This window comes from Sminthopsis crassicaudata, chromosome 4 (assembly GCF_048593235.1).
Source record: "Sminthopsis crassicaudata isolate SCR6 chromosome 4, ASM4859323v1, whole genome shotgun sequence".
Taxonomy (NCBI): Eukaryota; Metazoa; Chordata; class Mammalia; order Dasyuromorphia; family Dasyuridae; genus Sminthopsis; species Sminthopsis crassicaudata.
The window spans coordinates 209,291,576-209,363,664 of record NC_133620.1 but is presented as its reverse complement, the minus strand read 5'-3'; positions in this window follow the sequence as shown (position 1 = coordinate 209,363,664).

Genomic DNA, 72,089 nt, shown 5'->3' with positions numbered 1-72,089 from the left:
AAAAATTGCATTATATTACAGATAGTTCATTTTTTCTGTGAATAGGAACACAAAACTACACAAAATGTAGTTATGGCTCTGATTTTGTAAATATGGAACTCAGTTTATACTCTATACATTTTATTTTATTTAAAACAAATACAAACTTTTAAAATAATGGTAAAAGAAAGATAGAAAAAGAAAAAAAAAAACTTTGTCATGTACCCAGCAGAATTTCAGGGAGGATTCAAAATACGTAATAATAAATTTCAATTTCAAGAAAACATACATACTAATAGAAAATCTCATATTCATACTGTCCACATTGTCTTTGCTTCCCTGGAAGTTTTCTTTCAGTCTCTGATGTGCACTTTTTGCTCTATTCTTCCTCCTTTTTTTCCTCCCCCCACAAGCAGGCTGCAGTTAAACATGAATTTTTATGTATATACACACATATATACACATACATGCATGTATACATGCACACACATATATACGCATATAAATATATACATATACATATATTTACACGCATTTATATATACCTATGCATGTATACACATATGTCTAAAATAATATTTATATGGCCAACATGTAAGATAGATTTCTTTCTTTATTGAATTTTTTAATGTTTAACTTTGGCTAAGATCAATGATTATTACTGCTGCTTTTTTCTAATAAATTCTACTCCTGATCATTGTTATTATGTCTGTGTGTTTCTCTCATTTCTTATCCCTGCTAGCTCTTCTATCTGTTCACTTTCCTTGCTATTATTACTTTTCCTCTCTATCACCTTCCCTATTCCTCCTATAGCTTCTTCCTTACCCTTTCCCTCCCTTTTTGTCCCATTCCTAGTAATCTACATATCTTATTCCACTCCTGTTAATCTAAACAGCATTCTATATCCCACTTTATCCCTCCCTCATAATAATTTTCTCATTAATTTACATACTTTATCCCAGTCTTCATTGATTTACAATTGATTTACACACTCTCTTATACCCCACTTTATCCTATCTTTCCCCTCCCCTTTATTTCTTTATAGATTTGGGAGAGTACTATACCCTTTCATATATATATATATACATATATATATATATATATATATATATATATATATATATATATATATATATATATATATATATATATATATATATATATATATATATATATGTATACACACACACACACACACACACACACATATATATATATATATATATATATATATATATATATATATATATATATATATATATATATATTACCCAAATACTACTGTCAATCTTAACATATGATTTATATTTCCATGTATATGTATAAAACATAAACAATTTTACCTTATTGAATCACTTGAAATTAGTTTTTAATGTTGGCTCTTATATACAAATTTTTCTATTGAATTCAGATTATTTGAGAAAAATACTGAAAATCTGAATTTATTGAATATCCAATTTTTTTTCATTTGTATAATTAATTTTTCTAGACACACTATTTTTGGCTTCAATCCTAGTTCTTTTGATTGTTGATATTTAATATTCTAATTACTGTGGTCTTTTATTGTTTATTTCTGATAAATCCTATGCAATTCTTATGGTAGCTCCAGCATATTTGAATTGTTTTGTTGTGTTGTTGTTGCTTATGGAATTTTCTCTATGATCTGATTTTTTCTTGTAGAATTTCTTTCAGGTGATGATTAGTGGATTTTTTTTTATTTCTAATTTCCCCCCTACTTTTCCCTCTAACTTGATCACTTCTGTACAATTTTCTGTATTGTTTCTTGTATTATTGTGTCAAGGTCAAGGTTCTTTTTTTGGTCATAGCTTTCAAGTAGTCCATATATAATCCTATATAATCTAGGCAGGTATTCTGCATCCAGTTGTTTTGTGAGTGTTTGGGGGGATAAGCCAGACTTTTAGGGATTATTGTTAAATACATTTGAAATATTTTTCTAAAAGCTGATAGTTAAGGAAACTGCCACAATTTCATTTTATAAAAGAACATCTTATTTTTGTTTTTATTTATACTGTTAAAGTCATTATGTATACTCTTTGTCTGTTTATGATACTTCATCATTTCATAGAAATCTTCCAATTTTTTAATGTGTCATTTTTGTTTCCTTTTGTCATAGTAATATTTCATTATATGTATGTTAAATTGTTTAGTCATTAAGCATCTGATGTGCATATACTTTGTTTCTAGTGCTTTGCTATTCCCCAATACACATACGCACAGACACACACAGACACACACAGACACACACAGACACACACACACACACACACACACACATGCATACCCACAACATTCTGCTATGACGACTTTGGCATATGTAAAACTTTTCTTTCAGTCTTTGACCCACTTAAACTATACTTGCCATGGGAATCTCTGGGTTCTTCAAAAGTATTTGTCTATCTTCCTATTTTCTTATCTTTGCCAATTTTCTAGATATGAGATAGAATTGCAGAACTGGCTTAATTTATATTTTGTTTTAGCTCCATAAGTCCCTTTGTGTTTCTATTATTTCTGAACTATTTTAATAATTCACAGAAAGAGCATGAAGGGTTTTAAGATTATTATCTCCTGCATCAATCACATAAGACTTTAGTCCTTCAGTTTTAGGACAGCCCTCTTCTTTTTCCAACTAGCATGCTTTTGGGGAAGGATCCCTCTGAATCATTGGTACATAACTCTCAAACTCAGCAACTTTGTATCACTTCAGAATTCTTAAACTCAATTACCAGGTAATATCCAAGATTGGAAATATCTACAAGACCTTTCAAATATGTGAATTAAGGTATATGCTATGTTGGCTCACTAATTTAATTGCAAAATACTTGTTTGTATTCTTCCTATTCATCAGTAATTCTGGCATAAAGTATTAGATTACATTATTATACACATGTTGTTTAGCTATTTCCAAGTAAATAATTGACTTTAAGCAGTTTTATCTCTTTTCCTTCAAATACCAGTGTTTCCATACTGTCTTAAATCTCAGCATTGTAATACCCTTAAGTCTGGATGTGCAGTTTAAATGTTTTAAGTTTACAATTTGTTGAATATGCAAGTCTGTTAGACTACTCTTGTATTTTTCATATGCAGTGACTTTTATGGTTGAAAATACTTTTCTTTCCTCCCCCAAACACACACACACACACACACATACACATATACACATACACATACACATGCACACACTCACATACATATACATATACACATTATAAAACCAGTAAGTAATGTTTGTAAACTAAATAAAGTTATTCAATCATGGATCATGCTGTTTAGTATGAGAGTTCAAGGACTTTGGTTGCAGTGGAGATGATTAGGCAAGGGGATGATCCTGGTGATTGTAATTGATCACAACCATGAGAAGCTTCCATCATACTAGCAGAACTCTTGATCTGATTAGATTGTTAAAAAAAAAAAAAAAAGTTCAAATTAACTGAAAGAACATTTTAATTCCCTAAACCAGAAAATGAAAGAATTTAAGTGTACCTTCTCTTTTCTCTATATATATTAAAGTTTTACTTCAATGTATAACTGGAGTATGTAGATGACCTTGAAGTTAATAATGATAATTTTTTAAAAAATCATCTAGGAGAATTCTGGGAAGATGGTGGAGTGGATCAGAAAATTTCAAGCTCTCCAGATTTCTCCCACAAACAGAATAAATTTGTGCCTCAGGGTAAATATAGACTGGTGAAAAACAAAGAAGACTTGAAGTAGAATAGAGGTAGTCCTGGGACAACACAAGAAAACCTGAAGAAGGATCCCAGAACTAACTGGGTTCTGCTGGAACCTCAGCCTGAACCACAGGAACTTTCATGTCCCAGAAAGGGCGTCAAGAGTCTGTGGCTGGGAAGTCTAAGGGAAGCTTGGATGATTAGGAATGCCAGGGCCAGATGTGCTGTAAACTCAGAACTGGGAAAGAAGGAACTTGCACATCCAGTAAGTACAAAAGCAGTGGGACAGGACACTGACTATGCTCACTTGCAGGAGGGTGGAGCTTTTAGTTTGGGGTTCAGATCAGATGAAAGAACTGAAGGCACATCCTTTGCCCCCTAGGATTAGAGATGGTTACACTAATAAAAATGGACAGGCAATGAAAAAAGAACCCAACCATAGAAACTTACTATGGAAATAGGGAAGATAGGGATTCATATTCAGAGGAGGACAGTGAAGTTTAAAAAAACAAAAACAAAAACAAAAGCAAAAACTTCTTCTACCCCAAAAAGTAACATTAGAAGGCTATCTGCCCAGAAATAATTTACATAATTCAAAAAAGACTTTAAAAATTAGAAGAAAAAAAGATATTAAAAAAAGTTAACCCAGTAGAAAAGAAGATAAAGAATTTTAAAGAAACAAATAATTCTTTGAACATTTGAATTGAGCAAGAGGAAGCCAATGAAACTATAAGAAACCAAGAAATAACAAAACAAAATCTAAAGAATGAAACAAAAGAATAGAATGTGAAAAGAAAAAGCATTTAAAAATGGAGATCAAGTAGAGAAAATATAAAAATAATTGGACTATATGAAAGCTGTGACCAAAAAGAAGAACCTTCACAGAAAAACCCAAAAAAGGATAAAGGATAAAAAAATTCCCTGCAATGATACAACAAAAAGGGAAAGTATGAATAGGAATATATATATATATATATATATATATATATATATATATATATATATATATATATATATATATATCCACTAATATATAATCACCACCTCAAAGGTATCCTAGATGGGAAATATATAGGAATAGTATTGCTAAATCTTGAAACCACCAGATAAAAGAGAAAATTTTGCAAGAAACAAATAAACAAACAAAAAATTAAAATATGCTGTGGGTAATTAGAATTATATAGAATTTATTAACAGCTACAATAAAAGACTACAGGTCCTGGAATGATATATAATACCAATCAAAAGAACTAGACATGCAGCTAAAAATATCATATCCATCAAAATTGTTCATAATTTTGAATAGAAAAATGTGAAAATTCAATGAAATTGTAGATTTTCAGGACTTTATCTCAACCCAACCTGAACTTAATAAAAAAAGGTAAAAAAAATATGTAATTATGATATCCTAAAGAGGTGCAGAGGAAGAATCGACACAGAGGCATTAGAAGAAAGAGGAGGGCTGGTAATTCTAAAAAATGTACTCACACCCAGAAAGGGTTAAATAGCAAATAATACATACAGTGAAAGCTATAGCACCCTCCAAAATCTATAAAGAAATAATGAGTAAGGGAATAGAATAAACTGTGTTATAATAGGGTGCAAAATTTATGACAGTGAGATAAGGTGTGTAGATTAAAGGGAGAGGGAAAAAGAGGGAGGGTAAAAGTGGCATAGGATAAGATGGGGCACAGAAGGGTTTAGATTAGTTTGGGTGTGGTATATATATATATATATTAATAGGAAAGGGATAAAGAGGGAAGGGAAAATTACAGAAGAAGATAAGGGTAGGATCCATGGGAGGTTAAGTATAGTAAGTAAGTTGAGTAGAACTATAATAATAAGTATTAGGAAGAGAATTTATAAGGGGAAAAAAAGTAGGACTAGTAATCATTAATTTCAAAGTCAAACTTAAAAGTTTCAATCAAGCAAGAAATTGGCATATGCCAGTTATATTAATATTATTTTAGATATATGTCTACATATATGTAAATGCATACTGTAGATATGTATATATATGTAAGTGTATGCATGCATGTATACATATATGTATGTGTGGGTGTATATACAAATATATACATATACATATGTATGTGTATATAAATAAATATATCTGTAATTAATAGTAGGCTGCATGGGGAAGTAGGGGGTATGGAAGAGATAAAAATGTTAAAAGTGCACAGCAAGAGACAAAAGAATAATCTACAAGGCAGCAAAGAAAAGATGAATATAATCTCTTCTATTATTATATATGCCTTTCAAAGGGGAAATTTATTGTTAAATATTTTGAATCTTCTCTAATATTCTGTCAGGCACATGATATATATATATTTAATTTTCCTTCTCTTTCTTTTTCTATTTTTTCTTATTTTTTATTTAGTTTTAAATGCATTTTTAAAAATTTATATTATTTTGGAACTCAAAGGAAACTAGGAGAGAGTTTAGTTCAGATATGTCAAAATCAAATTAAGATTATTTTTGTTAATGTTAATATTTTGTTAAATACTTGCCAAATACATTTTAATCTGGTTCCAGCAACAATAGTGATCGACAACTCTGACCTAGTGTATCTCCATCATTTTACTGCAAATGGAAACGAGGATCAGGGAATTAAGGTATTATATCTTCCAAATATCACCACTGGAAGCCTCACACATTTAAGCATTCTTATTTTGATCTTCATTTAGTGCTAACAAAATGGACACCATGAATAATGGGTTTTATGTTGATGGTTTTATGTTAGCAAAGTTTCTGTGCCTACTAGGAAATATTTTTTCTTGTTCCTTTGAAATAAAATATGACCTTTTGCATTTTATTTCTCAATGTATATAAATAGGTTAACTGTTGTCACTCAAGTATATGCAAGAAATGTTTTGATATTAAAAAGTGGCTCCATGTCATGCTCAAGAGGGTCAAGCATGCTATGAACATCCTTTTACATCATATTCCCTTTTAGATTAGTGGAGTCTGGAAAACTTTCAATTCTTTTTTTTTAATTTTTTTAATTGTGAAAGTCTTTTGAACAGTCTGATAGGGTTATCCTTATTTATCTTTCTTTCAAGCTTATCATCTGTCTATCTATCTATTCATTCATGTATTCATTTATTTAACTATAAAAAGAGGGTAATAATACCTTCCTATGAAGGTTGTGAGGATAAAATAAAGTAACATATGTAAAACACTTTGCAAAAGTTAAAAGACTACATAAATGTTGTTATCTTCTAGAGATAGCATTTTCAGCTAATTAGTAGAAGTGATGACTAGAAAGGAACATAATATTTTTATAATCTTTATATTTTGGACTATACTTAAACCTGAAACCTTGCACACTTAGAGGATCTCTAGAAGTTCAAAGTCCTCCCATAACTAATTTGTTGTTCATGTCTCAAAAGATGGATTTATAATCTGGTTCCGTTCATAACTAAGGAACTCAATTTGCACTAAACAGGCAATATATGCTCAAAACCTCCCTGAGTTATCAAGGATCCATCACAATGAAAATGAAAGATCTTTGAAATCAGAACTGCACTATATAATCCAAGCCTTTTATTTTTCATCTAAGAATATTACTGTCTAGAAAGATCAAGTAAGTTCTCTCAGTATAGTCTACAGAATTTATTCTAGAAGCCAGGGTATTGTGACTCACAAACCATTGTGCTTTTCATTATTTTGTTTTAACTCTTAAGTCACTTTCTGAGAATTGTTCAGACATATTGAGAACATACCAACAATCCAATTCCAGTTGCACTTTTATCTGATTTAACAACTCCTGAACTAGCATCTAGACTAGAAGAAAAAAGTTATGGTTATCAGGTAAACATTTGGATGTTTCCCTAATTATTGCTCATATATAAGGCAGCATTCTCTGTCATGACATCCCATCATTCCTGAGCCTTTTAGATGTAATGTTTTATCCCAACATTCTGCTAAATTTTTAATGAGTGAAATTCTTTTTTTTTTGTCAGTTTCTTAGTGTGTAAGCAGAAATTTACTATCTGAACTATTTTTTCTATTATCTTCCAGATAAAAATGTCATTTCCTGGTCACTCTTCTGTGAATACAAACACTAATAAAATACTTAAAATATTGGAGTAGAAACCAATGGAATTCTCCTGTAACATTAAACTGTGATAACTTAATATTTTATATTAAGAGACACAGCCTTATTTCAACTAAAGGAGTTATTCCATTGATCCGAAGCCAGGTCAGACCATTAATGAACCAAAATTCAAGTGAAAAGATAAATTAATGTTCTTTATTCGATCCTTCAGAAGACTTTGATTTTTTAATATGTACTGGGATTTATATATGAGTTGATAACTTATTGGTTTTTGAAGCTTGAATAGGTTACTTATTGAGCATACTAGATATAATGTGCTTTTCATCAATATATTATGCCATAAATCTATAATATTTTATCATTTATTTCAAAATCAGCAAAGCAAGCAAAATACACTTGTAGTATTCTATATGGTTAGTGTCAAGCTTTCAAATTGGTCAAAGATTGAATATGTCACTCTATTTTAAAGCATGTAACATGTACATGAAGTGATGCTATATTTGTAACAAAAGCTAGCAGCTAACATTTCTACAGCCTTTTGCAAAAACCTTTAATATTATGATGTCATTTGATACCCCCAAACCATCCTGAGAGTTAAATTTTATTGCTATCTCCAATTTACAGATGAAGAATTAGAGGCAGGCAGGGGTTAAGCAATTTCCCCAGAATTATACTAATAAATATTTGAAATTATATTTGAATTCAGGTCTTCCTCACTGTATCCATCACTCTATCCATTATACCATCCAGTTGTCATTAGGGATGCATTTTTTTTTTTTTACAGCTTCTACAGTGTGATTGTAAACAAAAAATTATTCTGTTTTAATAAGAAATAGAAGAACATTTATTAAGTACTAATTATGCACCACACTATACTAAGCACTGAGGATACAAAGAAAGGCAACAAAAAAGCAAGTTACTAAAATTCGTCCTTACTCTCAAGAGATTCGAAGTCTAACAAAGAAGATAATGCACAAACAACTGTATTCAAATAAAATATATAAGGGATAAGTTGAAAGTAATCAATGGAGGTAGCTTGTTTGCCTTAAGAAGGAATTAGGAAAAAACTTCATTTAGAAATTGAAGTTTTATGTGAGACTTGGAAGCTTACAGGGGAGTCACATTATAGAGGTGGAGAAGGAGAGAATTTCAGGCATGGATGACAGCAAGTGAAAATGTAATCAGGAGATAGGGTATTTTATAAAAAAACAACAAAGATATCAGTTTTATTGGATCACAGAGCACAGCATGTTGAAGTTTATGGTGTTAGAAGCCCAGAAATACACATAGAAGCCAAAATGAAACAAAAGATTGTATATTTGATTCTGAAGGTAATAAGGATCCACTGGAGTTTATTGATTAGAACAATTAACAAGTTCATTGGTTTTACTTTGAATTTTCCATCAGTGACATTCCTATTCCACAATTCAGTCATGTTATGTCTTTAGCTAAAGCAGTCCTAACAAGAACCTGGGACAAGTTCTGGTTTTCAGTCCATGACTTTAGAGGACATTGGCCATTATTTTAAATCATTTTCCTCTCAGGTAACGTAAGGAGTTGATTGAGGTCATGTTGAAGAACCCATACAAATCTCTTCTCACTTTTAGAAAAAGCTGCTTGAAATACATGTCTTTCTGACAGTAGGTCAGGGCATCATCTTCCTGTTTGAAGGACAAAAGCATTACATGACCAAAAATAAATGCTTTTTATATGATTTACTGACTTGGCCCTGATCTCTCAGGAAACTGAATTTAAATGGTTATGTTAAATTGTGCCCAAAGTTACAGTATCTCAGTTAAATGTTTCAAAGTAAAAGTTATTTTTAAAGCCATTATACAAATTAAGAAATTCTCCTCTATAACTAAGTTCCTTGAATTGTTAAATTAAATGAAATCTCAGTATTCAGCAAGGTAATATCTTCTATAAAGAGAGAGGAAGGACAAAGATCATAGCAATACCTTCATGTGGAACAACAGCAAAATATATTGGAAAAGGTATTGGATTTAGAATCAGAAAATATGGTTTGCAATCATAACTGTGTTAGTTACAAACTGTGTGAACTTAAACAATTCTGTGCCTCAGTTTCTTCATCTTTTAAATGAGGAAATAGTGGTAGATGATTTCAAATTTTCTTCAAGCTTTACAACCTATGTATTTCTGGTCTGTGGGAAGAAAACCAGGTCAAATCATTTTGTTTTATCATATTAGTTCTTTATTTCACCTTAACTAACAGGAAATTTCACACCTGTGAAATGTCAAAAGCAACCTTGGGTTGTTTTATGTAATAATGATGCCTTGAAGCAATCCCTTTAAATAAATGTGTCAAGTTTCATTCATTTGATATCTAGATGATATGAGAAAACTTTACATTCTTATGGGGGTTGAGTAGGTGAGAGGTTGGGAAGAAAATCACTCTTTCCTAGTGTACAGATGGTGCCCAGAGATAAGGATAAGAATCTAGGGAGTTGAGTGAAGTAGTTGGCTGCAGATCAAAGGAGAAAAAAGGGATAAATAATAATGACAGTACTATCGCCAGGATAGTCTTATTTTAATAATAGATTACTAGACTGTGGGTAGCCAAGGTCAGTCTTGTTCCAATGATATTTTTCTAGGCTGGTCTGAAGAATACAAATTTTTTATACAGAACTAAAATTTGAAAAATTCAAAATACCATATGCTTTAGTACTTCAGTAAATGTGTGATATCATCATATAAATGCCCTCTCTGATAGTGAAGCTTGCCCTTCCTTACTACTCCTTGAGGGCAATTCATCATTGAAACTAGACTGCAACCTATTGATTATCATCAGGTTTCTCTCCATAGCCTTTCATGTCACTCAAAATTATGATTTCTCATAGAATCTGGTATGCCAAAATTTGTAGTTATAGAGCAATGACTGAAAATATTGCTATTGAAAAGATGGTAATTTCTTTAGAGGTATGTTTTGGATCATTGAAAATAATATGATTTTTCAAATGTATCTACTTTGCTTCTGATTTCATATACATTTTTCTTTTAATTCTCTATGTGAAGCATCTGATATATACATGTATATATATAAATATATAATGTATGTATACATATATGACACATACAATATATTAAATATATAAGAAATATAGAAGTATGTGTGTATATATGGATATCAAAATATATATTTGTATATTATCAGCATATAGTCTGATACATATCAGACATATACATATGTACTTAGCATTTATATCTGATATATAGATATTTATGTACATATGTGTTTGTATGCATATATGTATATACATTTACACACACAAAGAGAAATATCTCATTACATTTGTGTATACATCTCTATATACATGTGTGCACATATATACACATGTACATATGTGTGTGTCTATACATAGTCCTATAGACAATCATCAATTTGTTTTTTTCTGTGTATATTATTAGAAACCTCCTCCAAAGTATCTTGGAGAGATGTACAATCAATATAATGCCATTCACAAATGAGATTATTTAGACGACTCTAATATTAATAACTCCCTTTTTTCATTTGGACTCTATGTTAAGGAATCTTCCATGAGAATTCCAAACATGTTTGATAAGAGATGTTTCTATGTATTTTATGTTGTATTTATTAGTATAATTAGCAGCAGGCTGTTAACAAAATAATCTTGTTTGTAATTTTCAGTAATAACAACCACAAGCAGAACAACAATGAGGATGATGATGATAGGATTTATATGGCAATTTGAAATTTACAAATTGATCTACATATTTTATTGCATTTGATTCTTATAACAACCATGGAAGTTAGATAACTTTATCATGATCACTATATGGATAAAGAAATTAAGGCTGAGAGAATTCAAGTATGCATGAGAGATAAGATTTGAATTCATGTTTTCCTGACTCATCCAAAAGTTTATCTACTGTACTAGATGATCTTTACATATTCATATAAGGCACCTTTTATAGTAAAGTACCATTTTTGCTCTACTAAAAATATTTTTTAGCATTTACCAATACAGTGTATCCTATAAATATGTGAGTAATATCATTATGTAAAAAGGGATCTGCTGTAGAATATATGTATTAAAATTTATTTCATTTTTCTTTCTATATTTTTATCAAAAATGTGTTTAAATTTATTCTTATAAAGATATCATAAAAGAGCATATAGAATGATATACTATGATGTTTTCTCAATTTTCTTTTGGGTAAGAATACAAACTTCAAAATCTTTACCTAAACTTGTTTTAATATTCATCAATTTAAAATGGAAAAGGGAATAGGTTGAAATACAAATTAGAAAGCAGAATCCATATTATGTTGTTTTTTTTCCTCTTTGGAACTTTATAAATAAGAAGCTGGTAGATCATTTATTTAATTGGACAGAATACTTTTAAAATAGAAATTAAAGGGACATCATGATATGTCATATTGTGATATACACTAAAAAACAATAATACATTGCCTTGATATTAAAGAATATTGATCCATTAAGCATTCTAATGTTGTAATATATTTTCCTACTTTTCATTGAACAAACTTATTGTCTTTCTATCTATTACTTGGAGACTAGTTTAAGTAACAGATGATACAACATGGACATGTGTTATACTCCTAAAGTAGTCTCTAAACTATGGAAGTCAGCTGTGTTAAGCATCTATTCTCTTATTTTATTTAGAAAATTGTAGCTACAACTATACATCTCTCAGATTGACTAAGGTGACAGGAAATAATAAAAATGAATGTTGAACAGCTGGGACACTATTACATTGTTGGTGGAGTTGTGAATTGATCCAACCATTCTGTAGAGCAATTTGGAATTCTGCCCAAAGGACTATCAAACGGTACATATCCTTTGATCCAGCAGTGTCTCTTTTGGGCCTGTTATCTCAAAGAGGATTATTAAAAAGGGGGTAAAAACTTACATGTACAAAAATGTTTGCCCTTTTTATTGTGGCAAAGAATTAAAAACTGAATGGATACCCATCAGTTGGAGAATACTGAATAAGTTATGGTACATGAATGTTATGGGATATTATTGTTCTATAAGAAACAATCAACAGGGTGATTTCAGAAAAGTTTGGAGTGATTTATGTGAAGTGATGCAGAACCAAGAGAACATTATATACAGCAACAGCAAGAATATACAATGATCAATTATGATGGACGTGGCTCTTTTCAATAATGAGGTGATTCAGGCCAATTCCAGAGAGTCATCTGTGCCCAGAGAAAGGACTGTGGAGACCAAGTATGAATCACACCATAGTATTTCACATTGTTTGTTGTTGTTTACTGGCATTTTGTTTTTTTCTTCATTCTTCTTTTTGATCTGATTTTTCTTGTGCAACATGATAATTGTGGGAAATGTATGGAAGAATGCCTGTGTTTAATAAATATTGGACTGCTTACCATCTAGGAGAGAAAGTGGGAAGAAGGGAGGGAGAAAAAATTTGGAACATAGGGTTTTGCAAGGGTCAGTTTTGAAAACTATGCATATGTTTTGAAAATGAAAGACAATTATGGACACACATTGGAGCAAAGCAGCTGGTTTTGTCTGATCATCCTATACAAAATTTTATATTTCCATTGAGATTCATTCACACATCTTTGGAAGAATATGGTTGCAGTTGACTGTAGAAATGTGGGGGACAAATGCCAAATAAAATTATCATCTATTATACACTACTTTCTTTCCAAAATGTTCTTTATTAAGAAATTCTGCCTAGAAATTTCCATCTTAGAATTTGATTCTTGGATTGACATCATTGATTCAGAGAGGAATATCTCTTTGGCAAAAAAAACAAAAACAAAAACAAAAAACTATCAGGTTTCAGGTAGAAATAAGCATAGGGGTTGAAGGAAGAAATGAGCACTTAATAATTAACTCCTATGTTCTACCAGTGGTCCTCAAACTTTTTAAATAGGGGGCCAGTTCACTGTCCTTCAGACTGTCCTTGGAGGGCTGGACTATAGTAAAAATGAAAATTCAAACCCTATCTCCACTTCTCAGCCCACTTGCCATAACCTGGAGGGCCAGAGGGCCACATAAACATCCTCAGTGGGCCGCATCTGGCCCTTGGGCCAGTTCAATATTAAAAAAAAAAAAAAAAAAAAAAACACAACATTATCTCATTCAATCAAAATAAGTAGTATGTAGAAGAGCTGGAATTTGAACTTAGAATTTCTTATTACAAATATAACCATTTTTACTCAAGGATTATACTCCTAAATATTATGATATAAGCTAATCTGTCTCATAAATATTGGACACTAAATTTGATATATCAGTGTCAAATATAGCTTCTATAAGACTGCTAATTTTCATGTTTCCAGGAATTTGTTGTTTATCACTAGACACTTAATCATGTTGATGAATTATAAACATGATCTTTAGCATTCCTGTAAGATAATATGGGATGGAAGCATTTTTTTTATAAGAATATTTACAACAATAACATTCACTACATCTTGTGAAAATGGCTTGTGATATACCTTTGTAAAAAGATATAGAATTATGTATGTGTATATATGTGTGTACATAAAATATATGTAGATATACAGAAATGTAGATATATATATATATACATATATATATATATATTTGTAAATAAATAGAGGAAAGTAGGTAAATGCATAGATAGTGGAGATATAGATATGTAGATATAGGTATACATATGCATCATGTACACAAATGCACATCTACATATACATCATATATACACATAAGTACATACACATATATAATTGAAAATCATTTTTACCCAACAACAAATGATACTATATGCTTTATAGTTATCTTTATCATTACTGCTGATTTTATGGTTAGGAATCAAAAATTCTGTGAACAGAGATGTTTGTGTATATGCTTTTATTCTCTCTGAATATTTTAAAGAACATTTAATTATTACAGTTCTGATTCATTTTCACTTACCAAAATGCTATTTGGCAGGAGATATTTGATGTCCTATGAGTCTATTGAACATCTGCTTATGATTATTGCAAAGCTGCTTATGCTGAAACCAAAGAATTGCTTTATTTTTCATGTCACAAATGAAACCTGATTTATAGAAAGGGCAAAAATAAAGGTCAAACATCAGAAATATGTAGGTTAAGAAGCATCCATGCTTCTCCCAAACATATTTCTTCAATATGCAATGAGTCATGTACGTAAGGATGTGTGAGAAATGTTCTTTTAATACTCTTTAAAAGCCCCTAACATAGCCTTAATTTATTAAACAGTATTTGAAAGTTGACTTATTTTTAAATAATTCCAGAGTTTGGATCCCTCTTATAGGAAGATTCAAATCCCATTAGGGCATTCCTTGAGGGCAAGCATAAGTCTATGGTGCCAGCAAAATGGGAAAACATTCCTTCCCCCTCCAAGAGATGTCCCCCTTTTTTCTTCTACCTCTAAAGTACTCCACTTAGTGACCTCAGTGATTCTCATGAATTTAATTACCATTTATTCTAATGATTCTCAGATTTACCTATATTGCACCAAATTTTGTTGATCTCTGATCTCCCATCTAAAACTGCCTTTCAGACATCTAAAATTGAATATTCAATAAACATTTTAAATTAATATGACCAAAATTCAATACCTTTCTTTCAACAAAATTTTACTCTCAAACTTTCTTTATTATTGTAGAGAAAATCCCTATCTTCTAGCCTCTCAAACTTCCAATGTAGGAGCCAACCTGTATTCCTCATTATTTTTACAGCCCACATCCAGTCTGTTGACATGGTCTGTCACTTCATATTTAAATTATTGCAAGTCTGTTGGCAGATCTTCTTTGCCTCAAAGACACTCCCTACTCCAATCCATCCTTCATTCAGCCACTAAAATGGTTTTTCTAATGCACATGTCTGATCGTATCCCATATTGCAAAGCGAATAACTTCCATTGGCTTCCTATTACCTCCAGAATCAAATACAAAATCTGTTTGGCATATAAATCTCCTTATAATCTAGCCCTTTCCAATCTTATCAGCCTTCTTTACTTTCTCTGTAACAGGTACTATGTGATCCAGTAATACCACCCTTCTGTTTGTTATAAGGCATTCCATCTCTTGGCTCTTGACATTTTTTCCAGCTATCCTCCATTCATGTCTTCCATTCTTCCCCATTCTTAATCTTGATTTCTTTGACTTCTTTAAATCCAAACTAAAATCCTAGCTTCTATAGCGAGTTTTCTTTGACCCATCTTAGTTCTAGTGACTTCCCTCTGTTAATCATTTCCTATTTTTGCTATCTATAGCTTTTTCTGAATATATTTGTTTGTGTTTGAAGATCAAATTTTCTGTCTATTTTTTTAATAGAAATGACTGAAAGAATCTTACTTCATTGAAGATCTATCACCTCCCCTAAAAGATGATGCTCAGTCTTGCTGGATAGTTAATCTTTTTGGTTGAAAACCCAGGTCCTTTGCCTTCCAGAGTATGGTATTCCAAACCCTTTGATCCTTTATTGTATATGCTACCAGATCCTGGTTAATCCTGACTGTTGCTTCTTGATCCTTGAATTGCTTTTATCTGGAAGCTTGTGTTTTTTTTTTTTTTCCTTGAGATTGTAGTTTTGTAACAATATTGTTACAAAATTGTAACAATTTTCTTTATGGGATTGCTTCCCAAAGGTGACTGATGGAATTCCTTCAATGACTATTTCCCTCTTTGTTTCTAGAATATTAGGGCAGTTTCTTTGATAATCTCTTAAAGAATGCTATCCAGGTTCTTTTTTTTTTTTTTAATCATGGCTTTCAGGTAGAGCAATAATTTTTATATTATCCCTCCTGGATCTATTTTTCAGGTTAGCTGTTTTTCCAATGAGGGATTTGACATTGTCTTCCTTTTTTTTCAATCTTGTTTGGCTGTCTGTTTCATGCTGTCTTGATTTAGAGACATTCGCTTTCATTTGCTTTATTCTAATTTTTAATTTTTAATGTGTGATTTTTCTTTGGTTAGCTTTTCTGTCTCTTTTTTTCATTTTATTAATTCTACTTTTCAAGGTGTTGTTTTCCTCAGTGGATTTTTTTTTTTCATATAGCCAATTATATTTTTTAAGGAATTACCTTCCTTTTCCAAGCTGTTGACTCTTGCATCTCTCATTTCTTTCCTCATTTTTTTCTTCTTCCTCTTTTATTTGCCTTTTAAAGTATTGTATGAGCATTTTCAAGAAATCTCTCTGGCCTTGAATCCAATTCATATCACTCTTTTAGATTTCTTCTGTGAACATTTTATCTTCATCTGAGTTGATGTTTTGATATTTCCTGTCCCTATAATAGCTTTCTACGGCTAAGGTTCTTTTCTAGTTCTTTCCCATTTTCTTTCCTTTTCTTTCTATGTTTCCTCTTTTGTGACTTTTATGGTCCATCTCCTCTCCTGGGGTAAAAAGAGTCCTGTCCCAATCTTCCTATGCAGGTCATAATTTTGGGTTTGAATAGAGGGGCCCCTTGTGGTTGGTGATTTTATCCTAGCAGAGAGTAGCTTTACCTGCTCTTTCCAGGAAACAGACTAGTTTCCCAGAATTTGCCTTCAGAACTGCTACTGAAGATTACCTCACTGGTCTGCTCCTCTACTGAGCCAGGACTGAGAGTATTAGTTGCTGATATGTTGTGTTTAAGACCCTCTCACTGGCTTTTCCAGACTCTGTCTGAATTGGGCTGAATACCTCTTTCACCTCAATGAGATTGATCTTTCTTGAAGTTCTTCCACTCTATCGAACTAGAGAGTGATTTTATTTTGTCAGACTTGGTTTCATGTGTTTTTTAAGGGAAAACTGGGAGAGCTGGAGCAGTTTCCTGGCTTCACTCTGCCATCTTGGTTTCACCCTTCAAAGTCTCCTTGAATATATTTCTTTGAATGAATTTCCCCATGACCTTGTAAGCATATTGAAAAAAGGAATTGTCTCTTACTTCTTTGAGTTTAGTACAGCACTTAGAAGAGCCTAATATAGAGTACCTGCTTAATAGATGTTTATTAATCAATTGATTGCACCAATACAATCCAGGACATGGTCTACTATGATGATTGCCATTTTTCCTTGCCCAGTATCAAATTCAGATAATTTTTCCTGTGGTTTATTTTTATCTTTTTATTTTATACCAAGAGATTAAGTGGCCTTACTTAGAGCTTCAGAGAAAATATGAGTTATAAGCAAGAATTGATTTCTTGGCTTGTTTTTCCTAATACCAAGATAGTACTGTATATACTATATACCACACTACTTCTCTAATTCTAGAACCACATAAAAAAAAAATAATCCATTTAAAAAGTACTTACCTTTCTCATTCTTGGATGCTAAGAAAACATTTTAAAACTCTGATTACATTTAACCAAATATGTTAATCTAATTAATCTGTGATGCTTTTGATGGTGGTAGTGTTGATAGTTCACATTTTTATACCAATTTTAAATCTATGAAATATTTCTGCAAGTCCTAGAAGTAAGACGTTTTAAGTTTCCATTTACTTAATAATGATAATAATTTATCCATAAAACATTAAACTCAAATAAACTTTATAGATAATTAAGAATGTGCCACTCACTCTACCAAAGAAGAAATTGAGGTCAAGATAAGATAAATAATTAATTCAAGGTCATCATTCTGGTGAATGACAGAGAATAAAACTCAAGAAGATACTTGCCAATCTCATAAGGTGCAGTTGCATAGACCAATGAAGCAGATATTTCTATAAATTAATTTTAAGATATTCTTATAAGTTATTGATTCTTAAAAATAAATGTCATTTTATGGAGGGAAGATCATGCTACTGTCAATCTAGAGGCAAGAATAGTAAGTCTTACTTTCACTAATTCAGCAATCAATACATTTGGTCCTGAGCTTTTTTAAGTTTTATAAAATTTCAATGTGAGAAATTCCACCAAGAGCAAATTGTCTAGCTCTAACTTATAATCTTGGAGAATTGCCTGAAGTTCAAAGAGGGTAAGTTTCCTATGGCTATATTCAATAAATGTCAGAGGCAGGATTTGGACATGTCTTTCTAATTCCACATCCCTCTTTTTTATCTACCATACTAAACTCTCTAAACGCAAAGTTACTTATTTACAAAGTGAAATTAAATGTGTATAACTGTTTGATCTATAGTTTATTACATTAGCTATCAATGACTAAACAAGGGATGAGCAGATCTTCAGTTTAGACTGCATTGATGAAGAAATCACACTAGAAATCATTATTGGAATACAACTGAAGAGCATTCAAATGGCAGTCAAAACCATGAAGTAAAGAAGCATGGCACTAAAGTCACAATGAAGTACTATATCCAACTATGATGTGTATAATTAGCACTGAAAATTATCATTATTAATATCTAAAGGTTTTGTTTGATATATTTTTTCTGCCACAGTCATTTGTGGCAACATATATGCAACTATCAGTAAATTTTCCTCCTTTAAAGCAAAGGAAAATAATTCAGCAAAACTAAATGAAACTATTCTGTTAGCTACATATATAGAATGTTATATGCATATTTCTCAATCACTCAATGTACTTTACTGTTTGATTTCTGAGTCATATAAGGGTGATCAGAGGCAGAGATCAATTGCTTTTTAGCATTTTTGTTTATGATATTGTAGACTCTATATTTTTTTTCCTGGCTTTTCTTCCTTCAGTCTATGTTAATAATATGTTCACATATTTCTCTAAAATATTTAATAATTTAATTGATCTTCAATTTTCAATTATATTCATATTTCACAATTCATGGAATCAATGAATTCCCACTTTATTTTAACTGTGAAATATAATAACTGTGAAATATATGGCTATTTTTTTTTACATATGCAAAACTTTTTTCTCCGTTTGACCTTTTTATATAAAAGTCCAGCACTGGGATTTTTGAATAAGGAAATAATGGTATTACTAAGTCAAAGTTTATACATAGTTTATTAATTCTTAGCATTGTTACAAATTATTTTTCAGAACTGGTATATCAATTAATTCATAGTCTCACAAAGAATATTTTAATTTTTTTTTCTTATAGGCCCTCTATTTGTCACTTATCTTTTTTTTTTTAATTAACATTGCCAATCTGGTGGAAATAAAGTGAAATCCAAGAGTTGGTTTAATTTTCATTTCTCTTAATATTAATAATTTAGAATTTTTCCACTTGCCCATTCATTGATAGCTTGATTTTCTTCTTTTGAAAACTGCATATTAATATTCCTTGATTATCATTTGGGTAACAGCTTTTTTCTTGTAATTTTGAATCCATCATTTATGAATCTTGGACATAAAATTTTTATTAGAGAATCTTGTTGATTTAATAACATTAATATATAATAATAGATGTAATAACATCATTGCTTTCCCAGATGCCTTCACCCTTTTACTCCTTCCCAAGTTAGCTCTTTTACTTCTAGTATTAATTGTACTGGTTTCTTTTTGTACAAAATCTTTTAAAATTGGATGTAACAAAATTATTATTAATTACATCTTCTATCTTGCACTCTATCCCTTGCTTTATCATGATTGTCCTTTATCCATAGATCTGAAATAATTTCTTCCTTATTTCTTTAATTTATTCATGCCAATAGTCTTTATGTCCAAGTCATTTACTCATTTGAAATTTGTCTGATATGTTATTTATATCTATCTGTTTTTTTTTTAATAAACTACATTCAATGTTTCCTAGCAGTTTTAGTTAAATACTGAATTCATTTTCAAGTAGTTGGGTTTATCAAATACTGAGTATTGTGTTTGGCTGCTTATTTATGTTATGTATATGATCCATTCTTGATCAATCTTTCTCTTAACTAACGCAAACAATCTTGATGATTACTAATTTGCAGTATAGTTTGAGATCTGATATTTCTAGACCCCTTTCCTTTCAAATTATTTCATTATTTTTCTTGAGATCTTTATCTTTTGCTTATTCAGATAAATTGTGTTATTATTTTCTCAGTCTCAAAAAGTAATACTTTAACAGTTTGATAATTAGTAAAATCTTAATAAAATCCTTTAATTAGAATTATTATTTTTAATATATTGACTTGATCTACTAATAAGCAATTAAAATATTACCTGGATATGAATTTATATCCATAAGGAATATTTGATAGTTATATTCTTATAGTTCTTGTGGGTTCTTGGTAAATAGACTTTCATGTATTTCATATATTTTGTGGTTATTGTATTTCATTTATATATATTTTTTTCAATTACATGAAAAATTTTAAATATTGGTTTCTTAAAATTTTGAGTTCCAAATTTCCTCCTTCACTTCCTTCTTACCCACCTCATTGAGAAGTAAACCAATTTTATATAGGTGGTACATGTACAGTCATGTAAAGTAATTTACAAATTCAGGAAAGAAAACAGAAGAAACCAAAATGAAAAAGAAAAAAAAAGTAAAAAATATAGTTCATATTTGATTTGCATTTGGACTCTAGAAGAATAGGATTTTTGATCATAAGTTCTTTGGAATTATTTTAGATATTATATTCCTGAGAATACCTAAATCATTCATCTGAGATCCATACAATATTGCTATTGTTGTTAGTGTTTATTATGTTTTTCTGGTTCTGCTCATTTCACTTTGCATTAGTTTATGTAATCATCACAGCTTTTTTTTTTCTTTTTTTTTTTCTGGGAACATTCTGTTCATCCTTTCCTAGAGCACAATAGTATTCCATCACAATCATATACCATAATTTGTTCAGTTATTCTCCCCTTAATGGGTATCTCCTTAATTTCCAATTCTTTGCCACCATAAAAGAACTACTACAAATACAATTGTATTCATGGCTTCTTTTCCTTCCTCTTTGAGCATTATTGGTGGTTTTGTAGTGTGCACAGTTCTATAAATGGCTGAATCAGTTCACAATTCCACCAATAGTGAATCAGTGTTTCAATTTACCCACATCCTCTCCAATATTTTCATTTTATTTTTCTATCATATTAGATAACTTGATAGGTATGAGGTAATATCTCAGAGCTATCTTAACTTGTGCTTCTCTAATCAAAAGTGATTTAGAGCATTTTTTTAATATTACTATATATAGCTTTGACTAGTTTGCCTGAAAACTGTCTGTTCATATTCCTTTACCATCTCTCATGGGGGATAACTCTTATTTTTGTATAATTATGTTATCACCTTCCTCTTCTGCTTTCCCGTAGGGTAATATAGATTTATATACCTGAATGAGTGTATGTGTTATTCCTTTTGTGCCAGTTCTGATGAGAGTAGGGTTCAAGTGTCCCTCCTTGTCTCCCCCATCTTCCCCTTCACTGACAAGGCTCTTTTGTGCCTCTTTTATGTGAGATAATTTGCTCCATTGTACCTCTCCTTTTCCTATTCTCCCAGTGCATTTCTCTTTTTCACACCCATGCTTTCTGTCAATGTACACTATTTCTAATTTCCCTAATCATGAGAAAGTGCTTAGGAATTACAAGTATCATTTTCCCATGTAAAAATGTAAGAAGTTTAACCTTATTGAGTCCCTTTAGATTTTTCTTTCTTGATTAGGTTTTCATGTTTCTCTTGAGTCATATTTGAAAATCAAATTTCCTATACAGCTTTGGTTTTTTCATCTGTAATAATTGGAAATCCTCAATTTCAATGAATATCATTCCCCCTCTAATCTCAAAATATTATACTCAGTTTTGCTAGATAGGCAATTCTTTTCCTTCCAGAATATCTTATTCCAAGCCCTCTGTTCCTTTAACATGGATGGTGCTCAATCTTATATTATCCTAACTGTGGCTCCATGATTTTTAACCATTTTGAATTTCTAACTATTTAGTAGCTCTCAAAGTATGCTATTGACTTCTCAGTTAGGGCTTGCTCTGGCCACTGTACTTTTAGTCCAGTGAGTCAAACCTTTTCTGCTGATGTTCTAAGTTGTCATGGGTTTAAAATTGTTTAATCCTGTCCTTTTGTTGCTTTTAGTGCTCTTGAATTTATTTTGAGATATTACTTTATAGTTGTTTGAATAGGAGTTTGAGAGAGCTCAGGTGATTATTTAAAATTTCCTAAAATTTTGTTTTTAGTTTCTATATCACTATTAATTAGTGATATTAGTCTATTGCTATCTTTTTGTTTTGAGTTGCCTGGTTTAGATATTAAGACTATATTTGTATTATAGCAATATTTTTGTTTAGTACCATTTCTTGTCCTTTTAAACAATATAATATTTGATAAAATTCACTTATAAATTCATCTGGGACTAGATTTTTTTCCCTTTGAATACATTTATGATTTGTTTCTTTATATGAGGTTGAATTGTTTAAATTCTCTATTTGTCTTTCTGCTAATCTATACTTTTATATTGTATAAATGTTCATCTATTTCATTTAAGTTGTAATTTTGGGGTAACTAACTGGGCAATAGCTAATGATAAAATTGGGTTTAAAATTGAGTTCTGTAAATAAGAATGGCAAAAAAATTGATTGATAGCTAGCCCTGGATATCAATATAGTAAAAATATCTTACAATAATTATACAATTTCAGAAAATATTACTCAATGGATTTGTATAACTGACTCAAATCTTATATTTAATTACATAAGGTCATCATTCCTATTTTTTATAACCTTGTTAAAAGAAGAGAAAATTCTAGCTCTCAAATGAATTGAAGAGAAGCCTGCATCTAGAGGGAATGACAATAGCTACCCTTGGTAATATTGAAGTATCTCATGAAATATTTAGGATATCTAAAGAAAACTTCTCTGTAAATGAATCACCATGTTCATGTCACAATTTCTGGAAAGATCAACTCAATGATCAATTGAAACTTGAAACCATGGTTCTCTGAACAAATTTGATAATGGACTTTGTTAACACAAATTATGATGTAATTCTACACTGGATTGGACTTCCTTCTTATACTCATAGCCTTTCTGAAATGCTCAGCAAACATGACATTTATCATAAAGCAGCTTAGTATTAACTTCCTGAGTGCTAGACAATTAAGAGTTTTAATGTCACATAAAAATATAATTGAGCAGGTTCTAGCTGATATAAATTGCTCTAATAATACTAATAGCTAATATAGCATCTTAACTTTTGCATGAAATTTCATATTACACTATTACTTCACATACATTATCTCATTTTATACAGCTACCCTGTGAGATAAGTTATATTCTAATAACCATTTTACAGATAAGGAAACTGAGTCACAGAAAACAGCAGTAATACTAGGGTTAATTACCTAAATACATCTATAGGGAGATTCACACTCAAATCTTCTTGAGTCTTACTACTGTTTTCTTTCTACCAAAGGATATTATTTCTATGATAATTATTTAGTTTATTTATAATCCTTGATGAAAAGCATACTCTTGTTAAGTATGCCTCTTTTTTTATACAATCTGCTCTCTGTTCCCTAGAATTTGTTATGCAACATAGCTCCTTCTAGCTATAAATCTATGATCTTATTATCCTAAGCATGACAGTGTTAGTGCCCTCTGGAGCTTGTGTTGATCATACTGGCAAAAATTCTCTACATGTTAAAGACATCATTGATCTGAAAATATCATATCTTAATTTACATAATATGTGATAAGACATTCTTGTTAGCTACAGAATTGTGTTAGGCCTTTGCAAAAGTCTATTTTGCCTCTGTAAAAAAATGCTATTAGAAGGTTTTGTTGGGAACTCAATACACAATCTTTTCCTGGACCATCTAAGAAATATTAAGGATTATATTGAGGGTGTGCATTTCAGCCCTCAGATATCTCTCTCTCTCTCTCTCTCTCTCTCTCTCTCTCTCTCTCTCTCTCTCTTTCTCTCTCTCTCTCTCTCTCTCTCTTTCTCTCTTTCTCTCTCTCTCTCTCATATATATATATATATATGTATATATGTATATATATATATATACACATATGTATATATGTATATATGTATATACGTATATAATCACTTCACTTTTCCTGTCTGAGACTCATTCTCCATACTTGTCAAATGGAGATAATACTTGGGTTATATGGCTCAAGTTTTATTGTGAGAAAAGGGCTTTGTGAAAATGCTATGTGAATATATTTCATTATTATGGATTAAATCTGTGAAATTCAAGTCTAAAGCATGACCAATGTTTTTTGTCTTTCAATGATACCAAAGTTCACCAAATATTTCAGGCTGAAGTAAAGCAGAGCACATGAGGAATTTCATTATGACGAATGCTTAGGTCTATCATATCTTTATATAGAAAGGTCAACTTAGTTAAGTGGATTCCTTTTTTTTTTTTTTTTTTTTTGGCACAGCAAAGTCATTAGGTTTAAGAATGTTAGGAAGTTGTTTAATTCACAGTTTCTTCAACAATGAGCTACACCCAGCTTGAACAGCTTCATAAAGCTGATAGTTAAAATTTTCATGACAATATTTGCCCCTCAGAAATAAGCAAATGCTAAAATTCAGAACTTGAATTTTTTAACTGTCTAGATTTTAGAAATTTATTTTAGAAAATGCTATTTAATTCAGATTAAACTAATAAGTGTCTTATATGTATTTTCTACTTTCTATATTCTGCCTCTAATCAAAAAATCATGGAAGGATTCTAGCAAAATGGCAGAGCAAATTATAAGCTCTTCAAATTTCCCCCACCAATAGAACACATTTTTGTCTCAGAAAGAACACAGACTGGGGGAAATTAAGAATACTTGGGACAGAATAGGGGTACTCCTAAGACAACCCAGGAATAAACCAGTGTGAAGTGCAAATATCTCCAGGTAGCTCCAACAGGTGGGGTCTCCTGAGACTAGTTGGATTTGGCTGGAACCACAGAAATTTTCAGCTCCTGTTCAGTTGAGGAGTCTGAGGTTTGAATCTGGGAAGACTGAGTGAACCTCAATTGATTAGGAATGCCAGGCGGAGCTGTGTTTCAGAGACATACCCTGGGTGAATGTAGAAACAGGAGGCAGGGATCCTGCTGGCTATGGACACTTGCAGGAGGGTGGAGCTCATAGTTTGGGGTTCCAAGTTAAAGGGGAAAACTAAAGTGAAACTAGAGGTGACATGCACCCACACCATGATTAGAAGTGCTTACACAAATATTTCTTATTTTTAAAAAATTAACTGGCAAAGAAGAAAGAACCCAATCATAGAAACTTACTGTGGAAATAGGGAAGACAGGTTCATCTTCAGAAGGAGGAAGTGAAATTTAAAACAAACAACCAAACAACTTCTATCACAAAGAGCAATGTTAAATGGTTCTCTGCTCAGAGATAATTTATAGAAAAATTGAAAAAAGAATTTAAGAATCAAATGAGAGAAATTGAGGAAAAACTAAAAATAAAAACCATTTGAAAATAAAACAAGATGATTATGAAAAACAAAAGTTAACCAACTAGAAAAGGAAATACAGAGTTTTAAAGATGAAAATATTTTTGGGGAAAATTAGAATTTAGCAAGGAGAAGTCAGTGAATCTATAAGAGATCAAGAAATAACAAAACAAAATATAAAGAATAACTTCTTTGGGGGTAGAGCTAAGATAATAGAATGAAGCCAGGAAGCTTCTTGAGCTCTCCCAGTTTCCCTTCAAAAACCACATGAAACCAACCCTGTCAGCAAGAAATAGAAAGAGAAATGCAATTTAAAATAACTGTAGCCAAATAAAATATTCAGGGGGTCTGACTGCCAAGACAAACTATATGAACATAATAAAATACTTCTCACACAAATGAAGTCAGATCTAAACACCTGAAAAAATATCAGTTGCTCATGGGTAGGCAGAGCTAATATAATAAAAATGGCAATTCTGCCTAAATTGGTCTACTTCTTCTGTACCATACCAACTAACCTGCCAAAAATGTATTTTATAGAACTAGAATAAAATAATAACAAAATTCATCTAGAAAAACAAAAGGTCAACAATATCAAGGGAAATAATGAAAAAAAAAATACAAAGGATGGTGATTTAGCAGCACAAAACCCAAAAATGTATTATAAAGCAGCAGTCATTGGCTAAGAAATAGAGTGGTGTATCAGTGGAATAGATTAGATACATATGACACAATAATCAGTGACTATGTTAATCTAATATTAAAAAACTCCAAACTCTAGTTTTTGGGATAAGAACTCACTATTTCACAAAAATTCCTGAGAACACTGGAAAATACTATGTCAGAAACTTAACATACACCTACATGTATACCCCTTACAAAAATAAGGTCAAAATGGATACATGATTTGTTCATAAATGATGATAAATTAAACAAATTAGGAGGGATAGTTTACTTCTCAGATGCTGAGAAAGGAAAAATTTATGACCAAAAACAACAACAACAACAACAACAACAAAAACTAAAAACAAAACTAGAGAACATTTATGAAAGGCAAAATGGACAACTTTGATAACATTAAATTAAGAGAGTTTTGTGCAAACAAGCTTGTTATGAAAACAAGATCAAAAGGAAGTTACATACATACATATGTATGTATACATACATATCTATATCTACATAAATGGATAAACTTATAAAGATGTATGAGTAAATGAAAAAAGAAACATATATATATATGTATATATATATATATATATATATATATATATGTGTGTATATAGATAGATAGATAGATAGATAAAACTTTTTATATCCCTAGATGGGAAAATGGTATCTGTAACTCTAAAGAACTGTATCTGCTATTGAGGTAGTTAGAGGAATCACACATAGTTGGAGGATGTGGTTGTGAATGGACTTTTACATGGTGATATGAAAGGAAAAGACATTAAAAAGTGGAAAAAATTGAATTTTGAGAAGAAGAGGGAGATATAATGGAATAAATTGTATCACATAAAGAGTCTCAAAGGACCTCTTACAATAGAGGGAAAGAAGGGAATGGGGATGAACATTGTCTGAAGCTTAATGTCACCAGTTTTGGATCAAAGAGGAAATAACAATTTTTAAAAGAAATATATCTTATCCTATACACAAGTATGAGGAGAAAGAGGAAAGAAAAGGGAAGGGTTGGATAAAAGGTAGGGCAGAAAAACTAGAAGAAAGGGATAAGGGAATGGAGGAGGGTTGATAAAAGACAGGGTAGGTAGAGGGTGGGGTGGGTTAGAAACAAAATACTACTAAGGAGGGACAGAGTGAAAAGAGAGAACAAAAGTATATACCAGAGAGAAAATAGGATGGAAGAAAATACAAAACTATTAATCATAGCTGTGAATCTGAATGGGATGAACTCTCCATAATACAAAAATGAATAGCACAGTGGATTAAAAAACAGAATCCTTCAATATATTGTTTACAAGAAACACAAGAATAAAGACAAAAGGTGAAGCAGAATTTGTTATGCTTCAGCTGAAGCCAAAAAAGTAGTATTCTGATCTCAGATAAGCAAAAATAAAAATAGATCTAATTAAAAAAGAGATATGAAAGTAAAGTACATCTTGTTGAAGGGTACCATAAACAATGAAGTAGTATTGATAGTAAAATTTTATGCATACAAAGCATCAAAATTCTAAGAGAAGATGTTAAACCAGTTATGGGAAATAGCTAAATTATATAATTGGGGCACCTTAACCTTCTTCTCTAGATAATGGTACATATTAGAGGGGATGTAGAAAAATGGAACACTAATTCATTATTGATAGAGTTGTGAAATGATCCAACCATTTTTGAGAGCAATTTGGAACTATGCCGAACAAACTATAAAACTATGCACAACCTTTTACATAGCAGAGGTGCTTCTGGATTTGTATTCCATGAAAATCATAAAAGAGGGAAAGGGACCCATATGTGCAAAAATGTTTGTAGCAGCTCTTTTTATAGTGACAAAAAATTGGAAACTGAGTAGATGCTCATCAATTGGGGAATGTCTGCATATGTTATGGCATATGAAAGTTGTGGAATATTGCTTTCATATAAAAATAATGAACAAGCTGATTTTAGAAAGGCCTAAAAGTTTTACATGGACAGATACTGAAAAAAAGAAACAGAACTAGAAATACACTGTACATAATAACAGCAAGATTGGGCCATAATGAACTTTGAAAGACTTGATTCTTCTTAGAGGTTCAGTGATCAAAGGCAATCTCTACAAACTTTGATTAGAAAATGACATCTGCATCCACAAAGAGAATATGGAGATTGAATGTAAATCAATACATACTATGTTCCCTTTTTTCCTTTCTTCCCCCTTCTCTTGTGACTTTTCCCTTTTGTTTTCATTTTTTCTACCAACTTTATTCATAAAGAAATGTGTTTTAAAAAGTTGATATACACATAAAAATAAAATAAAATACTTCTGCAAGGAGAGAATAGAAGAAAAAATAAAATGTCTTATAAGAAAGCCAACAAGAAGAGAAGAATATAATAATAATTGGACTTCCTAAAAACTGTAACCAAATAATCTTTATACAATAATGTAATAAATAATCCAAGAAAATTGTCTTGGAGTGATATTATGGGAGGGGAAAGCAGAAAAAGAAAATAATTCATTGATCACCATCTCAGAGAGATGTTTTGTGGAAAATGTATAGGAATATTGTTGCTAACTTTCAAAATGCCCAGATCAAAGAGAAAATTTTGCAAGAAATAAGAAAAAAAAACAATTCAAACATGCTGAAGCTACATTTAGATTGTATGTGACTTATTAGAAGCCACAATATAAGATTGTAGATCCCAAAAATCATATATACTTTCAATCAAAAGAAATAGGCCTGCAGCATAAAAATATCATATCCAATAAAATTCATAATATTGAATGAAAAAATGAGCATTCAACAAATTTGCAGATTTTCAGGACTTTCAACCAAAACACAATAGAAACTCAATAGAAAATTTAACTTATGGCCAAGATGGCGGAGAAGATACACGCCACTGTGTAAGCTCATTTCTTCCCTCACAACCAACTAGATTTAATCAGCCTCAGAAATAGTATTGGACTGATAGAATCCACAAGGACTGGAAGCACGACTTACCAGCTGAAGAGAATCTGGAGTTTCAGCAGGAAAGGTCAGCTCCCATGGGAGGAAGAGGAGAGGCCAGCGCAGACGGTGGGGTAGTGGCACACTGCGCCGGTCGCACTGGGGAGGGCTCTGGGATCAGAGAATCCACTGACATAAAAGAATCTGTCACAGGCTGTTCTTCTCTGCTTATAAAATGGCAGTTCAGAGGAGAAATATAAGCCACTTTAAAATTTAAAACGAGATTGGATCTTCCTGGATCCCAGGGGTAACTCAGCAGATCTTGGCACTGTGGGTGTGGCCTACATAGGCAATCCATGCTTTTACCTCTGGGTAATTAAGAGATTGAAGAGTGGGCAGGGTGGTAACTGATAGTGCCTGGCTCGGCTGGCTGGAGGCTGTGGAACGGAAGTCCCAGAGAAGCAGAACCTTTGAACTAGGGACCACGGTTTCTGGCAGACACTTCCCAGTTTGAGCGCAGGGGCTTTTCACTTCACCTGCTGCAGACATCCACACCCCACCAGGACGCATAGGCTAGGCTTTGAGTCGCCTTTACTGTTCAGTCTCAACCTCAGGGAAGGCGCGGAAAACACAGCGCCCTCAGGGCACAGCAGTGCTGATCACCTCTGGGACACTTCCAGGGAGGGGGTGGGGAATTCTCTCCCAGAGCTCTCTCTTAGCTCAGGCACAGGGGCCGCTGCATCCATCCTGTCTGGGAGGAAGCTGGTAAAGAAATAAAATAAATAATTTCATACCCCAGGGACAGACCCCAAAAGATTTTTTAAGTATGAGCAAGAAGCCCAAAAAACCCATAGATTCCTTCTACACAGAGAAAGAGCGGGTATCCAACCCCGAGGAAGTTAACAGCAGAGAGTCAGCAGATAACAACCTGAAAGGGAATGATTCCTGCCCCCCATCACATAACACTCTCCATGAAGAGACTATTAAAAAGTTAAGAGAGTTTCAAGAAAAATGGGGAAAGGAAAGGGAAGCTATGATAGAGAATAACAACGTTCTGAAATTGGAGTTGGAAAAAATAAAGAATTCACAGGAAATGCAGGGAAACAAAATTAGTGAATTAGAAAAGGTAAAAAAATCACAGGAAAATAGAATTTCTGAACTTTAGAGGATAAAAAAGTCCCAAGAAAATAGGATTTCTGAATTGGAAAAAGAAAATAATTCTCAAAAAAAAAATTAGGGAAATGGAAAAAAAATTCAATAGAGCAAAATAATTAATTTAAAAACGAAATTGGGCATTTACAAAAAGAACTAAAAACTGTGAAAGAAGAAAATAACTCCTTAAAAGTCAGGATGGAACAAATAGAAATGAATGATTCACAGACCCCAAAAGATTTTTTAAGTATGAGCAAGAAGCCCAAAAAACCCATAGATTCCTTCTACACAGAGAAAGAGCGGGTATCCAACCCCGAGGAAGTTAACAGCAGAGAGTCAGCAGATAACAACCTAAAAGGGAATGATTCCTGCCCCCCATCACATAACACTCTCCATGAAGAGACTATTAAAGAATCAGTCAAACAAAACAAAAAAAATGAGAAGTTGTAGAACAACCTCAAATACTTACTGGGAAAATCTATAGACCTGGAAAATAGATCTAGGAGAGATAATCTGCAGATCATTGGACTTCCCGAAAACTATGACCAAAAAAAGAGCCTAGATTCTATTTTACAGGAAATTATCAAAGAGAAATGTCCAGAGATAATAGAAACAGAGGGGAAAGTAGATGTTGAAAGAATTCAACGAACTCCTTCTGAAATAGACCCTAAAAAAAGAACACCACGGAATATTGTGGCTAAGATGCAGAATTAACACACAAAGGAGAAAATCCTGCAAGCAGCTAGAAAAAAACAATTTAAACACCAAGGTGTCACAATAAGGGTCACACAAGATCTGGCTGCCTCCACATTAAAAGATAGAAGGGCCGGGAACCTGATATTCCATAAGGCAAAAGATCAAGGACTGCAACCAAGAATGAACTACCCAGCTAAGTTTAGCATCTTTTTCCATGGAAGAAGATGGTCATTCAATGAAATAGAGGAATTCCATATGTTTCTAAGAAAAAAACCAGACTTAAACAAAAAATTTGATCTACATCCACAAGACTGAAGAGAAACAGAAAAAGGTACACAGAACCCTTGAGAACTATATCTCTGTTGTGGGTATATAGAAAGTACGCATGGATAATTTGATTTTACTGATATAAAAGAAAAAAAAAAAGGAGGGGGTTTAGTAAAGGGAAGTGGGTAGTATCAGAAAAAGGGGAGGGTGTGATAAAAAGAGGGAAACTACATCCCAGGAAGAGACATAGAAAATACACCATATCTGAGGGAATTTAGAGAGGGGGAGAATCATTGTGTAAATCTTACTCTCATCAGAAGAGGCTCAAAGAGTAAATAATTGTCATATTTGTTTTTCAGAGAATTCTCTCTCACCTCATTAAAAGGGGGGAGAGGAAAAGGGAAAAGGAAAAGGAGAATAAGGGAAGGGACGTGGAGGGAGGGGGAGGGATATTAAAAAAAAAAGGGAGGGCTGTGTGTCACAAGGGGGTCTATAAATTAAATATTGGGGAAGGGGTTCAGGGGGGTCAAGGGAAAAAGCATAATCTGGGGATAATATGATGGCAGGAAATACAGAATTAGTAATTTTAACTGTAAATGTGAATGGGATGAACGCTCCCATCAAAAGGAAATGGATAGCAGACTGGATCAAAAATCAGAACCCTACAATATGTTGTTTACAGGAAACACACTTAAAGCAGGGAGATACATATAGAGTAAAGGTAAAAGGTTGGAGCAGAATCTATTATGCTTCAGGTAAAGTCAAAAAAGCAGGGGTAGCTATCCTTATCTCAGATCAAGCAAAAGCAGAAGTTGATCTAATTAAAAGAGATAAGGAAGGAAACTATATCCTGCTGAAAGGTAGCATAAATAATGAAGCCATATCGATACTAAACATATATGCACCAAGTGGTATAGCATCTAACTTTCTAAAGGAAAAGTTAAGAGAGTTGCAAGAAGAAATAGACAGTAAAACTATAATAGTGGGAGATCTCAACCTTGCACTCTCAGATTTAGACAAATCAAACCACAAAACAAACAAGAAAGAAATTAAAAAAGTAAATAGAACATTAGAAAAACTAGGTATGATAGACCTTTGGAGAAAACTGAAAGGCAATAGAAAGGAATATACTTTCTTCTCAGTAGTTCATGGATCCTATACAAAAATTGACCATATATTAGGACATAAAGATCTCAAAATTAAATGCAGGAAGGCAGAAATAATAAATGCCTTTTTCTCAGACCACAATGCAATAAAAGCTACATTCAGTAAAAAGTTAGGGATAAATAGACCAAAAAGTAATTGGAAACTGAATAATCTCATCTTAAAGAATGACTGGGTGAAAGAGCAAATTATAGAAACTGTTAGGATTACTAAGTGAGAACTCGGGTTGTCTGGACAGTGACAAGGTGAGAATTCAGGTTTTCTGGACAATTACAAGGTGAGAACTCAGGTTGACTTGATAGAGGGGGCAAGGTCATTGGCTGGGGTGGTTCTTCCCAGAAGCCCTTGCATTATCCCACGCCCATTCTCTGGGAGGATAAAAAGAGACAGCACTGGGCGCAGAGAGCAGATCGGCCTGAAGAAGGATAAGAGTTGGAGGAGATTCAGAGCCAGGATTCAAGAGGAAGACTCTCTGCATTACATCAGGCTCTCTGCAGGAAGGGAAGTCACTTCTAAGGACAAGAGTTAACAGCAACTGCCTGGAGACAACGGTTCACTACAGGAAGAAGAATCTGTCTTAAAGATTTGAGTAGACACAGCAGATCTCTTCCCAGAGAGCGATCCAGCAGTTTCTGGAGACGACAGCTCGCTACAAGAAACAATTAATAATTTCACCCAAGATAATGACAATGATGAGACATCATATCAAAATCTGTGGGATGCAGCTAAAGCAATAATAAGGGGAAATTTTATATCTTTAGAGGCTTATTTGAAGAAAATAGAGAAAGAGAAGGTTAACAAATTGGGCTTGCAACTTAAAAGGCTAGAAAAAGACTAAATTAAAAACCCCCAACCAAAAATTAAACTTGAAATACAAAAATTAAAAGGAGAAATCAATAATATTGAAAGTAAAAAAAAAACTATTGAATTAATAAATAAAACCAAGAGTTGGTTTTATGAAAAAGCCAATAAAATAGATAAACCTTTCGTAAATCTGATCAGAAAAAGGAAAGAGGAAAATCAAATTGTTAGTCTTACAAATGAAAAAAAGAACACCACGTAATCTTCCACCAATGAAGAGGAAATTAGAGAAATAATAAGGAGTTACTTTGCCCAACTTTATGCCAATAAATTTGATAACAAGTGAAATGGATAACTTCTTCCAAAAATATAGGCTTCCTAGATTAAGAGAGGAGGAAATAAATTGCTTAAATAGTCCCATTTCAGAAAAAGAAATAGAACAAGCTATTAATCAACTCGCCAGGAAAAAATCCCCTGGACCAGATGGACTTACATGTGAATTCTACCAAACATTTAAAGAACAATTAGCCCCAATGCTATATAAACTATTTGAAAAAATAGGGAATGAAGGAGTCCTACGAAACTCCTTTTATGACACAGACATGGTACTGATACCTAAACCAGGTCGATCGAAAACTGAGAAAGAAAATTGTAGACCAATTTCCTTAATGAATATTGATGCTAAAATCTTAAATAAGATATTAGCAAAAAGACTTCAGAAAATCATCCCCAGGATAATACACTATGATCAAGTAGGATTCATACCAGGAATGCAGGGCTGGTTTAATATTAGGAAAACTATTAGTATAATTGACCATATTAATAATCACATTAATAAAAACCATATGATCATCTCAATAGATGCAGAAAAAGCATTTGACAAAATCCAACATCCATTCCTACTAAAAACTCTTGAGAGTATAGGAATAAATGGATTATTCCTTGGAATAATCAGGAGCATAAATTTAATTCCTTCAGTAAGCATAATATGCAATAGAAATAAACTGCAACCTTTCCCAGTAAGATCAGGAGTGAAACAAGGTTGCCCACTATCACCATTACTATTCAATATAGTACTAGATATGCTAGCCTCGGCAATAAGAGCCAAGAAAGAGATTCAAGGAATTAGAGTAGGAAATGAGGAAATCAAACTATCACTCTTTGCAGATGACATGATGGTATACTTAGAGAACCCCAAAGACTCTGCTAAAAAGCTATTAGAAATAATTCAGAATTTTAGCAAAGTGGCAGGATACAAAATAAATCCACATAAATCCTCAGCATTTTTATACATTACCAACATAATCCAACAGCAAGAGATACAAAGAGAAATTCCATTCCAAACAAATGTTGAGAGTATAAAGTATTTGGGAATCCATCTACCAAAGAATAGTCAGGAATTATATGAGAAAAATTACAAAATACTTGCCACAAAAGTAAAGTCAGATTTAAATAATTGGAAAGACATTCAGTGCTCTTGGATAGGCCGAGCGAATATAATAAAGATGACAATACTCCCCAAACTAATCTATTTATTTAGTGCTATTCCAATCACACTCCCAAGAAACTATTTTAATGACCTAGAAAAAATAACAACAAAATTCATATGGAAGAATAAAAGGTTGAGAATTGCAAGGGAACTAATGAAAAAAAAGTCAGAGGAAGGTAGACTAAGTGTACCTGATCTAAAGCTATATTATATAGCAGCAGTCACCAAAACCATTTGGTACTGGCTAAGAAATAGAATGGTAGATCAGTGGAACAGATTAGATACAAAGGACAAAAAAGGGTACATCTATAGCAATCTAATCTTTGACAAACCTAAAGATACCAACATTAGGGACAAAAATTCATTATTCGGAAGAAACTGTTGGGAAAACTGGAAATTAGTAATGCAGAAATTAGATATGGACCCACACTTAACACCATATACCAAGATAAGATCAAAATGGGTCCATGATTTAGGCATAAAGATTGAGATCATAAATAGATTAGAGGAACAGAAAATAGTCTACCTCTCAGACCTGTAGAGGAGGAAGGAATTTATGACCAGAGGAGAATTAGTGATCATTATTGATCACAAAATAGAAGATTTTGATTACATCAAACTAAAAAGTTTCTGTACAAACAATACTAATGCAAACAAGATTAGAAGGGAAGTAACAAATTGGGAAAATATTTTTAAAAGGAAAGGTTCTGACAAAGGTCTCATTTCCAAAATATATAGAGAACTGACCCTGATTTATAGGAAACCAAACCATTCTCCAATTGATAAATGGTCAAGGGATATGAACAGACAATTCTCAGATGATGAAATTGAAACTATATCCACTCATATGAAAGTGTTCCAAATCACTACTGATCAGAGAAATGCGAATTAAGACAACTCTGAGATACCACTACACACCTGTCAGATTGGCTAAGATGACAGGAACAAATAATGATAAATGTTTGAGGGGATGTGGGAAAACTGGGATACTGATACATTGTTAGTGGAGTTGTGAAAGAATCCAGCCATTCTGGAGAGCAATTTTAAACTATGCCCAAAAAGTTGTCAAACTGTGCATACTCTTTGACCCAGCATTGCTGTTATTGGGATTATATCCCAAAGAAATACTAAAGAGTGGAAAGGGACCTGTATATGCCAAAATGTTTGTGGCAGCTCTTTTTGTTGTAGCTAGAAACTGGAAGTTGAATGGATGTCCATCAATTGGAGAATGGTTGGATAAATTGTGGTATATGAAGGTTATGGAATATTATTGCTCTGTAAGAAATGTCCAGCAGGAGGAATACAGAGAGGCTTGGAGAGTTTTAAATCAATTATTGCTGAGTGAAATGAGCAGAACCAGAAGATCACTATACACTTCAACAACAATACTGTATGAGGATGTATTCTGATGGAAGTGGAAATCTTCAACATAAAGAAGATCCAACTCACTTCCAGTTGATCAATGATGGACAGAAATAACTATACCCAGAGAAGGAACACTGGGAAGCGAATGTAAATTGTTAGCACTACTGTCTATCTACCCAGGTTACTTATACCTTTGGAAGCTAATAATTAATGTGCAACAAGAAAATGGTATTTACACACATATATTGTATCTAGGTTATATTGTAACACATGTAAAATGTATGGGATTACCTGCCATCGGGGGGAGGGAGTGGAGGGAGGGAGGGAATAATTTGGAAAAATGAATAAAAAAAAAGAAAAAAAAAAAAAAGAAAATTTAACTTATAAGAGCCGATATCCAAGATTATCTTCAAGGAACTTAACATGGACAAATTGTTTTTGTTTTTTTTACATGGAAATAAATACCATTTGTTTAAGGTTGACATCAGTAATTTGGTAGTTCAAAAGAAAGATTGATACAAATGAGGTGCAGAAAAATAAATGAAGAAGTATTAGTGGAGGGAAGAGGGATCAGAGTTCTAAATAAGGATTCAGTTAAATAGGCAACAGTGTATATATACCATAAAAGGTATGCCATCCTCAAATATCTATAAAGAAATAAGGGGGGGAGAAATGTGCTGAGGAGGAAGCAAAGGGTGGGGGGAAAAGACAAAGGAAGGATCTATGGTTGTGGGGCAGTTAATAGCAAGGCTAGAAAAAATACAAAGTAGAAGGATTAGCAAGGATAGGAAAGACAAGATGCACACAAACACTGTAACAAGGCTCAGGAGTTGAATTTATTAGAAAAAATAGTAAGGCTAGTATCATGAATCTTATGCAAAGTTAAACTTAAAGATTCAATCAAGAGAGAAATCTACATTATGTATCAGTCCTACTAAATTGTTTTAGATGCATATTTACATATGGATAAATATGTATATCTATCTATGCATCTATATATAGATATATATGTGTGTGTGTCTGAATATATATACATATGTATGCATCTCTTCTATATATGTGTATATAGATATATGTGTATATGTGTCAGTCTATGGATGGGTGTGAATATTTATTCAATACACATCCATATAAGTGTGTGTATGTATGCATTTATATATCTATTAAATATATCTATGCTTAACTATAGCCTGCTTGAGGGGAGTTGGGTGTATGAAAAGAGAAAAAAGAATAAAGCTTTAAAATGCACAGCAGAGGGGCAGCTAGGTGGTGCAGTGGATAGAAGACCAGCCCTGAAGTCAGGAGGACCTGAGTTCAAATCTGGCCTCAGATACTTAACACTTCCTAGCTGTGTGACCCTGGGCAAGTCACTTAACCCCAATTGCCTCAACCAAATAAAACAAAAAAGAAAAGAAAAAAAAATGCACAACAGAAAATAAAAAAATCACTTACAAGGAAGGAAAAAAAAGGACACTCATGAATATAAATTCTTCTACTATTCTATATTCTATATCCTTTCTTAAATTGGAAAAAAAAAAAAAAATATATATATATATATATATATATACCCCCCCCCCGAGGCTGGGGTTAAGTGACTTGCCCAGGGTCACACAGCTAGGAAGTGTTAAGTGTCTGAGACCAGATTTGAACTAGGGTCCTCCTGAATTCAAGGCTGGTGCTGTATCCACTGTGCCACCTAGCTGCCCCTATTGTTACATATTTTAAATCCTCCCTGAAATTGTGTCATTCTCCTTTTCTGTCTTTCTTTTTTGTATTTTTTTAACAGAAATTTTTTTTTTTTAATTTAAAAATAGAGGTAATAAGAAGCTACTAGAGTCCATTGAAAAAGAAAAAAAAAAAACTGTGGTGACATTCTTGCTTCTTGGATAAAATACAAACATCTCTGTTTTACTTCTAAAGTACTTTATTACTTTACTCCAATCTGTACTTCCATTTTCATTGGACATTACTCCCTTTTCATGAATCCGTACTCCAGGAAAACTCTCTTTTCCTTACTTAGCACATTTCATTTCTTATCTCTACTCCATTGCACTGTTGGTGCCATCTGCCAAGAAAACAATATTTCTTTGATTCTTCTTGTAGAGTATTTCTCTCCCTTTAAAATGAAGCTCAAGCACCACCTTCTCTATATGATCTAATTCATGTCAATTGTTATTGACCCTCCTCTTAAGTTACTTTGAAATATGTATCTATAGCTACAGATATAGTAGATATATTTAGGTGGTATAGTGGATAGGATTCCATGCTTGGTCAGTAAGATTCATCTTTCTGAATTCAAATCTGGCCTCAAATACTTACTTACTAATGACCTATATCTTGTCATTGAACTCTGATTACTTTGGAGTATAAAGTGAGGTTGATGACTTTGCATAGCCCTGTCTCATTTAAATCCAATTCGATTGGAAGTTGAGACATCACCTTCATGATGACATTGGTCCTCTTCGAGAATGATTGATGAATAATAATCTGTGAATAATAGTAGTTGTCCCTTTAGGGACCCAACTAGTCAGTTCCAGTTGTGCAATGCTATTTTCTCTTGCTCCTCCTTCTCTTTTCCCTCTATGTGGAGAGTCATATTCTTATACATGACTTTTATCGGCTGCACAAGATTTACCCTGTTTTGGGAGCTAATTTTTTTTTCTTCCCTATTTATTTATTCTATCATTTTTTTTCTTCAAAAAAAACTGTGAAAATTAACTTTTTGGTCTCATGTTTTCATTCATGATTTCTTAAAATATAGTTCTGAAAAAAACAGACTTTGATGAAGTCTATTGGGATTCAAATAGAGCTACTTGACTATGCCTTTAAGTCCCAAATCATTCTGGCTCTCATTGATTGGCCAATAATAGTTCCCAACTCATTTGTTCATTATTTGGGTTTTGATGACTCAAAATAAGTATAAATCTCATTTGTCTCTGTTCTAGGCAGAAATTCTAAGGGACTATCTCTCCCAGAATGATTCTTTTGGGAAGTCAAACTAGGCCATATTTTGCCTCAGTTTTTATATAATCTTAATCAGTGAATGGGTGTCACCTCACACAGAATGAGACCTGGGGAAAACCTTCATTTAAAAAGACCAATGTCTCTTGCTGTATCTGAGGCCATTGACAATGTCCTGTCATACCACGTCTTTCCACTGAACTTCAATGACTCTGGAGGAGAGAGTGAGACTGATGATTTACGATAGGCCTACTTCACTTAAATCCAATTTATTTGCAAGTTAAAACATAAATTTCATGATGCTCTTAGAGAATGAAGAATGAACAGGAAGATGCATTTTTCTAAGTTCAAATCTGAACTCAGATTCTTAGTAGCTATGAGACCCTGGATAAGTCACTTAACCCTATTTGCTTCAGTATCTCATTTATAAGCTGAAAGCTATATACAACAATCTCTCACAGCTTGAGTTCTATAAATTGATAATTTTGTATGACCCACAGGTGATGTTATAAATATCCAAATGACCCTCAGCAGACAAAAAAAAATAGTTCCCTCTCACTTCTCTGTTCTCTGCTTCAGAGGGCTGACAACAAATTTAACTATGTTACCCCCTACTGAAAACATTTTGATAGCTTCCTATATCTTTTACAGCAAAATAAAAACTTTTGTTTTTATTTTTAAATGATCTTTCCTAGCCTGCTTTTCCAAGTTTATAGCATATTAAAGCATTTTACTTCATGTGTTCAATATTCCAGCCAAAGTGTTCTACTCTTTCTGTTTCTCTCCACATACACAAACTTAATATTTTCATGGAATCTATTTCCTTATCACTTTTGCTTCATAGAATCCCTATATTCATTTGAAGCTTAAGTTACACCTCCTACAGGAAAGCTTTTCATACGGTTAATATCTTCTCACCAGAAACCACTTTGTATTTTTTTTTACATTTAATGTCCTATAAACGTGCCCCCTTCTCAATAGAATATATGTTCCCTAAGGACAGGAACTATTAATTTCTCTTTTGTTTCATTTTTGTATTTTTAGGATCTAATATAGTACCTGAAAATTAGTAAGTGCTTAATAAAAACTTGCTGAATTGAGTGTATAATTACTTACAACTCTAAAATTGCATGTACTGATTAATCCATAAGAAACTGTGATAATATAGACACACATATAAATATATACACATACGTATGTGTGTATGTACTATGCTACTGAAGATAGCTGATATACTGGCTAGAGTTATGGATTTGAAGTTAGAAAGGCTCATTTTCCTAAATTCAAATATAATTTCAGATACTTATTATCTGTGTGACCCTTGGTAAGTGTTTTAACCTTATTTGCCTTAGTTTTTCATCCATAAAATGAGCTGGAGAAGGAAATAGTAAATCACTCCAATATGCCAAAAAATATCTCAAAATAGGTTCATGAAGCATTGGACAAAACTGAACAACATATATGTGTGTGTACCCCTACATGTACATATACATTTAAATGTATACATGTATATGATAGATTAAAAATAGTTAAATAATCAAATATGACCTTATTCTCAATTAATAAAATATGTAGTTTTTAAAAAAAAGAATGCCAATGTTTTAGTGATTCTGAAGCAGATCTGATTTTATATCTAAAGTTATACTTGATTACTTGATCTCTGAGAGTAAAAATTTCACCTCTAAAAGAACTCATGAAAAATCATATGTCTTCTCTCTTTGCCAAAAAATAAATTAATATATGAATATTTATTTCATTTTTTTCTTTAACACTATTCTGTAAGAGCAATATGACATTTTCACCTCACAAAAGGAGTTTGCCGTCTGGCTAACTATTCTCCTTGTTAAATGTAGAAATTGTTATTCAAAACTTGAAAAAAAATCCTCATTTTTCACATTTATAAACCATCTGTTTCCAGCACTGATGTTCTTATATCCCTTGTATACGTTTCTGAATATGGGTGTGAGAGTATATATAGTACATGTAAACCTCCATGTACACTTCTAATAGCTGACATTTGTTGTGACATTGATCCTCACTTGTGAAGAGAGGTGAAATAACTTATATGTGGATTCCATTTATAAGCCCTTTCATCTCTTCTCATTTATGAAAATATATTTCATAAGAGAAATTAGACTTCATGAACTATCCTCAGAGCTATAGCAATAAGAAAGGACATGAGAATTAGTTTCATGAAGCATGAGTGACCACATCTTGGGAAATAAGGTTGCTCTTATACTATGTAGTAAAACCCCTCAGTGCAATCATTAAAATTCAATTATAAAACAATTTCATTTGTAAAACAGGCCTTCAGTTTTAAAACTATGCACTCTAATAATTCTGATATTGGACTATGCAAAATTGGCCATTTGGGAGTCCCTTTGTGACATTGAGTAAGAAAAAGGATGGGAGAAGAAAAGAAGAGGCATAGGAAGAGACTAAGATGGAATAAAAGGAATTGATCATAACATAGCTTTTCTTTTACTGTAAATGTATTATCTTTTTTCAATTTATTTTAATATTGTATTTATCAACATTTTACATAACAAAACTCACTTGCTTACTAAAGTAGGTTTGATTAATAATGTCTATGTAGTTATACCTTAGTTTGTTCAAATTTTTAACTAGATCTCAGGAATTTGCTAACAGATAATACTGCATATCTCTATACCTCTGTAAAGTGAACCATTAAAGTCATGGTTGAATCTTGGTTTTTCCCCAATGAGCATCTCCCTCAACAGGAAACTTATTTTCTTCAACTTAATTAACTTGAAAAAAATGATAGCTTGAATTAGGTCTAGTGGGATTTGAACATGTGGTTCAATTAAATGTGAGGCTTATAAAAGCTGATGTTTAGACTGCTAAGCCATCTTTCCTGGATCTTTTAGTATACAGAGGTTGCCAGTATTTGTGACTAGAAATCATATGGGTAAAATGGGTAAAACATGCATATACATTGCCATTATTTTAAAAGATAGTGGTAATACTTTGGCTAATTTTCAGTTAAGCTCCGTTTTTTAAAGTGGAAACTTCTGAGTAGTCCTTAACTTAAATAGATAGGATCACGTGAAAAGAATCAAATATCTTTTTAATAAAGTCTATGTCTCTAACTTCTTTCAATCTCACTCCATTCCATTGTTGTTGCCTTTAGTGTCTTTTCCATGTTGATGCACTGGAATTCAGAGACAAGTGGACTGTGATAGGTCTGGTTAAGTCAGGCAGAAGGCATAAGAATCTATTTATAAAGTGAATCCTATGCTAATCTGAAATTAATGGGAAGGAAATTCAGAAAAAAAGCACATAGCTGTCTCATAGGAAAATATTAATGTAGTGAAATATATTTACTTTGTTACCTGGCATGTGACAGTGGTCCCTTAATCTATAAGAATAATCTTCTCTGGTATAGCAGCAAATAAAAAGAGAGATGCATATTATGGATTCTTTGCGTATCAGCATATCACTCTGCTGTAATATATCATGTTTCATTGTGACACATTCCCCCATTTGTCACTTTCTGTCATGTTACTATATCTCAAAAGATACAGCATTCCCCAACCTTTTCATTTCTAAAGGGAGGCAAATGGGCACCAAATATTTAACACTTAAAACAGGCCTATTTTAAAGACCAGGAAGACACTATTCCAACACTATTTATTTTTTTTTTTTTTTTTTTTTTTTTTTGATTTTTTATTTTTTTTTTATTTTTTATTATATATATATATATATATATATATATTTTTTATAATATTATCCCTTGTATTCATTTTTCCAATTTACCCCCCCTCCCTCTATTCCCTCCCCCCGACGACAGGCAATACCATACATTTTACATGTGTTACAATATAGTCTAGGTACAATACATGTGTGCGAATATCATTTTCTTGTTGCACAATAAACATTAGAATCCGAAGGTACATGCAACCTGGGCAGACAGATATTAGTGCTAACAATTTTCATTCCCCTCCCAGTGTTTCTTCTCTGGGTGCAGCTACCTCTGTCCATCATTGATCAACTGGAAGTGAGTTGGATCTTCTTTATGTTGAAGATTTCCACTTCCATCAGAATACATCCTCATACAGCATTGTTGTTGAAGTGTACAGTGATCTTCTGGTTCTGCTCATTTCACTCAGCATCAGTTGATTTAAGTCTCTCCAGGCCTCTCTATATTCCTCCTGCTGGTCATTTCTTACCGAGCAATAATATTCCATAACCTTCATATACCACAATTTACCCAACCATTCTCCAACTGATGGACATCCATTCATCCTCCAGTTTCTAGCTACAACAAAAAGAGCTGCCACAAACATTTTGGCACATATATGTCTCTTTCCGCTCTTTAGTATTTCTTTGGGATATAATCCCAGTAGTAGCGCTGCTGGGTCAAAGGGTATGCACAGTTTGATAACTTTTTGGGCATAATTCCAGATTGCTCTCCAGAATGGCTGGATTCTTTCACAACTCCACCAGCAATGTATTAGTGTCCCAGTTTCCCCACATCCCCTCCAACATTTGTCATTATTTGTTCCTGTCATCTTAGCCAATCTGACAGGTGTGTAGTGGTATCTCAGAGTGGTCTTAATTTGCATTTCTCTGATCAGTAGTGATTTGGAACACTCTTTCATGTGAGTGGATATAGTTTCAATTTCTTCCTCTGAGAATTGTCTGTTCATATCCTTTGACCATTTATCAATTGGAGAATGGTTCGGTTTCTTATAAATTTGGGTCAGTTCTCTATATATTTTGGAAATGAGACCTTTGTCAGAATCTTTGTTTTTAAAAATATTTTCCCAATTTGTTATTTCCCTTCTAATCTTGTTTGCATTAGTATTATTTGTACAGAAACTTTTTAGTTTGATGTAATCAAAATCTTCTATTTTGTGATCAATAATGATCTCTAGTTCTCCTCTGGTCATAAATTCCTTCCTCCTCCACAAGTCTGAGAGGTAGATTATCCTCTGTTCCTCCAATCTATTTATTATCTCCCTCTTTATGCCTAAATCATGGACCCATTTTGATCTTATCTTGGTATATGGTGTTAAGTGTGGATCCATATCTAATTTCTGCCATACTAATTTCCAGTTTTCCCAACAGTTTTTTCCGAATAATGAATTTTTATCCCTAATGTTGGAATCTTTGGGTTTGTCAAAGATTAGATTGCTATAGATGTACCCTTTTTTGTCCTTTGTATCTAATCTGTTCCACTGATCTACCGGTCTATTTTGTAGCCAATACCAAATGGTTTTGGTGACTGCTGCTATATAATATAGCTTTAGATCAGGTACACTTAGACCACCTTCCTCTGAGTTTTTTTTCATTAGTTCCCTTGCAATTCTTGACCTTTTATTCTTCCATATGAATTTTGTTGTTATATTTTCTAGGTCATTAAAATAGTTTCTTGGGAGTCTGATTGGTATAGCACTAAATAAATAGATTAGTTTGGGGAGTATTGTCATCTTTATTATATTCGCTCGGCCTATCCAAGAGCACTGAATGTCTTTCCAATTATTTAAATCTGATTTTATTTTTGTGGCAAGTGTTTTGTAATTTTTCTCATATAATTCCTGACTTTTCTTTGGTAGATGGATTCCCAAATATTTTATACTCTCAACATTTGTTTGGAATGGAATTTCTCTTTGTATCTCTTGCTGTTGCATTTTGTTAGTGATATATAAAAATGCCGAGGATTTATGTGGATTTATTTTGTATCCTGCCACTTTGCTGAAATTTTGAATTATTTCTAGTAGCTTTTTAGCAGAGTCTTTGGGGTTCTCTAAGTATACCATCATGTCATCTGCAAAAAGTGATAGTTTAATTTCCTCATTTCCTACTCTAATTCCTTGAATCTCTTTCTCGGCTCTTATTGCCGAGGCTAGCGTTTCTAGTACTATATTGAATAGTAATGGTGATAGTGGGCAACCTTGTTTCACTCCTGATCTTACTGGGAAAGGTTGCAGTTTATTTCTATTGCATATTATGCTTACTGACGGTCTTAAATATATACTCCTGATTATTCTAAGGAATAATCCATTTATTCCTATACTCTCAAGAGTTTTTAGTAGGAATGGATGTTGGATTTTGTCAAATGCTTTTTCTGCATCTATTGAGATGATCATATGGTTCTTATTAATTTGATTATTAATATGGTCAATTATATTAATAGTTTTCCTAATATTAAACCAGCCCTGCATTCCTGGAATAAATCCTACTTGATCATAGTGTATTATCTTGGAGATGATTTTCTGAAGTCTTTTTGCTAATATCTTGTTTAAGATTTTAGCATCAATATTCATTAAGGAGATTGGTCTATAATTTTCTTTCTCAGTTTTCGATCTACCAGGTTTAGGTATCAGTACCATGTCTGTGTCATAAAAGGAGTTTGGTAGGACTCCTTCATCCCCTATTTTTTCAAATAATTTATATAACATTGGGGCTAATTGTTCTTTAAATGTTTGGTAGAATTCACATGTGAATCCATCTGGCCCTGGGGATTTTTTCCTGGGGAGTTGATTAATAGCTTGTTCTATTTCTTTTTCTGAAATGGGGACTATTTAAGCAATTTATCTCCTCCTCTGTTAATCTAGGGAGCCTATATTTTTGGAGAAAGTCATCCATTTCACTTAAGTTATCAAATTTATTGGCATAAAGTTGGGCAAAGTAACTCCTTATTATTTCTCTAATTTCCTCTTCATTGGTGGAAAGATCCCCCTTTTCATTTGTAAGACTATCAATTTGATTTTCCTCTTTCTTTTTTTTGATCAAATTTACCAAAGGTTTATCTATTTTATTGGCTTTTTCATAAAACCAACTTTTGGTTTTATTTATTAATTCAATAGTTTTTTTACTTTCAATTTTATTGATTTCTCCTTTTAATTTTTGTATTTCGAGTTTAATTTTTGGTTGGGGGTTTATAATTTGGTCTTTTTCTAGCCTTTTAAGTTGTAAGCCCAATTCGTTAATCTTCTCTTTCTCAATTTTCTTCAAATAAGCCTCTAAAGATATAAAATTTCCCCTTATTACTGCTTTAGCTGCATCCCAAAGATTTTGATATGATGTCTCATCATTATCATTATCTTGGGTGAAATTGTTAATTGTTTCTATAATTTGCTCTTTCACCCAGTCATTCTTTAAGATGAGATTATTCAGTTTCCAATTACTTTTTGGTCTATTTACCCCTAACTTTTTACTGAATGTAGCTTTTATTGCATTGTGATCTGAGAAGAAGGCATTTATTATTTCTGCCTTCCTACATTTAATTTTGAGATCTTTATGTCCTAATATATGGTCAATTTTTGTATAGGATCCATGAACTGCTGAGAAGAAAGTATATTCCTTCCTATTGCCATTCAGTTTTCTCCAAAGGTCTATCATACCTAGTTTTTCTAATGTTCTATTTACTTTTTTAATTTCTTTCTTGTTTGTTTTGTGGTTTGATTTGTCTAAATCTGAGAGTGCAAGGTTGAGATCTCCCACTATTATAGTTTTACTGTCTATTTCTTCTTGCAGTTCTCTTAACTTTTCCTTTAGAAAGTTAGATGCTATACCACTTGGTGCATATATGTTTAGTATTGATATGGCTTCATTATTTATTCTACCTTTCAGCAGGATATAGTTTCCTTCCTTATCTTTTTTAATGAGATCTACTTCTGCTTTTGCTTGATCTGAGATAAGGATAGCTACCCCTGCTTTTTTGGCTTTACCTGAAGCATAATAAGCTCTGTTCCAACCTTTTACCTTTACTCTGTATGTATCTCCCTGCTTTAAGTGTGTTTCCTGTAGACAACATATTGTAGGGTTCTGCTTTTTGATCCAATCTGCTATCCGTCTCCGTTTGATGGGATCGTTCATCCCATTTACATTTACAGTTAAAATTACTAATTCTGTATTTCCTGCCATCGTATTATCCCCAGATTATACTTTTTTCCCTTGACCCCCCTGATCCCCCTCCCCGATATTTAATTTACAGACCCCCCTTGTGACGCGCAACCCTCCCTCTTTTTTTTTTTTTTTTTTTTTTTTTTTAGGATCCCTCCCCCCTCCCTCCAAGTCCCTTCACTTATTCTCCTTTTCCTTTCCCCTTTTCCTCTCCCCCCTTTTAATGAGGTGAGAGAAAATTCTCTGAAAAACAAATATGTTAATTATTTACTCTTTGAGCCTCTTCTGATGAGAGTAAGATTCACACAATGATTCTCCCCCTCACTAAGTTCCCTCAGATATGGTGTATTTTCTATGTCTCTTCCTGGGATGTAGTTTCCCTCTTTTTATCACTCCTTCCCCTTTTTCTGAACCGACCTCCTTCCCTTTACCACACCCCCCTTTTTTTCTTTTATATCAGTAAAATCAAATTATCCTTGAGTATTTTTTATATACCCACAACAAAGTTACAGTTCTCAAGGGTTCTGTGTACCTTTTTCTGTTTCTCTTCAGTCTTGTGGATGTAGATCAAATTTTTTGTTTAAGTCTGGTTTTTTTCTTAGAAACATATAGAATTCCTCTGTTTCATTGAATGACCATCTTCTTCCATGGAAAAAGATGCTAAACTTAGCTGGGTAGTTCATTCTTGGTTGCAGTCCTTGATCTTTTGCCTTTCGGAATATCAGGTTCCAGGCCCTTCTATCTTTTAATGTGGAGGCAGCCAGATCTTGGGTGACCCTTATTGTGGCACCTTGGTATTTAAATTGTTTTTTTCTAGCTGCTTGCAGGATTTTCTCCTTTGTGTGGTAATTCTGCAGCTTAGCCACAATATTCCGTGGTGTTCTTTTTTTAGGGTCTATTTCAGAAGGAGTTCGATGAATTCTTTCCACATCTACTTTCCCTTCTGTTTCTATTATCTCTGGACAGTTCTCTTTGATAATTTCCTGTAAAATAGAATCTAGGCTCTTTTTTTGGTCATAGTTTTCTGGAAGTCCAATAATCCGCAGATTATCTCTCCTAGATCTATTTTCCAGGTCTATAGATTTTCCCAGTAAGTATTTGACGTTGTTCTCCAGCTTCTCATTTTTTTTGTTTTGTTTGACTGATTCTTGGGTTCTCTGTGAATCATTCATTTCTATTTGTTCCATCCTGACTTTTAAGGAGTTATTTTCTTCTTTCACAGTTTTTAGTTCTTTTTGTAAATGCCCAATTTCGTTTTTAAATGAATTATTTTGCTCTATTGAGTTTTTTTCCATTTCCCTAATTTTTTTTTTTTGAGAATTATTTTCTTTTTCCAATTCAGAAATTCTATTTTCTTGAGACTTTTTTATCTTTTCCAATTCAGAAATCCTACTTTCCTGTGTTTTTTTAACCTTTTCTAATTCACTAATTTTGTTTCCCTGCATCTCCTGTGAATTCTTTATTTTTTCCAACTCCAATTTCAGGACATTATTATTCTCTATCATAACTTCCCTTTCTTTTCCCCATTTTTCTTCGATCTCCCTCAATTTCTTAAGAGCTTCTTCTAGGAGAGAGTTATGTGATGGGGGGCAGGAATCGTTCCCCTTTAGGTTGTTGTCTGCTGTCTCTCTGCTGTTAACTTCCTCGGGGTTGGACACCCGCTCTTTCTCTGTATAGAAGGAATCTATGGTTTTTCTAGCTTTTTTGTTCATACTTAAAAAAAATCTTTTGGGGTCTGTCTCTGGGGTAGGAAATTATTTACTTCTTTACCAGCTTCCTCCCAGACGGGATGGATGCAGCGGCTCCTGAGCCTGAGCTAAGAGAGAGCTCTGGGAGAGAGTTCCCCACCCTCTCCCTGGGAGTGCCTCAGAGGTGATTAGCACTGCTGTGCTTCGAGGGCGTAGAATAGTGAGGACTGCAGGAAGCCCAGTCTATGTGTCCGGGTGGGGAGTGGGTGTCTGCAGCAGGTGACGTGAGAAGCCCCTGCGCTCAAACTGGAAGTGTCTGCCAGAAACCGCGGTCCCTAGTTCAAAGGTTCCGCTTCTCTGGGACTTCCTGGAGCTGAGTTCCACTCCCTCCAGCTAAGCTAGGCAGTGTGTGTTGCCTTGGGCCGTATCCACCCACTTGTCAGTCTCTTAACTATTCTCAGGAGGTAGCTGAGGCCACACCCCCTGGTGCCGAGTCACCCCCAGGGTCCGGGGAAAATTTAATCTGAGTTTTAAAATATTTTGGCTTTCTCTTCTGAACTGCTAAATAATTAGCAGAGAAGAGCTAACAGCCTGTGCCAGATTCCTTTACCTCAGTGGCTTCTCTGATCCCAGAGCCCTTCCCAGCGCAATGGGCGCAGTGTGCCCCTACCCCACCGTCTGTGCTGGTCTTTCTTATTCCTCCCTTGAGAACTGACCTTTCCTGTTGAAACTCCAGATTCTCTTCAGCTGGTAAGTCGTGCTTCCAGTCCTTGTGGTATCTATCAGTCCTGAGCTAATTTTGAGACTTAATTTATCTAATTGGTTGTGAGGGAGTGAGGACGTTCACTGAGTCGTGTGTTTCCTCTCCGCCATCTTGGCTCCGCCCCCCTCCAACACTATTTAAATAGGTATTTCAAGATTTGGGTACCACAAGAAAGTGGCTATTTAAATGGATATTTTAAAAATATATTACATTCAAGAGAAACAAGTAGTTTTCTTTACTTCTAAATATGCCTTAAAAGAGAACTACTCTCATTTCTACTTAATTTAAAAAGAATATTTTTTTCTCTATTAGTATGACAAAACAATTATCTCTTACCTAAAGTTGAAAATTCAGAAAAAAAACTTAATTACCCGTTGTTTATACTGCATATAAGTATCATGAGTCAATTTCTTGAAGTTATTATTTGAAGAAATATGTAAATATATGCATATCCCCATCTCTTCACTCCCATGACCACAATTCTAGTATGGAGATGCCTCATCAACATTCCCCTGGACTATTTTAATACTCTTAACACTGTTCTTCCTGACTCATGTTTTCCAACTTCAAATCTACTTTCCATTCAATTGTTCAGGTAACTTTTTCAAAGAGCAAATTTACTCAATGAGCTCTAATGGTTCTCTTTTATACCCAGGATCAAATAGAAAATCTACCTGATATTCAAAACTCTTTATTAACCAGGTCCTTCTTACCTCTCCATTTTTCTTAATCTTACCTCTCCAGTTTTCTTAATCTGTTCACTCACATATACTCTTTAATCCAGCTGCACCCATCTGACTGTACTTCCCAGGAAAAGATATTCTGTCTTCTATCTCTGTGTATTTGTACTAGCTCCCTTTCCCACCCTCACCTTCATATCATACATGATTCTAGTGTTGTTCCCAGTGTCCCGTGTCCTTTATATACCCATCTTTTAGTTTCATTGACTTTCTTAAAAGACTCAACTCAAAGTTCACCTGCTCCAGGAGGACTTCCTAATTCTCCTAATGGCTAAGATTTCTTCTTTGAGATTATTATCCACTAACTCTGTAGATATACTTTATATGCAGTCATTTATATGTTATATTACCTAGTAATGTAAATTCCTTGAGGACAAGATTTGATCCTTTTTTGGTTATTTTTTGTATCCCCAACACTGAAGATAGGGCCTGGTTTTATTGTAAATCCTTAATTAACTTTGAGTTACTGGTATACAATTGAACTTTGAAAGAAACTGGGTTTGTCTTGGTCAACAAGATATATTTTGGAGTTTTTCCTGAATTTTTACTTCAAAAATTAGCTAGATATTTATCAGTGAAATATCTTTTTTTTTAAATAGAATATTCCTGTACTATTGGTCCCAACCCTTTGGGATTGATCTAATTTGCATTTTGTTTTGGCTATGCTTTAAATAATTCCCATTTAATATTGAAGATTGCTGAAATCAATAACTCCTGCTCTATTTCACCTCCATTGATACTCTTCCCTAGCACCTACTCTCCCTTTCTGTCCTATTAACTTTTAAGCTTCATTGGTGTACTAGATAAAATGCTAGACCTGAAATCAGAAGAACTGAGTTCAAATTCAGTTTCTGATACAGTGGCTGTGTGACAAGGGGGAAGTTATTTAATCATTGTCTGCCTCAATTTCTTATAACTATACAATGACAATAATAATAGCACTTGCTTCCTAGAGTTGGAAAGACAACATGGTATATTTGTAAAATGCTTTGTAAAACTTAAAGTACTACATAAATTCTCAGTGTCATTATTATTATAACTGAAATGGAATTTTGGAATATATTTTTGACTTTAACAGAGTTAGTAAACAAAGAATTCAGTTTGTTTATTTTTTATTTAAAGTTATGGTGTATGAATATGATTTTATTTTATTGTGCTCTAAGAAATTGGTTTTAAAGAAATCTGAGAACATTTGTATAAACTGATGAAGGGGATGTAAGAAAAAACAGAATAATAGTTTTTTTTTACAATAATCATAATATAAAAACAAACTACATTGAAATACTTATGAATTTAGATAAAATAATGAACAACCAAAATTCCAGAGAGCTCATGATAAAACATATTATCCACTTTCTGACAGAAAAATAATAGAGCTGGTGTGCAAATTACACACATACACAGTGCATGTATATACACATGTGTATAATACATATATACATGGATATACACATGAATATGCAAGTGTATATATTTAAATGTGCTCATACACACACACACACACACACACACACACACACACACACACAGAACAATGTGGGACTTAGTTGTGTTTTTTGGTTGACCATACATATTTGTTACAGAAGTTTTGTTTTTCTTTTCTTTTTTTTTTCAACATTGAGGGAGATGTAGGAGAAAAAGAAATTAATTTTTAATTATTGAAAAAAATTGAAATTTAATTTGAAAAATTACACAAGCATTTTTCATGATAGTCTTTTTATTTGATGACTCAAGGGAGGCCAATTAATTTTACCTCATACAACAATTCAAAATATCATTTCATAGCCAAAACATCTGAGACAAAGTTGAAATGACTTCCCTGTGCCAACATGATTACAATTCATATTCCATCCCTACCAGTAAAGAAGTGAAACTTTAAAGGTTCTCAAAAGAACTTGGTTGTGATGGATACAGTTGTGTTTTATGAAAGCAAAATGTCAATGGTCTTTAGCTTTAGCATTAACATCTGCTCTTATATAAGAGCTGGCCATTCCATTAAGACATTAAATATCATTGTAAACTATCTTTAGGTGTCTGTTTTAATACTTTTTTTTCTTTAGTGTCCATTCATCAAACTCCTAGAGGTTTGCAAACAGTTTATTCTATAATCAATGGAATTATTTTATCCATATTTTCATTAGAAATGGAAAGAAAATAATATGGTTTTGATAGATTAGGTAGAGCTTCACATATTTCTTCCAAGGGGAAAGTACTATTATGGTAATTTCAAAAATTCCTTTTGTAAAGAAATGGACCTACAATAGATATTATAGTTAACTTTTGGTCCTTCATGATATTTGAGGACAGAAGTGTCATTGCTTTATTAAAATTCACAGAAAGTTCAGTGTAATAGAAAGAGATTGGGGTTTGAAATCAGACAAGATATGAATTAGGATTAGGTGCATGATTTCCTTTGGATAACAAGATTTCTAAGAAAGGATCTCACTCTGTTTATGTATACTGACATCTGTATCTGCAATTTGTAGCCTTAAAAAGATACTCGATGTACTCAAAGGTTAAGATTATTTTGGAATAAAAACATTCTACTTAAAATTTCAGGTGTCACTTACTACTTGTTGTGACTCTAGGCAAAGTAGCCTTTCTGGAACTCAGTTTCTTCATCTGTGAAATGAAGATTTAAATTGGCTATTTTCTAATGTTCCATCCAGCTTGAAATCTGTAGAAATCTGTCATCCTAGATTGCACTAATTCTAATCTCTTTCTCCACTTTGCCTCATATTTGGCTTCTGAGAAATAGCCAAAATGACTATTTTAATTTTCCTTCAAGTAGCATCCATTATGGTATAATTGCATCAACCCCTATAAGCCTCTCCCAGCCTGAGTCCTTCCTCAAATATCCCTATTCCTGCCAAAATTTTACACTTCACTGAAATCAGCCTTTTGTGGCTATTATAGTGTCACAGTTATTTGTCTTTAGCAATTGTTACTCTTTAAATAGTGTTATGGTCACGTCACATTGAATGACTTTATATTTTACCACTTTTTTACATTTAGCTAATAGAGATCTTAATTCATTTTGAATTTATTTAAGAATAATGACTACAAATAAACAAACAAATAAATGGAATGAATCTATATGAGACAAAAAAGGAAAAGGAAAAGGAAAAGGGAAGAAGAAAAAGGAAAGAGTTAATATAATCCAATCTTAGACTAAGAATTTCTTTGTAGCCATTTTTGTATCTAGGGAGTTTGGTGGTGTAATGGAGGAAGCACTGGAATTAGAAGGACCTAATATCCATCTTATTGGTATGATTTGAGTAAATCACTCATAAAATCTGAGCCACAGCAACCTTATCTGTGAAAATGGGGATGAAAGTAGCATCTTCACAAAGTTATTATAAGGAATACTTTACAAAGTTTAAGATGCTATACGAATGCTTATGTGATTATTATTTTATTGCTATCTCTGTATATCCCTTTTATTTTGATCTCTCTGTTATTCAATCTATTTCCTGTAAACACACACACACACACACACACACACACACACACACACACACACTATTTCTCCTTATCTAGGTGGGTAATCTCTTTGAAGATATAAATGACAACCTATGTATGTTTTCTCAACCTGTGAGACTTTTGCCCATACCTTCTCATAAATTATCCAACAGACTGAAAACTTTCCTCTGTATGTTAACATTTCATACTCACTATTACAGAATTCAGCCATCTGCTATCCTTCAGTCACTAACTTGGCTGAACTATTTCTTTTTACAGTCATCCATTTTCTAGATGGCACTTTTTATGCTACTTCTTTGAATACCACATATACTGTAGTCTAATTATTCCCATTATGCATCTGTCCTCTAATCTTTAACAGAATCAATCAATAAGCATTGTTAAACATTTAATATGTGCCAGAAATTTTGTTAACATTGTATATATTATCACAAACATTAAAGAACTCATCACACATAGTATTTGGCATTAAAGGATAATAAGATAAAAGGGTAGAAACACAATAAAAACAAATTCACCTAAAAATTGAAAGGCAATATAATACCATTTCTTGAGCCTAACTTCAAATTTAACACCTATTTCCAACAAGTCTTTATTAGAAATCTACTTTGTTTCTCATAAAGATCTCATTTCTTTTTTTTAATCAAAGATTTTTATTTTCAGAATATATGCATGAATAATTTTCAACATTCACTCTTGCAAAACCTTGTGTTCCAAGTTTTTTCTCTCCCTTCTCTCATTCCTCCTAGATGGCAAATAATCTAATATATGTTAAACATATGCAATTCTTCTGTACATATTTATACAAATATTGTGCTGTACAAGAAAAATCAGATCAAAAAGGAAAAATGAGGAAGAAAATAAAATGCAAGCAAAGAACATAAACAATGAAAATACTATATTGTCATCCACCCTCAATGCCCACATTCCTCTTTCTGGATCCAGATGACTCTCTTCATCACAAGACATTGGAACCGGCCTGAATAATTTCATTGTTGAAGAAAGCCATAACCATCAGAATCGATCGTCATATAATCTTATTGTTGCTGTGTATAATGATCTCCTGGTTCTGCTCATTTCATTTAGCATCAGTTCAGTAAGTCTCTCCAAGCCTTTCTGAAATCACCCTGCTGATCATTTCTTATAGAACAATAATATTTCATAACATTCACATACCATAACTTATTCAAGCATTCTCCAACTGATGGGCATCCATTCAGTTTCCAGTTTTTTGCCACTACAAAAAGGGCTGCCACAAATATTTTTGTACATGTGAGTTCTTTTCCCTCCTTTAAGATGTCTTTGGGATATAAGCCCAGTAGAAACATTGCTGGGGTCAAAGGATATGCACGTTTTGATAGCCGTTTGGACATAGTTCCAAATTGCTCTCCAAAATGGTTAGATCAGTTCACAATTCTACCAACAATACATTAGTGTTCCAGTTTTCTCACATCACCTCTAACATTTGCACTATCTTTTCCTGTCATCTTAGCCAATCTGAGAGGTGTGTAGTAATACCTCAGAGTTGTCTTAATTTGCATTTCTCTGATCAAGAATGACTTAGAACATCTTTTCATATGACTAGAAATGGTTTTAATTTCTTCATCTGAAAATTGTCCCTATCCTTTGACCATTTATCAATTGGAGAATGGCTTGAATTCTTACAAATTTGAAAAATCTATATATTTTATAAATGAGGTCTTTTTCAGAACTCTTCAATCTAAATTTTTTTCCCAGTTTATTGTTTCCCTTATAATTTTGTCTGCATTGGTTTTGTTTGCACAAAAACTTTTTTTACCTTAATATAATCAAAATTATCCATTTTGTATTCACTAAATTACTCTAGTACTTCTTTGGTCACAAATTCTAAAGGTCTCATTTCTAAACTATATAAGGAACTGTGTTAAATTTATAAGAATACAAGCCATTCCCCAATTGAGAAAAGATTGAAGGATATGAACAGGAAATTTTCGGAAAAGAAAATTAAAGACATCTATAGTCATATGAAAGAAAATCCTCTAAATCATTATTGATTGGAGAAATGCAAATTAAAACAACTCTGAGATACCATCTTAGATTGGCTAAGATGACAGGAAAAGATAATGATGAATGTTCATATGGCAAAAGTGGGACAATAATGCATTGTTGGTGGAGCTGTGAAATGATCCAAACATTCTAGAGAGCAATCTAGAACTATGTCCAAAGGGCTATCAAACTGTACATACCCTTTGAGACAGAAGTATTATTACTGTGTCTGTATCCCAAGGAAATCATAAAAGAAGGGAAAGGACCCACATGTGTAAAAATATTTGAAGCAGTTCTTTCTGTAGTAGTAAAAAATCTGAAATTGAGTGGATGGCCATCAATTGGAGAATGGCTAAATAAGTTATAGTTATAAGTTATATAAGTTATAAGTTATAGAATGCAATAGAATATTGTTGTTCTATAAGAAATGATGAGCAGAATGATTTCAGAAAAGCCTGGAAAGATTTGCATGACCAATGCTGAGGAGAGTGAACAGAACCAAGAAAAGATTGTTCATAATAACAGCATGATTGTATGATTATTTACTGTGATGGATTTGACTCTTCTCAATAATGGGTTGATTCAAAGCAATTCCAATAGACTTGGGATGGAAAAATGTCATCTGTATCCAGAGAAAGAATTTTGAAAACTAAATATGGATCAATGCATAGTATTTTTACCTTTTCTTTGTTTTTTGCTTTGTTTTTTATTCCTTGTGGTTTTTCCTTTTTGTTCTGATTTTTTTCTTGTACAACAATACAAATTTTGAAATATGTTTTAAAGGATTTCACATATTTAACCTTTATTAGATTACTTGCTGTCTTGTGGAGAGAGAGGTAAGACAAAGAGGAAGAAAGAAAAATTTGTCTTGATGGAATGTTGAAAAGTATCTTTACATATATTTGGAAAAATAAAATACAATTGAGGGAGGAAAATGACCTATTCAGTTGGGGGTAAATAGTAGATAAATATAACTTCATACACAAAATATAAACAAAGCCAATACCAGGTTAATTTGGTATAGGGGATCAGGGGAAACCTAAAAAACGCCATATAATATTTAGCTACTTGAGCTGAGCTTTGAAGGGAGTTAGAATGCTAAGAGGCAGAGATCATGAAGGAACACTATGCAAGGCATGAAGGACAATGAGATAGGTGATGGAATGTCATCTGCAATAGATAAAAACAAGATCAATTTTGTTGCCTGTAAAAACATATGATAGAAAACAATGTGAAATAATCCTTAAAACTTAAGTTAGACCCAGGTTGTGATGGGCTTTAATAACCAAAAAGAGGGATTAAAATTAATTAAAATAAATTTAGAAATTTTAAGATAAAATGGTCTGTACCTTATTTGAGGGTTAGGGAGAAGGTAATCAGAAGATAGCATTTAAACTACCTTAGTAAGAGAATCACATGATCATAAACAGAATTTGAACCATAAATATCTTTTCTGTCCCTCCTTTGATAAAAGAAGAAACTGAGGCCCTAAAAAATTGTGCTTCACCAAAGTCGTAAAAAAGTAAGAAGCAGTGAGGATTCAACTCAAGGTCTTCTGACTTTAAATTTTTCCTTGAGGGTAGGGATTGACTTTTTCTGATTTTTATCCCTAATGCTAAGCACAATGACTATTAACTTCAAATTTTGATTTATTCATGGGAAAAAACAGCTATTTACTCCCATCAGGAGAAAACAATAGCTGTTTTCTGAAAAGGAAGCTGAAACTAGTTGGGTGTGAAGGTGCCAAAAGTTTGCAGAGATGCAAGGGATCAAGGTATGATGTATGTGGAAATGAAACCATTCTGGAGAAGAGATAAAGAGAAGCTAAGTAAGTTGGGGAAAAAATATGACTCCTCTTTAAAGTGAGATCTTGGGAGTTCATTGCACTATCCTTCAGCTACCTAGAGGGAATAGGCAACTCAGGGTATTTAGTAAATGTTGAATATCAAAGCTGAATCAGCCTTCATAATGATGAGATGTTAAGGCATGAGCTTATCTAGAGAGAGTAATGATATTGAAACCAAACAATGCAGATGATGGGAATTAAAATAATAAAAATGAAGCAAATGAAATCAAATAGTGACCTGTTGACCAAAAATAAATAAATAATTTTACAGAGCTGCATCACATATTGAAATATATAGAATCTTTTCAGCTTCTTGGGAAAAAGAAATGCTGTAAAAATAAACTCTATTATTATTTGTTATATTGATATTAATAGTTTCATTCATAATACAGTTATTATTAATGACACCAATGATGTTATAAAAAGTATCTTTAATTATTAATGACACTGGAATAACATATTGCTAATTTTAATTTTTTAAAAAGGAACATTTCAATCTTATGATACAACTATATTGGTAGACATTCATTTTTACTGAAAGTTTTCCCTGATTCTTTTCTTGCCTTGACATATGGTTATTGGCCACAAGTCTGTCAGTTAAGACCAGAAAATAACATTTCTGTAGGGATTTTTTGGGGGAAAAGGTTGTCCTTTAAAAAAAAAAAATTAGTGAAAAGCTGCTCAAAGATTTTTTGCAGAATAGCCATAGTAGCAGGGCCCTTCCTGAAAATAATCTCTGGCTGTTCTTCATGTTAGCCTTGGTCCATTGACCTTATTTTAGGAACCTGACTTTTCAGCCATGTCCACTAGAGAGAAGCCAAACTGGCAGCATATAGTATGTAAAGATTTGGCTAGTGAAGGGTCTGCTGTCATATTATATTCACCACATAGTAAATCAGCGCAGAACTCTTTCTTCTGTTCTGCACTGGCTATTAAGATGTGATATTATCCTGTGATTTATATCATGTTGTCACAATGCATTTTTCTTTGTTTTCATAATGCAATGAATTCCTTCATAATTTCCTTCAATTTGCTTCAGGAGTTGTTATATACCCCAGGCTTTTATTCCTTTATATTCTGCTTGGCGTTATTAATACAAGTGCAGAAAGTATACCCTGCCATAATTGCTTATAGTCTGTACAGTATAAGACAAACTTATTACGTTATTTGAGATAATTCTTTTGTAATGGCATGATATTCTATTACTTAAATGCTTAGGGTAGAGTCAAATGGCTTTCCAAATTACTTTATAAGCCTGGTCAACTTCAAATCATTATTCCCATAGAACAAGTCAGCTTCTGTCCTTTAACAATAAACTGTACTTTGGAAAATGCTCAGGATCAATTCAAAAGGCAATGTAAATAAAATATTCTCAAGTTAAGCTTAGAAAAGGAGTTCTTGTTGCCTTCTACTTTTATTCTATCCTTTTTCAAAATTTATCTTGCTCCCTACCATCAACTGGTTGTGACTACTTTATCTTGCATTCATGACTTAAAAACTCAAAAGATGAGCATTACTCTGAGATAATTAAAAGTATATTTATTTGCCTTATTCTCCAACCACATGAAAACACACAAACACCCACAGAGAAAGAGATAAAGACAGAGACAGAGATAAAGACAGAGAGAGACAGAAAAAGAGAGGGAGAGAGAGACAAAGACAGACAGACAGAAAAGAGAGGGAGAGAGACAGACTGAGAGGGATAGAAGGAAACCTGTCTTTATAGTATCTGTATGACTTATTCCATTTTTTTGTGCTTAGGTAAGTAATCTGAAATCTGTCATGAGATTTACAATTGGTATGAATTTTCATTGGATTTCAGTTGAGTAAATTTTGAGTTTTCTTTGAGATTCTTATTCTCATGATAAAAGATTTTCATGGGATTTGATCATCACCTCAGCAGTCCTTCTGGGCAGCAGGAGTTAGAGGTAAGAAGGATGAAAAGAGAAGCTCCTTCCCCTTTCTCATAAAGATAGAAAAAACAAAAACAAAATGAAACAACACCCATCTTATCTTATCTGGGACAGTCAAGATTTATTTGTTGTGAGTTTTTGGTTTTTTTTTTTTTTCTGCCTCTATTCCTTTTGGACTATGTCTTGAACAGTAGTTAATTTGCTAATAGCAACTGCATTCATTGTCTTTAAAATCCTGACCTCTCTCCTGTTTTCATCCCTTTTTCAACATCCACCAAATAGGTCAATCAAATTTGTTTTTCTTCCAATTGGAGATTTGAGATGATTGACTTTCTGTGACCTGCCAATGCTACTATACAGACTAAATTTGAATTTTGTTTAGTAAATTATGATTGTTTTTTTCAATATTTAGGTTATAAATTTTGAGCTTTATTCCAACTTTTGGAAAGAACTCTGGAATTAGGATCTAGACTAGGATCTCCCATTAACTAGTATTTCTTTAGACAAATAACTTAATCCGTTATGCCTCAATTTCCTTACATGTGACATGATGGACTTGGATAAAACAATGTTTATAAATCATCTCTAATTTCCCTTCCATGTCTAAGAATCAATGATTGGATTACTTTTCTGTCTTAATCATCTTCTTTTTGATTTGGGATTTTTTCAATATAAAGGAAAAAACAAAATAAAAATTTAGAAAGTTATTTTAAGATTATTTATGCCTTCAGGAAGTCAAGATAGTCAATCAGTTCTGGCTCCATCTACATTTTGATCTACAACTCCAGTAAGGTTACCAAGGTTTTTCCTCAGGTAATGACAATTTGAAGGAATTCAACAAATGTATGCTTTCAATAGGATAGAAGTCATGAATTCTTTGTTAGTTAAACTCATCAAAGTAGGAAGTTGGCATATGATTTACTTGTTCCACACAACTCAAACTGAAAAACTTCTCAGATAAATTTGCAAAAATCCATTCACTTTATCCTTCCCCTTTCACTACCTCCTCCAACAATGTACTCCATAGTCTTTCTCTTGAAATGTACTGTAGTACATTTTTCCTCATACTCCATCCATTTTTCTTTAAAAGTTGATTTAAGAGCACACATTTTGCTACATACTCCTGTGTTAGTCTATAAAGTTAATATTGAAAGACCTGTGGGTAGATTAGATCTAGCAGTTCTAAAGAAATTATGGAGAAGTATGTTTCTGTGGGGAAAATTTTATCTTACACAGGATAATGGAAAGTAATTGCTTTAAGTTGTAATAAGTCTTCTTGGAATGTTCCATTCACAATTAAGTCACTGTATCTTACAAAATATATCCTTAACAATCTATCTTTATACAACTAATCTCTCCATTTTTTCAGCTCTGTGTCATAACCAATTAATCCTTTGTTCAATTTGGTTTTAACATTATACATTGAATAATGTATAACTTACCATCATTTTTTCAGCTGCCTTCTTACCTTTGAAAATTCCTTTAGCACTACAGATACCTTCTTCCACTTACTCCTGGAATTTAAATTTTTGTCATTCTTCATGCTACTTCCTCCTCATAACTGCTTCTTGACTTTCAATCCTTACTAAAATCCTAATAACCTTTCCCAACCATTATTAATTTTAGTGTCTTATTTCAGTTATTTGTTGTCTCCCTCACTATATTGCACTTTTATTTTATTTTATTTTATTTTATTTTATTTTTTTGGACTTAGTTGTATAGAGCCAGAATTCTGTAGAAATTTTTACAACAAGGTGTTAACTCAGTGGAAGTTAACATTCAGTGTCTTTTTGATAAACAATGGATATCTGGTTTAGCATGATATCCTAGTTCCCTAGTTCAGTACAGGTACTTACTACTTAATATAGTTCTACAAGACTGACACTTATTTTATAAGATTGACACCTGCAATGATGTAATTATAATAGAGCATAAAAGAACCAACAAGGATTGGACAAAATACATACCCTCCACCTCCCAACACCTCCACCTGTCCTTTTTTGCTGTTTTTTACTGAGAACCAGGAAAGTCCAGAAAGCTAGCCCAGGCCGAAGGCAAGGAGACAGACTGTGAAGGAGACAATAAAGACACTTGAACTTTATCCCTGGCTATTTTCCTGGTGATTACTTTGCTGAAATGAAGGCTGGTCCAAAGACCTCCAGAAAACTAAACCAGAACCTTACATTTTGGCTCCCAAATGTGGAACTAATTATTTACACTCAGTAGTCCAGACTGACATAATCCTGAGTTCAGTAGAAATGTCTCCAATCCTGAGTTCAGTGGAAAAGTCTCCATGATCCAGAAATTAGGATAAGTACAAAAATAGACAAGAAGAAAACTTTGTTAGGGGTTAAACTAATGTTTCAGCTGAAATGGGACAAATGTTTAGAAAACAGCCTTCTTTTCCACCTCAAGGAAAGTGTGTAGAAAGCATAGTTAGACTAGTAAAAAACACAGATTTGATTGTAACTTGGAAGCAGATCATTGAATTCTTTGAAACATTAAAATACACATCTCTGTGTTTCTCTAAGGAAGAAGAATTAGAGGCAGATGAGTGGAAACTAGCAGCAGAGCAACTAATTGAATATTACAATGATAATGGTCCTATTTCAATTTCTAAAGAAACATTCTCTACATATAACTTAATACAATATTAGAATAAGGAAAAAGAAAAAGTGCGGTAGAAGAGAGTACTGGTAAAAACAGCTGAAAAGCATGAAGAATTAGACAAAAAAGGAGTTAAGTACAGTGCTAATAAAATTAAGGAGTGTGGTAATTTACAGCAGGAGTCACTAGGGCATTCCCCATCCCCTAACCTACCCCCCACAATTAATCCTTCATGGGTGGAGGAAAAAAGATGAGGGGGAAGGGCAGTGACACCATCAGCACCATCCATGCAGGAGCTTTGTCCACTCCCTATGACAAGATTACAAAAGGCACTAGTTAAAGTTAAAAAAGGACAGGATATATCTGATTTAAAAATAAAAACATATACCCTGTTATTCAAGAGTTTGACTCTTCAGGTCAAGAAAGGAGAAGATACACTCCTTTTGATCTAGAAATTATCAAAGATATGAAAAAGGATTGCACTCTTTATGGGGCTACATCATCTTATGTTAAGATGGTATTAGAGAATTCCACCTTGTTGTGAGAATTTCTCCAGAATTCTGACTTTCTACATCTCCCACTTTCTTTTGTTTTAGAAAATAGGTGGACATGCCCTCCCTGACTTCTCAAGGAGGTAAGAACCCCAAAAAGGAGGTGATCACACCCTCCCTGACATCTCAGGAAGGGAGATGAAAACACCAGTGGAACTGATAAGAAAATGGTTATCAAGTTTAGCATGGTGATTAATAGTTCTTTAGTTCAGTACAGGTACTTAGTACTTAATATAGTTCTACAAGATTGACATCTATAATGATGTAATTCTAATTGAGTATATAAGAGTCAACAAGGACTAGTTGAAAGACATACACTCCATCCCCCAACATCATTATGGCTGGCCTGTCCTCCTTCATTTCTCCACTGAAACCAAGTCCTGTCTGAAGGCTCTCCAGAAAGCTAGACGAGCCCTAGGCAAGGAGACAGACTGTGAAGTAAAATGTTCTTTTTAAGTCCCTCCCCCTTTCTTGTACCCTTCCCCTATTCCCCTTTTCCTTTTCCCTTTTCCTCTCCCCCCTTTTAATGAGGTGAAAGAGAATTCTCTGAAAAACAAATATGTTAATTATTTACTCTTTGAGCCTACTCTGATGAGAGTAAGATTCACCCAATGTTTCTCCCCCTCTCTAAATTCCCTCAGATGTGGTAGATTTTTTTATGCCTCTTCCTGGGATGTAGCATCCCTCTTTTTATCTCTCCTTCCCCTTTTTCTGATACTATCTCCTTCCCTTTACTACTTCCTTTTTTAAAATATTATATCAGTAAAATCAAATTATCCATGTGGACTTTCTATATATCCACAACAGATATACAGTTCTCAAGAGTTCTTTTTACCTTTTTCTGCTTCTCTTCAGTCTTGTGGTTGTAGATCAAATTTTTTGTTTGTCTGTTTTTTTTTTTTCTTCTTAGAAACAAATGGAATTCCTCTGTTTCATTAAATGACCATCTTCTTCCATGGTAGAAAATGCTAAACTTTGCTGGGTGGTTTATTCCTGGTTGCAATCCTTGTTCTTTTGCCTTTCGGAATATCAGTTTCCAAGCCCTTCCATCCTTTAATGTGGAGGCAGCCAGATCTTGAGTGACCCTTATTGTGGCACCTTGATATTTGAATTGTTTTTTCCTAGCTGCTTGCAATATTTTTTCCTTAGTTTGGTAGTTCTGCAGCATAGCCACAATGTTCCATGGAGTTCTTTTTTTAGGGTCTTTTTTAAGAAGGTGTTCAATGAATTCTCTCAACGCTTATTTTCCCTTCTGTTTCTATTATCTCTGGACAGTTCTCTTTGATGATTTCCTATAAAATAGAATCTTGGCTCTTTTTTTGATCATAATTTTCAGAAAGTCCAATGATCCTCAGATTATCTCTCCTAGATCTATTTTCCAGGTCTATAGATTTTCCCAGTAAGTATTTGACATTATTCTCCAGCTTTTCATTTTTTTTTTTTTTTGGTCATTGTTGTTGTTTTTGTTTAACTGATTCTTGGTTTCTCAATGAATCATTCATTTCTATTTGTTCAGTCCTGATTTTTAATGAGTTATTTTCTTCATTCACATTTTTTAGTTCTTTTTGTATATGCCCAATTGAGTTTTTAAATGAATTATTTTGCTCTGTTGAATTTTTTTCCCATTTCACTATTTTTTTTAGTGAGTTATTTTCTTTTTCCAGTTCAGAAATCCTACTTTCCTGTGATTTTTTTAAACCTTTTCTAATTCACAAATTTTGTTTCCCTGCACCTCCTGCAAATTCTTTATATTTTCCTACTCAAATTTCAGGACGTTGTTATTCTCTCTCATCGCTTCTCTTTCCTTTCCCCATTTTTCTTCAAACTCTCTTAACTTTTTTAATAAGCTCTTCTAGGTGAGAGTTATGTGATGGGTGGCAGGTATCATTCTCCTGTAGGGTGTTATCTGGAGACTGCCTGCTGTTAGGTTCCTCGGGGTTGGATACCCACTCTTTCTCTGTGCTCATTGTTAAAAATTTGTTGGGGTTTGCCCTTGTGGTAAGAAGTTTAATTATTTACCAGCTTCCTCCCAGATCAGATGGATGCAGCCAGTCCTTTGCCTGAGCTAAGAGAGAGCTCTGGGAGAGAATTCCCCTCCCCCCTCTCCAGAAATGACTCAGAGGTGGTTAACACCGCTGCAGCTTCAAGGAGTGCCCAGTGAAGGACCCTGCTGTGTGGCCTAGTGACTGCCCTGAGGTTTAAGTCCAAACAATGAAAGTGTCACAAACCCCAGAAAATGCCTCCTGTGGGGCCATGGATATTAGCAGCTGACATGCAAAGCCTCTGCACTCAAACTGGAACTGTCTGCTTGGAAAACGCAGTCCTTACTTCAAAGGTTCCACTTCTCTGGGAGTTCTGCTTCTCTGGAAATTTTGCTGCTGCTAGAATTCCACTGCCTCAGGCTGAGCCCCACACTATGTGGATTAGAGGCTGCCTCAGGTTGTGTCCCCACTATTCAGGCTCTCAACTACCCCAAGGAGAAGCCCCAGGCAGCAGAAGGCATCCGCACAGCCCTGCTGAGATCTGTTAGGTAACTTCCTGGATTGGGGTGGATTTAGGATCTTTCTTTATATTTTAAAGTGGCTTGATTTTTCTTCTGAACTGCTGTTTTATAAGCAGAGAAGAGCCAACAGCCTATTCCAGATTCCTCTTTCTCAGTGGCTTCTCTGATTCCAGAGTTCTCCCCAGCCCAATAAGCACAGTGTGCTAACACCTAACACTGTCTGTGCTAATCTTTTTTTTTTTTTTTCCCTCCCCTCAGAACTGACCTTTTCTGTTGAAATTCCAGATTCTCTTCAGCTGGTAAGTTGTGCTTCTAATCCTTGTGGTTTTTTGTGAGTCCAACATTATTTTTGAGACTGATTTAACTAATTAGTATTGAGGGAGGAAGGGAGCTTACAAATCTGCGTGAATTTTCTCCTCCATGTTGGCTCCACCACCCCCCGCCATCTTGGCTCTGCCCCCACTTCTTAAGTTCTTAGTGAGACTTACTTTCTTTGGCTTTACTTCTGACTTTTAAGATTTTGCATCTGGCATGTACCATTGTCTCCCATCTACATCCCTTTTATTTATTGTTTTCCCCCATAAGAATTAAACTTCTTGATGGTAGGGACTGTCTTCATTTTTGCTTGCATTTATATCCACAGTTCTATGCCACCAAAAAACAAAAAACAAAAAACAAAAAACAACCCTGCAATAAAAACAAAGATAAATACTGAAATAGCTCTTCCATGGGTGTATTAACTTTTGTCATTCTCTTTTACTTAATACATATATTACTAAATAAATGTTTATTGACTTAAACAGTCATTGTCACACATTTCTGACTATGCCATGGTTTCCAATCCTTGACTCTTATATTATTTCCTTGCCTGTTCCATTTAAAAGATCTCAACTCAAGATTTTATTTGATTCAGCACAGATTTATTTTACTAGAGTCTTCCCTCTGAAATTACCTTCTATTTAAAGTACAATATCTAGTAGGAATCTAGTTATTTACATGCTTTCTTTCCCCTTAGATTGGGAGCTTCATAAAGAAAGAGACTATTTTTTTTTCCTTTTTCTGTATACTCAGTACTCAGCAAAGTGTAGAGCATATAGTGAATTTGACACCTCCCTATGGCCTTGAAAAACTCATGGTGAACAAAAAGTAGCAAAATCAAGTGTAGAAGCCAAATCACCCAATGCTTATAATTTCGATGTGATTTATACCTATAAAAGGAAAAGTAAAGAGTTAAAAAAAAAAAAAAAAAAAACTAAGCCACCTCTACTAAATGGCTTTTTAACTGAAGTAAGCATCTATTTTGCCTTCAAATACTTTGACTTAGAATTAGAAAATAGTTTCCTGATAAAATTTCTTAAAGCTGAATCTAAGCAGAATTGGATATATTCTAGATGAAACCCCACTTATCAATACCAAACACTTGTCCAATCAAAGAACATATATAGCATGTTGTTAGTTTCCATAAGTTTTATAGATACTTTTTTTTTCTTTAGATTTATCATCTGGAGTTAAATTTTGCAGCTCAGAGCTGTGAAAAGTAATTAGGAGAGCATTTTTTTTGAAAATAACTTGATACTGGTTTAGGAAATATTCATATGTCTATTATTTCCACTCATTATAATAACTAAGTGAAATAAAAATAGAACTTAGAGAGTTGAAAAAATCTTTTCTCCCTATTCAAACTGGATTGGAAAGAAAATAATATATTTGCAAGCAATGATATTTATAGTTTCCTTTTGAATTTTTAATAAATGCATCTCAAAATACCTTTAGCTTGATTCACTCTTGTTTAACAAAAATATGATAATTTCATAGCTAGATTACTACTTCATAAATAGTAGAACTGGTTTCTATTGGACTTTAGTAGAAAATAGCAATCTGTTTCAGTAGAGAATAAAATTAAAAGAAAAGGTGGGAAATGTTCATCTTACTCATCCATATAAATTCATGAAAAAAATTTCAGCACAAACTGGAAATCTACATAGTCCTATATAAAACATGTTGTATACTTTCCTATTTTGTCATCAAGTCACCTTATTCATTGCACCTGGCATAAGTAACAGGCATCTCTATTTTTAAAAATTCTGGTTTGGCCTCCATTTAATAATAAAAATTTCCTATATAGTACCTGTATACTTAGACATACTAAATGTCAGAATTAAAGTCAGGTAACTGCCTGGTATCAATCACTAATCAGTAAATTGTACTTGGGTAAAAATGCCTTTTTTCAATTTGATGGCTTATTTATGTAAAGAAAGAACATTAAGGTCTGTCAACATTGAATTATGATCATAAACTTCTGTCTTAAAGTTTAACTATGCTAAATATTGTTGATATACTATGAGCCCCTAATAATGCCATATTTTAAAATGCTATATTATTAGATTAAACATAAAATGTTTAAATACAGATACAACCTAATAATTGATGCATGTTAGTTTTAGGTGTGATGTCCTAACAAGTTCCTTTGCTTCACGCATTGAGCTCTTGTTTCCTTTATCTGAAAATTGAATTTTAATTAGATGAATCATAATTTGTATCGCTGTTATAAAATTAAAGCTAAATTCTACTAGGATAAATTTCGCCACTATATTTTAAATGACACAGATATTTAATAAACATTTTTTAAAGATATACTTTTTAAAAATTGCCATTTTGGCTTTCTTTAAACTTTTATAGAACTTGTATGAATCAAAGCATTTTAGCATTGCAAATCCAATTTTTCCTATGTGTCCAATTTGGATGGTTAGGTCTTTGAAGACAGTTAAATATTTTTTGTATCACCTCCAGAATCTAGTACACAAATGAGTTCATTCAAATATTTGTTGAATGAAAAAATTAATGAAGCCTCCTGAAAGTTTAATTTTATTTATGTTAAAATATATCTTGAATTCACAATAACACATACAAAATATTCAGAAGGCAATACAGTATAAACCTAAAACACTGGCACCCTCATTTTCTGTTTCAGCTTATCTCACTTAATCCAGAAGAAGAAAGTGAGAGATGGAATAGCTTTCAAGTTAAAAAACATGAGTTTAATTCTCAACTCTTCCACTTCAACTTTTGGGACTATATGCAAATCATTAAATATTTCTCTTTCATTCTGTTTCCTTGTCTATAAAATGAAAATGTTGGACTAAATGAAATGTAGTCTTTTTCTGCTCTAAATCTGTGAGACAAATAGCAATCCTTAAACTTTATCAACTTTTAAAGTTAAGGCTACAGTCACCCAAATTATTTTCTGTTGCTGCTGTTGTTTGGTTGGTTTGGTTTGGTTTTCTATGCAAGGAAATCTTTGAGACCTTGGAGAGAGTTATTTATACATTATATATACATTATACATACTTTGATTTTCTAATCCTTTTATAGATAACTTTGCTAGGTAAGAGTTTGTAACACTATCATTGGATAAGACTAGCATATTAAGGTGAAGGTGAAAACCAAAGTGTACACTTCTGGCAAAACCATGGAAGTTTACATCAAGCTCTATCAAGCCCAACAGTGTTCTATTTCCAATAATTGTAATAAATATGAGGACATTATTATATCTTGTCTATATAATGACCAATATGCTATTTTCATTTTGTTTACTTACTAAATGTTGAATATCTTCATTTGTTATTGTTATCTCTAGAAAACATTTTTTGATTCTGGAATGATCCTTGATACACAAAACAAACAACAAAAAAAATTCATAGTATAACTTGTGATTTTTTACTTGGAAAGGATTTTGGAGATCACTGCCATTCTCTTAGTATTATATAGGTGAAGAAATTGGAATCCTGAAATGTTTTGTCACTTGTCTAAGGTTACAAAGGTAGAAATTGATAAAAGCAAAATTTGAATTGATGTAACTTTTCTTGACTCTCTTTTGACTTATATATTAAAGAGATTGCAAAATGACAAAAGGAATCTTCAAGTTCTACAGTTTTGAGGATATTATTCCTTAAAATAAATATTTGATGATTTTGACATATTCATCTAGAATGGTAATAAATGATTAAGTATTTGAAAATTTTATAATATTTGTTAAAGAAATATGAATCAATTAAATAGAAATTTGGAGCTGGGGCAGCTAGGTGACACAGTGCATAGAGTGTTAGCCCTGAAGTCAGGAGGAACTGAATTCAAATCTGGTCTCAGATACTTAACACTTCCTAGCTGTGAGACCCTGGGCAAGTCACTTAACCCCAATTGCCTCAGCCAAAAAAAAAGAAAAAAAAAAAAAAAAAGGAGATTTTTGGAACCATGTCTCTAAGGTTTAAATTATAAAGTATAAAAAACATTATTCAATCAAAATTGGCTCCTAGTATGATTTTATTTCTTTATGTTTTCCTTACTCAGTCTCTTGGTTTGGAGCATAAAGATCAATGTTGATAAAATTAAAATAACAAAAATAACTATTTATAGCAATCATTATGTTGATCCTTTACATTTCATCATATTGATAAAAGGAAGTTTTGCCATTGATGTGATTTAATTGCTTTACATTTTCCCCACCTTTGACAATATAGACTTTCAACTGTTTCTACATATAGTGATATATTTTTTTAATCTTCAGTTTATTCAACATATTAATCCTTTTAAGAACAGCTGCCTTTGAGAAAGAGAGGAGATCAAGACAAGGATATGGGACTTCATTTGACTAGAAGTAGACCTCGAAGAGAATTATGAATAGTCTATTGACTGAGCTCTGCAGTAGACTTGCCAGTGATTGACGATCCCAATCCCTTTGCCTTCCAGACATTATCATGGCAGTAATGAAAGTGGTTGTAGATGATTTGATGGAAAAAATTATTTCTTTTCTTAACCTCTCATCTCCCTGGTAAATTCAAAAACATAATGAAGAACCTAAGTATCTTTTCCATTCTTTTCCATTCATTACGTATCAAGAGAGTACATACTACATCAGAAACTTGTTCAAATTAGAAGACAATGATGTTTAAACCCTCAAGGAGCTTATAATCTAATGGGAAATAAAGTTTATACTTGAAGTAATTTTAAAATGATAAAATGGAATGAAAATGTATATGCAAAATATCAAAGCAAAAAATGGTTATCTAAATCCTGAGGGAGTGGCAAGGAATGGATAGATGAGAATCAGGATGATTTAGAAAAGAAACTTTTCTCAAGGAAATTATTTTAAAGTTTGAGTTTTAAAGAAGGCTGTCTAGTACTCTCCAATCATAGCTGATGGGTGGTGGTAGAAGTGAGAACACTCCATATGTGTAACTCATCTGAAAATATCAGGGGAGTTAGCCTAACCTACTATACATATATATGTATATATGGCTTGAAATGCTGTGGGCATACTCTATTCCTTGAATGTGATAAAAGAGGATTCTTGCCAAAGTTCTGACAAATATTTTTGTCATAATAGTTACTTGATTTTGCTCTCTTTGTGTCTTTAACCTTACATTATTGGTTCTGCCTACTCTTCTGTACAATACTGTGTTGTTTTCATATGTGGATATGAGTCTTTGCCCATAAATCTTTCTGAACAATATGGTAATTAATTCTATTCACTACTGAATATTCAACCCCTGGGCCCAAAACTTTTCCAAGTTTCTTGTCTGCTAAGCAGCTTTGCCTCTTGTCTTCCCCAAACTTGATGTGTGACAGCTTGGTGAATGACTTCATTCATTGCATATACAACTTAGTTCTTACCTTTCATACATCAGTCTGACTCATTTCTGACGTTCCTTTTTTACCTACAAATTATCACATTTCAAAAGACCTCCTTATGTGATAGGAAATACTCTCAGATGCCTAATGTTCTGATACTACACAGAGAAAGAAAATAAGGATCTATAGATCAGAGAGAGAGGGGAAGAGAGTACTTTGGGAAGAAATAAGAGCAAATGTAAAAGACATGTATGTAAAAGCAAGAAATGTATATGAGAGCTAGCAAAACAAATTAGTTATGATAGAATAGTAGGGTTATTTTGGAGAAAAATGTAAAAAGTTACTATATTAGAAAAGAGAATGGTGGGGAAGATCCAGATTGTTAGAAAAAGAAGCTTAGATTATATATATATATATATATATATATATATATATATATATGAATTGAGCAATGAAATATCACTGTCAAATTTATATTATTTTATGACAAACTCTCCTTGCTGAGTTTATATGTTTATATGTCTGGATCAAGGTCAAGGTCCAAACATGAAAACCAATAAATGAAGCAAGGAAAGAGTCAAGAATTAGAGTCAAGATATCAAACTAAGGTCTGGAATATGAAGATCAATATCATGTATTTGTAATTGAGTTTTTGTTTAGTTTGTATTATTTGCCTAATGCTATGAATAATGTAAAGGTTTTTTATATATATATATATATATATATATATATATATATATATATATATATATATACATATATATATATGTATATATATATTCATTTACTTATTAATTTATCATATAATTAAGCATTTACTCTATGTAAGACCCTATATGTACCATTGTGAAAAATACAAAGAAAAATAATATTTCAGCCCTGACTTACAGGAGTTTATCTTTAGCCTATGTGATGACAAATGCCTGCACAGATATGTAATAAAAATTAAGTTCATTAGAGAGATATAAAATGCCCCGAGATCAGTGGAGTAAGAAATCATTTCTGTCTGCAGGAATCAAATAAAG